This window comes from Anguilla rostrata, chromosome 11 (genome assembly GCF_018555375.3).
Source record: "Anguilla rostrata isolate EN2019 chromosome 11, ASM1855537v3, whole genome shotgun sequence".
NCBI classification, from domain to species: Eukaryota; Metazoa; Chordata; class Actinopteri; order Anguilliformes; family Anguillidae; genus Anguilla; species Anguilla rostrata.
In genome coordinates, this window is record NC_057943.1 from 42,387,150 (window position 1) to 42,459,238 (window position 72,089).

The following is a 72,089-nucleotide window of genomic DNA, read 5'->3' on the forward strand; positions in this document are numbered from 1 at the left end:
CTGTGAACAGTCTCCTGGTCAACAAGAGGTTAAACCCTGAGTTCCCTGAGTTCCTGTCCCATACGCAGGGTTGGGAAAGAGCAACCAGATGTAGGCTAGCGTGCAGCAGGCATCCACCCCACAGCAACCGCCCCATCAGAAAGGCAGTTTTACTCTAATCATCGTACACGCCGCGTTGTTTGACCGGCACCTCGGGCCTGGTCTGCCAGGAAGTCTTACTAGTCAAATTCTTTTTTTTTTTTTTTAAACCATGAAACTGTTCCCTTCTGTCTGCTGATCCCCATAGACGTGCCACTCCTGATAACCATCTGCGGCTGCACAGGGTCTGTGCCATGCCCAGCGCCAGGTCCCAATGCTTCTAATTGGCTTAGCTGCTGCCTGAAATATACAGAGTTTCTCCGTTTTTTTAGCTTTGGTACTGGGCTGTGCCACCCGTGTAGAACATGTACATATGTGCGCACACACACATGCACACACACACACACACATGCACATACACACACACGCACACACATACACATGCTTTCGCCTACTTGAGAAACCGCCTCTTTAAAAGTGCTTTATGACTCCATGTGAGAGCGAGCCTTTCGGAGAGCACGAGGAGTTTGTGGAGCGCTGACTCTCCCTCTGAGAAGGCCCTTTCCCCAGGCCCTTTTGGAGACGTGCCGCTGAGTTGGCGAGCTGATGAAATGCTGGGGCTGGGTCCTGCTCTGGACGGCTCCCAGAAACACCACATGCACATTGAAGATGGTCCATCATTTCACCAGAACTCCACGTCTCCTCTGCCAGATCTTTTCATTTCACTTTGAAAAATATGTTATTATTCAAGGCTGATAAACCATGTGCCTGGATAAACCGGTATTCACTTGAGCTTAAGAAAACACACACTCTTCAAATTATTAACATTTCTAAATCAATTAGAATCAAGTTTAAAGATCTATTGAGTTTGATTTGTGTTTAGTTTTTTTTACAGCCAGCACAAATACATGAATGCGCAACTGCAGACCTAGGCGTTCAGTTAGAAAGGACATCAGTCAAACGGAACACAAGTTTTCCTGGTGCTTTTGAATAACAGAGGGCGACCCTCTATTGAAGGGGGAGGGCTTCCAGAGCAAACCTGCAGAGCGGGTTCCTCTTTACATGGGGTTGCTCTAGCTGCTGTGACAGAGAACAACAGTTTATGCTGCGGGACTTCTTAATGGGCGGACTGGGGGACTTCTTAATGGGGCGGACTGGGGGACTCATTAATGGGGCGGACTGGGGGACTCCTTAATTGGGAGGACTGGGGGACTTGTTAAAGGTGGTGGACTGGGGGACTCATTAATGGGGTGGACTGGGGGACTTTTAAGGGGTGGACTGGGGGACTCCTTAATGGGAGGACTGGGGGACTCATTAATGGGCGGACTGGGGGACTCATTAATGGGGTGGACTGGGGGACTCATTAATGGGCGAACTGGGGACTCATTAATGGGGGGACTGGGGGACTCATTAATGGGGTGGACTGGGGGACTCATTAATGGGGAGGACTGGGGGACTCATTAATAGGGCGGACTGGGGGACTCATTAATGGGGAGGACTGGGGGACTCATTAATGGGGAGGACTGGGGGACTCATTAATGGGGTGAACTGGGGGACTTCTTAATGGGGTGGACTGGGGGACTCATTAATGGAGCGGACTGGGGGACTCATTAATGGGGTGGACTGGGGGACTCATTAATGGGGTGGACTGGGGGACTCCTTAATGGAGCGGACTGGGGACTCATTACTGGGCGGACTGGGGGACTCATTAATGGGGTGGACTGGGGGACTCATTAATGGGGTGGACTGGGGACTCCTTAATGGGGTGGACTGGGGGACTCATTAATGGGCGGACTGGGGACTCATTAATGGGGTGGACTGGGGGACTCATTAATAGGGCGGACTGGGGGACTCCTTAATGGGGTGGACTGGGGGACTTCTTAATGGGGCGGACTGGGGGACCCATTAATGGGGCGGACTGGGGGACTCATTAATGGGGCGGACTGGGGGACTCATTAATGGGGTGGACTGGGGGACTCCTTAATGGGGCGGACTGGGGACTCATTAATGGGGCGGACTGGGGGACTCCTTAATGGGGCGGACTGGGGGACTCTTAATGGGGCGGACTGGGGGACTCATTAATGGGGCGGACTGGGGGACTCCTTAATTGGGAGGTCTTGGGGACTTGTTAAAGGTGGTGGACTGGGGGACCCATTAATGGGGAGGACTGGAGGACCCATTAATGGGGAGGACTGGGGGACTCATTAATAGGGCGGACTGGGGGACTCATTAATGGGGTGGACTGGGGGACTCATTAATGGGGAGGACTGGGGGACTCATTAATGGGGTGAACTGGGGGACTCATTAATGGAGCGGACTGGGGGACTCATTAATGGGGAGGACTGGGGGACTCATTAATGGGGCGGACTGGGGGACTCATTAATGGGGAGGACTGGAGGTTGGTCTTACAGCTGCATCCCTCTCTGGCTCTGGTCTACCCCCTCACTGCTGGCCTGTGGGACTGAGAAAACACCCTCTCTCCAGTCAGAACAGAGGAAAGATTACAGAGACTGTGTGTTGGGTTCAGATTGGGGCAGTTTAGGAAGAGGATGGCAATGTCCACTGAGGGAGTTGGTGGGGGAGGTGTAGAGAGGGATTGTGGGGGGCGGTGAGGGGGCGAGGATGCGGGGGGGGATGTGAGGGTCATCAAAGCTTTTTGCGTGATGGCCAGGGCTGGAGGGGGAGGCTGCCCTTAAATGACCCATAACAGCTGTTTGTCATATAATGCTGACATCAGGCCACTCAATCAGCAAATCGCCTCCAAAGTTCTGTTGGGAAAGAGAGATTAGCCTGGGCCGAGTGTCAGCATACGCTATGAAAAATCAGGAATGAGCGTTTTCATCTCGGGCCACTCCATGCCACAAGCAACTACCACTGAAGGGCCGAGCCTCAGGGGGGCCTTTCCCTCCCATCCCAGCAGGGGCGTTAATGTCATCACTGCTTTGAAATGCAGATATATTGGTCAAGATCAACTCATACCTCGATGAATAATTTTCTTCGATATTTCACGAATTGTGCAATGTAAGCCTGACAGGCCATTTGTATTCCCTGTTTTTTTGGTCCAGTGGTGCCTAACTCTTTTCATATGATGGTTGGAATTGTGCACAGTGCATTTTATATTGGTCAGGGTGAACCTACGAAATAAAATCAAAATAACATGACACTCATCATGGCTATCACTTCAATGATTACCACCAAAAATCGGGCTGTCTTAGAGACTTAAATGTCATACCAGGATGGGCTGAATGATCTGTTCTCTTCATTACACATTCTTACTTTCTTATGAGTAAAAGGTAAATAATGATGGATACACGTGTGTTGGATCAAACAGGACAAATAATGGAAGTATGTAACTTGCAACATGCATGCTGTCCGACTAAAGATAGTCCCACCTCAAAGCAAAAGATATACATAAACCACGACTAAAATATATAAAATAAAATAATATTAATATTAAAATATACTTTTATTTGGACATGTGATGAGCTCTTGTTCAGAAATACAGGGGGGAAAGCATTCTGTATGAATACATTTTTGGTTTGGAGGTGGGTGAATGGAAAGATTAATTTTATTGCTGCTGTATTTTACTTGAGTGTTGCGTTTCTTCCAAATAGCATGTCTCGTCTAATTCTCACCGGTTTTCTAAAAAGTGTGAACAAATGTTAACAAATACCATCCATGAGAGTACCGGCCACTTGCTGTAGTAGAAAAAGTATTGTATTTCTGTCAGTGCAATAGTCAAGGGCAGTGGCAACCCCTCACAAATGACCTTAATGACCTTCCATTAAGAACAAACAAAATATTGGTACAGGGGTCACTGTTAATATTTGTGGATCATCACGAGATAAGTTGCTGTATATTGTGATATTGATATGAATGCAGTTGTAGTGGCCTGCAGGGGATTTGTTTCTCCCTCTGGACTGGTGTCCCTCAGGGCTTGGTCTTTGGTCCTCCCCTCATTTGTTTTTACACCAAATCACTTGGTCCAGTTATCTCTGCTCATGGCACAACATCATTGCTCTGCTGATGACACCCAATTTTGTCATTTTCTCCCTCTCATACTTGAGTTCGGTCGGGTATCTCTGCACCCCTGGTCACTTCTTACGCAACCGTCACTTGCTCCCGGTGGCAAACTGCATGCAGTTCAATGCACCACCATTAGCATATCAAGCTGTGAGTGGTACTGACCCCGCCTAACTTCAGACAATCATTACTAATCATTGAGTTGGTTGTTTGTGATTGTTGTGTCTTAATGCCTTATACCTGCAGGTACCGTTAAACATTCAATGTGCAAACATCCAATTAAGGCCTTTCCGTCTCACCTGTGAACCTCCTGTTCACACTGCTCTAACCAATCACAGCTGCTCTCTCTCCCTCTCCTCTCTCTCTCCCCTTTCTTTCTGTCCCACCCTAACTCTTTCTCTCTCCCTCTCCCCTCTTTCTCTCTCACTCTGTCTCTTTCTTGCTCTCCGTGTGTCTCACTCCCTCTTCCCTCCCTGTTTCTCTCCCTCTCTCTGTCTTTCTCCCCCTCCCTCTCTTTCTCGCTCTCCCTCTCTCTGTCTGTCTCTCTCTCTCTCCCCTTTCTTTCTCTCCCACCCTAACTCTTTCTCGCTCCCTCTCCCCTCTTTCTCTCTCACTGTCTCTTTCTTGCTCTCCGTGTGTCTCACTCCCTCTTCCCTCACTGTTTCTCTCCCCCCCTCTCTCTCTCTCTCTCCCTCTTCCCTCACTGTTTATCTCCCCCCTCTCTCTCTCTCTCTCCCTCTTCCCTCACTGTTTATCTCCCCCTCTCTCTCTCTCCCTCTCTCTGTCTGTCTCTCTCTCTCTCCCTCTCTCTCCCTCTCTCTCTCCCTCTCTCTCTCCCTCTCTCTCTCTCTCTCTCCCCCTCTCTCTCCCTCCCTCTCTCTCTCCCTCTCTCTCTCTCTCTCTCTCCCTCTCTCTCTGTCAGTGGCCCTGACTCCTCCAGTCTCCTCTAGCTGGTCTCGGGCTCTCAGTTAGCCAGTCTGCGGGAGGCCGGCGGACTGTTGAGCAGACAGCAGCATGTCTTACCTTGTTTGTTGTGACGGTGATCTCTTCCAGACTCATTCATAATGGTGGCTTTGGAGGCCATTCGCCTGTCTTTGGAAAGTGGTGGGAAAGTGTGTTTAACCTGCATAAACAGCCTGTGGTCAGAGGCTGCTAAAGCGGCATGGCTGACTGAAAATCGAGAAGAGTTTGGTTGGTGGTGAGTTTGAGCTCCGGTGTGGAACCAAAAGCAAATTATGAAGCAGAACAAAAAGTGTTTCCCCAACTGGCCTTTGTACTAAAGTAGTCTGTGTCTGGTAGAATTAAGGTGTGTAACAGTACTCTATGAAAAGGCTGCCATTTTGAACCTTAGTAACAGTTATTTATGTCAAATACTCAGTTCTGTGACAATACTCTCAACACCAAAAATATATCATGAGCAAAACTGCAGTTTAATTGTCTTGGTGATAATAAATAATACTTAAATAGATTTATACAATAGATTATACTTCTTTTTTATCATTCCATAAATATGAGATTATGAAATGTGAAAGCTTGATCAGATGTCACTTGTTTTTTTGAGTATTGTGCGATAAGAAATGAGGTCATGCAGAAGATATACATTTTCCTCCAATCCAATGTAAGCCTTAGCATTAAAATGATTCATTTTGTACAAATGGTGTTTTTAGGGCAGGAAAAGTCACACTTGTGTAAGGGATGACTGAGAAACCTGTTAGCTCCACACACAAGGGAATACACTGATTTTTTTTCACAAGCTGTTGTTTTTGGAGATCTTTATTCTATTGGTTCCAGACCTGGGTCAAATATATATATTTAAATTCATTGTTGGTTGCTGGTAAAATTGTGAATGGCCTGTATTTATTTATTTTTTTTAAAGAAATTTCAGTGAAACAGGTTTCTAATCAAAATGCAATTATGCAAGTGAACTGAATTTTTTTCTGAAAATAGTTTAGTAGTATGTAGAATAGGTATTGGTGTCTAAAGAGGTTGAAGTATTTGCAGTACTCATAAGATAGAAGGGGGGTATTCCATCTTTGTTAATCCAAAGATTAATTCAACTTCATGGAGGCATCTTGGCAAACCCGAAAAATTTTGGGTAACATTCATTCCTACTTCGATGAAATTGAAAATACCGCAGTATAATCTTTTTCTTTGGCCCTAACCTTAAAATCCTTTGGCAGGCATACCAAAGTCTTAATGTGCATGCAGCCTGCCCTGACACATCTTGATAAATTCCCTTTCTAAATATTTTTCTGGACAATGCAAAAAAATATTTGTCTCACAACAAATGTTGTTGCCTCAGGATACAGATATGTTATGAAACCCAATGCTGTTTTATGTTTGTAAGGAAAAACACCCAGCCATAACAAAACATCTCAAAAACACTGTGGAACATTCCGGTTATATTTTAATTTGGTTGTGTGAGAATGCTATGGTGAGAACGTTCTTCGGACAGACGTGGAACATTTTTATTCCAAACAAATTCTGTCAGAATCACAGAAAAGGTTCCAGGCTTGCTGCACACAAACCTTCTGGCAGCGTCCTCTGATTGTTATCGTTTAGTCATGGAAAAAGATTACACAGGAAACATGTCAAATACATTTTAAGAATGTTCTGAATAAAAATATTGAAACGTCAGTTTTGTTTAACAATGCTAACATTCTCAAAAACTAACAACAGAACATACTACGTACTATAAAATATATATTTACATTCTAACGCGAGTATCAATCTGAAGAATGTCCTCGTGTTTTAAAGATACCATTCAAGGGACATCCAGGAAACTGGATGACTGTATATGCTGGGAACATTTACCCTGACTTCCCCAGCCTTTCTAGCGTAACGCTCAGAGAAAGTGAATTAAAACCGCTAGCTGGAGCGCGGCGAGGCTCATCACTTCGCTCAGTCGTACCTGCCCAGTGACGTCTGTCAGCACGCTAACCTCAGGGACACGGGTACGAAGCCAAGCCTATAATTCAAACCTGTGGGACTGCTGGAGCGTGAGGGCAGCTCGGATATCCCCCGTCGCTGCGTGTCAGCTGTGTAAACTGCTCGCGCGCCTGCCTGCGCCGATTAGCGGCTCGGCTATAGAGGAAACCAAAGGACACGTACACCTGTGGGCCTTCTGGAGGCCTATCGCTCCCTGCATCGCCGGGCAGATCAGATGCTGAACGCTCACGAAGCGATAGCATCGCTGCAGACTGTGAGCAGGAGAGGTACACAGAGGCCCAGCTTTTCTAAAAGGCCCTGCCTCACTGCCGTTTGAACCGCTCTGACGTTTATCATGGCTATGACGCAGACATAGCAAATGGGCAGTGGAGTTCTCTGGATCGAGTGCCATCAAATCTTGTGTGTATTTCGTTTATTTTTATTACAAGAAGAACCCTTATGGAACTATAGAGATCCACCACCCCTGGTGGCATTTTTTTTAAAAAGCAAAATGAAGTTTGTTTGTTTGTTTTTTAATGTCTTTTGACTGTTGCCTTCAAAAGATCCCATTCACAAGTGAGCACAAGTGATTGCATTCCCCCAGTCTAATAGAGCTATTAGAAAGTCCCTGTGCCCTTTCGATAAGATCAAAGCATTCCCCGGCCCCATCATTACCTTATTGTTAAAGGCATTATGTACACCATTACAGGCACTAATGCTGGGGGCTGCAGCTGTGCCTGGTTTACTCCCAACATCACTGTCTAATCTGCCCAATCACGGCCTGGGAAACATGCGCTAGCACACTGGCCAAAGCACACAGTGGAAATGTGTTTCATAACTTTGTTGAGCTACCCTTGATACTTTTTACAAGTGCAGTCATACCTTCAGGGATATAAGTGATCCTCTTGCATTTTAATGATCAAATAACACCAGTCAGTCAGTCATACAGCGTTGATTGATTGAATGGATGAATTAATTATGGTGTTAATGAGTACATAAGGGAAATATAATCAGATTTTTTTTCCTTATGTATTTGAGGACTGCATTAGCTGGGGTGCTGCCTTTGGAATACTCTGTTTAGCTGGCCGCAGGTCTGTAAGACGTTGGCCCTATGCACGGGGTCTCCCGAGCAGGTGGCAGGGGCCGTATGTGAGCACTCTGGCTCACAGCTCATAGAGCTCCGGCCCTGTCCAAACCTGTCAGGGGGCGGCTCTCTCTCGCCCATCCGACCGCGAGGGACACACGACATTCCCGTCCCCATCCCCGTCCCGTACACTGACAGAGACAACCAACCCAAGCAGCATGACGCTGTGCTGTCAAACTAACCTGGCCCCCCGCCCCACCAGCACCACAACAACATAAACCCCCTGCAGACACAGCCAGGCACACAACACCCCCCCCCCAATTCAAACCCCCACATGCCCATTCCCCCCTCCCCCCAACACCACTCCACTGAAGACATGGCCTGCATTAACTCCCCCAGCACCCTGACCCCCCTGTCACACCAGCAGGCTCGTCCCACTTCATATGGCCTGCTGTCCTTCCCAAAAAGCCCGTAAGATAGAGGGAGAGGGCTGCTGTCCTTCCCAAAAAGTCTGTAAGCTGGAGGTAGAGGGCTGCTGTCCTTCCCAAAAAGCCTGTAAGCTGGAGGTAGAGGGCTGCTGTCCTTCCCAAAAAGCCTGTAAGCTGGAGGTAGAGGGCTGTTGTCCTTCCCAAAAAGCCTGTAAGCTGGAGTGAGGGCTGCTGTCCTTCCCAAAAAGCCTGTAAGCTGGAGGGAGAGGGCTGCTGTCCTTCCCAAAAAGCTTGTAAGCTGGAGGGAGAGGGCTGCTGTCCTTCCCAAAAAGCCTGTAAGCTGGAGGGAGAGGGCTGCTGTCCTTCCCAAAAAGCTTGTAAGCTGGAGGGAGAGGGCTGCTGTCCTTCCCAAAAAGCTTGTAAGCTGGAGGGAGAGGGCTGCTGTTGTCAGCAAGAGTTGGGGGCACACAGTGCAAGTAAAGGTGATGCATTTCATGTGGGCTTTGTTATTTATTTTTTATTACATTTGACTTTAAATCAGGGTTTAAAGTTGTAAACATAAATCCAGGCATCATAAATGTCCAAGTCATCATGGATCCCAGTTTGTCACTGTGATTCACAATTCATACATATAAAAATAAAAAATTGACTCCATAATGGCCTGAGAAAGGTAGACATGATCCAAAGAAAAAACTGCTCAAAACAAACAAGTAGGTATGTTTATACGACTGAGCAACCAAACAGCGCATGGTGTTTCTCTTCAGTTGTGTTTCACTATCATGCTCAGGCTGTGAAGTGATTTTTTACCGTTTTTACTTGTTTTCCTTTGTCATGCATCATTTGAAAAATGATTCTTCCGGATCATGTAACTGCACAAACTGTAGTAAGACTTCGTGTTCACTGTAGGAAATGTTTTTGGTCATTTATTTTAAAATACTCCTCTACCATTGACTTCTCTGGAATGGAATGAGAGTTTTAGTGAGGATGTCAATGTACTATATACAAACCTGCTCTTGTAGAATTCATGCTAGATTTATTCATTGTTTAAAACTTGAGTGTTCAAAAATGTAGTTGTACAGTGCAGTCAAAAGTTGAAAAGTGTTTCTTCCAACAGAATGGTGGGAGGGTGAAAGTAAAAGTCACATTAACAAGCACCTTATACTTGCATACAAAGAGTTGGACCTATTCAGTTACCCATTTTATTATTTTATACTTGTATACAATATTATACATGTAATTTTTTATAATATTATATAGATATAGATGGGCATTGTTGTAGGCAAGAAACACTGCTTATGCACTGATACATGAGTGAGAACAAGCACAGACTCTCAATTTAAGTCCCTAACTTTGGGTGAATGTACTATTTCTACGTATAGTTATGCAACATTTGATGAAGCGGACTAGATATTCAACCTTTTTGTGAGTAAATGTACACGGAGAAAATGGCTTAACGGTCTGAATGGGTGTGTGTCTAACAGGGGTTCCCCTCAAACTACGGCAGAGGCGCGTACCCAGCGCCCCTGCACTTGCGCACCGTTTGAACGGCTAACCGAATTTGCTTAAACCTTCTCAACTCTGAATGGCCCGTAAGTGAGGGCGGCTGCTTGCGTATGCTGCTCACCTCCGCTGTACCTCACTCACTTGAGCTGGCTATAAATCAGGCTTTATCGGCCTCGGTCTCCCGGGCCACACACACACCGATGTCCGAGTTGAAACCTATCCAATTCCCAGGCGTAGAAAATTGAATTGGGAACGAGTCGCTGCGATAATGCATGACCCCGCACAGTTGTCAGCGAGAGGTGAAGTGTTGGTTTCCCAGGGACACTCTCTGTGTTGAACTTAAAGGGACAGTCTGTTTTATGCGTTTTACTCTCTCCTTATTGATGGGTTTGCAGAGATTCCTTGTTTAACTCTGCAGTTTACTGCATTAATCAATTGTATAAATACTCTGCGATAACAGTAGTGCAATTAATTTTATACACAGTTGTCTTGGATAAATAGCTAAGGCAAAAATAAATTAGGCTTACAACAATTTCGGAAATAAATGAACGATTCTTACACTGTTTATAAACGTTTGATACAACACTGCCATCTATTGGCGGGTAATATGCTAGTAGTGCTCATTCTTGACGTGTACGGGTTCACTGAGACTAGCAGTAAAACATGCCATTCCTTGTTCCATTCCTTGTAATGGAACAATTTCTACATGGTACACTTTGGCTTGATAGAAAGAACAGTGCTCTCAGGCCAAAGTTCCTTCTGTTTTTGAGTTATGTGTTTGAACTTTGTAAAGCAGTTGGAACCACCTTCATTTCTGAAGAGAACGTACGGACACCAGTTTTTCCGTCATGGTTTTTATTAAGTAATGCAGATTGCACTTACATATAAAATACAGTAGCGGGTTGTCATATCTTTTAAGGTTCTGATATGTATTTTTTCATGCAATTCCAAAGGCACTTGAAGTTGCATATTTATATATATAATTTTTCAGATATATATAACAAACAGCCATAAGAACATTTATTAGTACATGGAGTAAACATATTGCATGCGGGAATTTAGTGTACTTAATGCTGTGGTACAGATTTTTTATAAATGCATACATTTAGGCCATAATCCAAACATATGTTAATCTCAGGTACACAAACATATTGGTTTGACAAAACCCACAAAATGCCTTCAATTCAAGTGCGGTTTGGGTTTAGCCATATCTCAAGAGTATTCTATCAGATGCCATTAAAACTTTGTAAAAGAGTCCCATGTATTATCCCTTCTGTAGAAACCCATTTGGAACCTCCACACATAGCAGAGACTCGAGAGTCAATAGGGAGGTGAGATTTAACAGCGCAATGGCAATAAACACAACATTTTAATATACTTATGATTTGGAAGAAATCAAAGGCCTGTTTTGCTGTAGTCTGTCAATAGTCTGCAATCAAGCTTCAGTTATATTTGCCACTGATTAGACATATGCTGCATCAGTCGTTTTATTTCTTGTAATATAGCTGTATATTACTGTAAAAACGCCTGCATTACTGTAAACGAACAAGGCCAATACTAGGCCAATGTTTCAATGCATTTTCATAGTCCAAAAATCACATGTAGTTTGTAAACCGTTTTGAAGGACAACAGCCAAGGAATAAGAGACCAGGTCATACATTAAAGCAAAATAGTTAAAGCAACCTTATTGTCCTGTTGTACACATTACAAAACCAACAAAGAACACAGGGCAGACTAGTCTCACATGCCTATGCACACTACAGCCTACAGCCCGCTAAATGTCCACTTCGTTTTCATCACACACTCGGAAAACACACACCTCTACTCCCTAATCCGCACATTTCTGGAACCATCCGTGTGGCGGTGCAGTCCGTGGGCTTATCACCGACGGACAGTTGAAGCCTCCAGGGGGCAGCAGAGACACAGTTCTGCAGCAGAAGCAGCTTATTAAACTCTGTCGCCCCAGTTCCTCATTCAGTTGAGCACCCAAAAAAAGGGCATAAGAATAAGGTGAATACTCCGCGATTAGGACAGGGCTTTCAGCCTGTCTAGGTGTCTCACTTTCTTCCCCCCAGCTGTTGGCCTCACAAACCAGGTTTTTTTTCCATACTCCTACCAGACGGTAAACCATGGGTTTTCTGCCTAATAACAAGCCTAACCAAACTGTCTAGAGAGACTATCCAGCACTGTACCAAACTTCCCAACGACCTCTGCTTACATTGTACAACTTGCTAAGCTGTTCCATTCATTAATAATCTACAGTATGTGTGGAAAAAAGACTTCCTTGCATCAGTGCATTATTAACCTGGAACTTACTGTCACCCAAACACCCTGCGTTCTACTGACCAAAGTCATCCTGAAAGATTTCCTATAATCTGCTTTACTGATCGCTTAAAAAAAAAAAAAAAAACATTGAAACCTGGCAGAACAACAGCTGTTGTCTGCAATACGTAAAACAAGAAACTGACCAAAACGATACAAAACCAAAGGATAACTAAATAGATCTACTGGCCCTCTTGTGGTGAAGTAACACCATTGCATTCCCTGCATTCTCCATCCCATTCTCTCCCTCAACTGGACTTCAGTAAAGGATGTGATCACCCCTAGGACTACTTCCTCCAATGACAGCCACAAAACAGAGAAAGACAAGCAAGATGAAAGGGTAGAAGCGATTATATCCTAAATAGACAGAACAGTGACCGTCTCCCAGAAGATCACAGGTGTAAAAGGCACATTTACTGCGTGTGGCTACCATGCAAGACCTGAATAGGGTTAAAGGTGCAAACCTTCTCACAGCAATATGGAACTGCCAGTGTTTAAAAGTACTGCATGCTCCTCCAGAAATTATAAGTATTTTAAAGCCAGATTTTAGCCCATTAGTCACAGGTGATAACTTTGTCAGCTGTAGTGCACAATTTTTCATTATGGTAATTTTAGTACATATATTATGAAATTGGAACATAATCATGAATATGCATCCATTCACTCAACAGAGATGTCAAAAAAAATAAAAAATCAGTGTATCTACTAGTTAATAAATCCACATACGCATACTAGATATATAATAAAAACAATGTCAAGTAATTCGGTCAGAAGTATTAAAATCTTACCATCAGTTACAAAAATATGCTGAAAAGGAGTTCTAACTGAAAAATATATGCATTGTGCTTTCAAAAGATGCCCCTGAACAGGGTTCACTGTTATTTATTTATTTTAGCCCACAGTGAATTCATCATTTCCCCCACAGAGTGGATTTATATATTTTTTTTTCAAAAATAAATTTGGCATCTTAAATGCTGCCCGGATTTTGGACCGTGAAGCCCGCGTGGTTCTCCTCTGAGACACGGGGTGCCCGCCAGACGCTTCCTTTCACACCGCGGCCACGCCAGCCGCGCACGTGCACGCGCACAGCCGGAGGAGAGGGCACGGAGCTCGCCCACGCGCCGCTAACCGCCATTTTGACCCGCTGAGCTGCCCATCCCCGCTAATTCTGCCTCTGGGAACACTTCACTCTGTCTGGATACTTTAACCTTAATGGACACAGTTTTTTTAATTGGAACTTTGTGCAAATGTGCTGACCAGGCAAATCCTCTCACTTCTGTCCCCAAAGCCACGACATCACACTGCAGCCTGTCGGCTCTCTGCTTTAAAGAGCAAAACCCCGTCCAGTCAGCCGCATTCTCTCCGCAGCCCAAACTCAGGCCACACATGCCGTGTATGGAGGAGTCGGAGAAAAGAGGCGATTGGACATCGGGTGACTCCATACTGAAACATCACTGGGAAATAGAATGAAGTGTAATTATCATCAACAAGAACAGTGTTTTTGATGAAGCACAACATTACATTACATTACAGGGATTTAGCAGACACTCTTAACCAGAGCGACTTACACAACATTTTTCACATAGCATTTACATTGCATCCATTTATACAGCTGGATATATACTGGAGCGATGCAGGTTAAGTACCTTGTTCAAGGGTACAACGACAGTGTCCTATCCGGGAATCGAACCTGCAGCCTCTAGGTTACAAGCCCAGTTTCGTACCCATTACACTACACTGCCGCCCCATAAGAGCGCCCAGAGGGCTAAGAGGGCTAAGACGGTGCCATTTTCATTAATCCTGTCTCCGTTCGATTCCTGCTGGGCCACATGTATGATGACTTTTAATTTTTAATATATATATTTTTAAATATTTTTCTTTTTGTGCTCTACCCAATCATTATTCTTTTTTGAGCATGATTTTTCAATATTTATTTATTTGTAAATGTATTCATGAATTTATTACCAATGATTACTCACAACTTCCGCCTGAATTTATGACTGCACTCTATACATTGTAGAGCAAAGTATTTTGGGAAGTCCAGAGGAGTATATTATATACAGCAAATTAATAAACTGAGACAGTTAATCCGTGGAGGACAGGTTGTAACGAAAACCAGCATACACACACATACACATAAATACGCACATCTACGACTGTCCTAGAGAAACTGGGTTAGATGTTACTGGCCCAAACTGACCCCAGTTCCCAGTGTAGGTCTTGTGCAGGGTCACAGTGGGATTTTAACTGGTGTTTTCATGGATCTCTAAATACAGCAGGTGGAACTGAGGAATATAGTCATCTAAAAAAACAACAACAAAAAAATAATTCCCTTTTTGTAAAACTGTAAAGTACATCCACTTCCACTCTTGTGTAGGGGAAGAAAGAAGAGTGTAGGCCCAAATCCCCCGCCCCCCACCCACCTCCCGCCACAAGAGCTGATGAGGTAGGCCCTGTGGGGAGGGGACACAGAGCTGCTCCATCAGCGTGGGGGGGGGGGGGGGTGTCGCTGGGACGCTCAGCTACACGAACGAGGTTCTTTGGTCCACTGTTATCCTGCACAAGCTCTCTGCTGCCGCCCTGCTGGCCATCAATGTCATCACGGAAAAGCTGCTTGTCGAACCCACCCGCCGCTTTCTGTGGCAGTCACAGCTTAGGCCAGGAGAACGCGGCCAAAGTTTGGAATCGCTCTCCAAACGTTCTCCCCATAATGCCTTCCCCCATCGCTCGCTTCAGGAAGACTCTCATTTTGGCCAAGAAGGGAAGTTATCAGTGAGAGAATGTGGAGCCCGTCTCAGATAACTCATCTGGGGGCAACTGGACAGGCTCTGTATTCACCTGGCTGCCTGAACAGATGCCATTATTTAGTGCTTTTGTAATGTTATGGTCACAGTTACCGGCTTTTTTAACCAGTTTTATCATTATACGCTGAGCAAAATCAAAAGACAAAATCAATATAGTCTGTGTTTATTAACGTCTAACCTCTAACTATTTAACTACATTAATCCTAGACTACGTTTTGTAAAGTTCAACAGATTGTAAAAAAAATAATAAAGTCATTAATAATGTAATAAATAAAGTGGACAGTGTTTTCAGAGAGCTCTGGCTCGTTAGCGCTTGGGCTTCTGGAGCCGCTGCTGGACAGTAGAGAGGTGAGGGGTTGGGGGTCGGGGGTCAGGGGTCGCGGGCGGTTAGCTGGTGGAGGACATGACCAGGTCGAGCTCTTTGGCTCCCTCCTGGCCGCTGCTGAGCCCGCAGCTTCCGGAGAGTTCTGGGAAGGGACTGGCCCGGCTGGCCGCGGTGGGGGATGCCGGGGACGGGGACAGGCCGGGCTTTTTGGTGGGTATGGGAGGAGGGTGGACCTTCTCGGACCGGGCGACGGTCGGGGACCTGACGCCGGCGGACAGGGGGCTGGTGGCGGGGCCCTTGGTGGGGGAGGCTAGGCTGCGGTAGTCGGTGCCGAAGGGAGAGTTGTTGGGGGCGGGCGGTTTGTTGCCGCCCTGCTGGCAGGTGAAGCGCGACAGCACCTGGGTGACGGTGTTGCGGGCCAGCTGCTTGGCGGCGCTGTGCTCCGGGGGCGGGGGCGGCGGGGGGGTGGTGGTGGGGGAGAGGTCGCGGGGGGATTGCGGGCCGCTGCCCCCCCCTTGCTGGTGCTGCTCCAGCTCCGCCTGGGTCTGGAACTTGTGGCGCGCGGCCTGGAAGCGCTGGTTCACGCTGGCCTGGTAGGGCGACTGGAAGCCCGGGCTGCCGGCGGGCGTGGCCGCCAGACGCTTGGCCAGGACGGGGGAGGAGCAGGGGGAGGAGGCGAGGGAGGAGGAGGCGGTGCTGCAGGGGGAGAGGCTGGGGTGAAGCTGGGGGTGGGGGTGGGGGGTGGCGGGGGAGAGCGGGGTCCCGTTCTCCAGCCCGTTCTCCGGCGGAGCCTGGCCCTCCTTGGGGGCGTGGTGGCCGTTCACTCTGAGCTGGACGGGCGTTCCGCTGGGCGACCTCTCGCCGCCGTCCGTCTCGCTGCTCCTGCTCGGCGCCTCGGCCTTCCCCCCCGCCCCCGCCGGGGCTCCTCCCCCTCCCTCTCCGCCCCTCAGGGCGGCGGCTTCCTGGCGCAGTCCCTCCAGCTCCTCCCTGAGCTGCCGGCTCCGCCCCTCCTCCCGGCGCAGCCGCGCGCGGAGCTGCTCGCGCTCGGTGTCCAGCTCGGCCAGCTGCCGCTCGGCCCGCGCCTCCTTCTGCTGCGCCCGCCGCCGCTCCTCCTCCAGCTCCCCCCGCAGGGCCTCCCCCGCCGCCCGCGCCTCCTCCAGCCTCCGGCCCAGCTCGGCCACGCGCTGGCCCTCCTCCCGCGCCTGGGCGCTGGCCCGGTGGCGCTCCTGCTCCGCCTGGCCCCACAGCCGCTGCTGCTCCTTCTCCAGCCGCTGCACCTGCGCCTGCTCAAAGTCCAGCTACAGAGAGGGGCGGGGTCAGAACAGAGGGGAGGGGTCAGCACAAGCCACGCCTCCCAGGTTACCATATACGGCGCTACCTGATTTCCTTTATTATTCCGTATTAGTCACACTGAGTGCTTTCAGATTTTTAGACAGAAGGTAATATTATGCAAAGAGAACCTGAGTTAACCAGTAACACATTTTTTAAAATGATTTCTTAATTTATTCAATGAAAAAAAGTCAACTGCCCATATCACCCATGTGAAAAAGTAATTGCCCCCTCAGTTACTCAAAGCCAAATTTAATTGATAATTACATTCAGCTGATTGAACACAGCCCGGCTTGATTGCAGCCAGGTCTGTTTAATCTAAATCTCACTCATATTTAACCTTACAATCAGAGAGAAGTAGTCGCCACAAAGTTTCTTCATGCACACTATGCCACAATCGAAGAAAATTCCAGAAGAGATGAGGAAAATATTTCTTATACACAAATATTTCTACACAGCCATTTCTAAGGCTCTGGGACTCTACTGAACTACAGTGAGGGCCATTATCACCAAATGGAGAACATTTGGAACAGGAGTGACCGGCCAGCCAAAATTTCCCCAAGGGTGCAGTGATAGCTCATCCAGGAAGTCACAAAAGATCCTAGAAGAGCATCCAAAGAACGGCAGGCCTCTCTAACCTCAGCTAAGGGCAGTGTTCATGACTCCACAATAAGAAAGACACTGGCCAAAGTGGGATTCATGGGAGAGTAGCAAGATGGAAACCACTGCTAACCAAGAAACATCAATGCCCATCACAGAATAAAGCACCGGGATGATCCTCAAGCCTTTTGGGACAGTATTCTATGGACAGATGAGTCAAATGTCAAACTTTCTGGACGGCATGAAATTATTATGTCTGGTGTAAAGCAAATACAGCATTTCACAATAAGAGCATCATTGACCATATACGGTCAAATATGGTGGTGGTAGTGTGATGGTGTGCTGTCTCGGGAGTTATTAAGTTCAAGGGGGAAATTCATTTTTCACATGGGTGATATGGATGTTTGATTACTTTTTCATTAAATAAATGAAATAATAATGTTTTTAATGTGTTTTGTGTTTACTCAGGTTCCCTTTGTCTAATAATACATTCTGTCTAAAGATCTGACATCATTCAGTTTAAAAAATGTGCAATAGCAGAGGAAATCAGGAAGGAGAAAATACTTTTTCACGACACTGTATGGAGATCTGATATATCTGCTCTCTTCAGCATTCATTATTCATCATAGTAAAAACAGCATTTTACTAAACATGGAGATCCAGTGGCCATTTTTGATTTGTCACATTTTGGAAAGCTTTTCTGATATTTCAGCATCTAAATACATGCATAACACTGCATTGTGAAAACAACACTGAATTGCAAAATAAGACATTAATTGAAATGCACAGTACTTTAAAATATATATGCAATAATACATAGAAATAATGCAAAATGATTATTAACTGATTCGAATAAAAACAAGCAAATGCATTATTAAGCAGCAAATTACTATTTGTGGAATTTGCAGTGTACAAATTAATCTGTTCCAGTAGGTTCCAGACTGTGGTCCATGAGCACCCCTAGTGGTCCATGGGTAAAATTACAGTTTGATCAAGATTGTGGTCATAGAGTGCAGGCAGCTGCTTTGCTGCTTAACCGATGTTTCCCTGGCGTTGCCCAAACAAACCACTTGCCCCCACCCCATTGGTGACTGAAAATGAGTTTGTTCTTCTTTTACGCGTCACTTGTTGAAACCGGCCTGCTGAGTTTGTTCGATGACGTCTGTTCGCAGTTCTTGTCTTGAGCAACTGCCACAGTTTACAGGTTTAGATACAGAGTATTTATACAGCTGAATATTTACTGAAGCGATGCAGCTTAACTACCTTAGGAACTGCCGCGTCTAATTTGGGAAATGAACCTGCAATCTCCATGACAGAAGTCCATGTTCAAGTACTCTGCCACCCTCAAGTTGTTCATGAATAATATTTGAGGACTGCTAGATCTAGTCTTCTCACATCTGACCACAAGGGGGAGACAAAGTACGATTAATAAACATGGTCGGCCCGGCTAGGAAAGGTGCTTCAAAGGCCTCTTGCAATCTGCTCATTTAAATAATTTCCAGTTCAGCACAGCCAGGTCAAACCATTACAGGCTCCGCACAGCAGGTTAAATCATTTAAAGTTCTAAGGTTCAGCGCGGAAAGTGCAATCGTTTCGAGTTCAGCAGAGCAAGCCGTGTCGTTTGAAGCTCGGTAAAGGCTGTGATCGGGAAGGCATGCAAAATGCAGTGTGATTGGGAATCCGAACAGAGGACGAGGCAGGATGAATGCCTTTGACAGGACCGATGCAATATATGTGTTCCTGAGCAGCGAATGGGCTCGGAGTCTGTCAATAACCTGCAATTTTTGGGGTCAGGTAATGTTCCAGGAAATGCTTTTCAGTCCACATCAAAATGATGGTTGATGTTCAGATGGTGACCAAAATTTACACTGAAAGTATGTTAAAAGCATCTTGTTGGCTGGCAACTATCACAACTAACATTTTTACGTGCGAGATATTTCACTGCAGCAGTTCAGGATAAGCATCTTACGTATTTCGAGGCTACAATGGCAATGCCCCAACTGGGATTCGAACCTGCAGAACCATACACGCACATTTCCCAAACCAGTGGCAGTGCTCAGCAGTCAGAGTGGGGCCCCCTCTGGCAGAGAAGCACGGAGGTGCTGAGCAGGAAGTTGGGGAAATGTCCAGGAACGCGCTCTTACGCAACTCCGCAGCTTTTTACTCCCTGACCCCCCTGCTGCCCGCCTTCCTGTCCTGAACACAACACCCGCTCGGCAACAATGGGGCCTTTCCGCCGCACCGCTCCCACGGAGCGGCCGCTGAGCACCGCACGCCGGGCCGACCCAGGCTCCGCTCTCCGCCTCCGCGCTAAATAAAAACATAGAACGTCACGCTTGTTTTCCTGGAACACGGTCGATTCCAGCGGAATTTCACAGAGCAGCCCCCGCCTCCCCGTTCCCGCGAGCTCTTACTCCCCAGTTCTCTCTCTCTAAGCATCTCTCCTGAGCTCTGTGGAAAGGGTTCTCTCTCTAAGCGTCTCTCCTGAGCTCTGTGGAAAGGGTTCTCTCTCTAAGAGTCTCTCCTGACTCTGAGCTCTGTGGAAAGGGTTCTCTCTCTAAGCGTCTCTCCTGAGCTCTGTGGAAAGGGTTCTCTCTCTAAGCATCTCTCCTGAGCTCTGTGGAAAGGGTTCTCTCTCTAAGAGTCTCTCCTGAGCTCTGTGGAAAGGGTTCTCTCTCTAAGAGTCTCTCCTGAGCTCTGTGGAAAGGGTTCTCTCTCTAAGAGTCTCTCCTGAGCTCTGTGGAAAGGGTTCTCTCTCTAAGCATCTCTCCTGAGCTCTGTGGAAAGGGTTCTCTCTCTAAGAGTCTCTCCTGACTCTGAGCTCTGTGGAAAGGGTTCTCTCTCTAAGCATCTCTCCTGAGCTCTGAGCTCTGTGGAAAGGGTTCTCTCTCTAAGCGTCTCTCCTGAGCTCTGTGGAAAGGGTTCTCTCTCTAAGCATCTCTCCTGAGCTCTGTGGAAAGGGTTCTCTCTCTAAGAGTCTCTCCTGACTCTGAGCTCTGTGGAAAGGGTTCTCTCTCTAAGCGTCTCTCCTGAGCTCTGAGCTCTGTGGAAAGGGTTCTCTCTCTAAGCGTCTCTCCTGAGCTCTGAGCTCTGTGGAAAGGGTTCTCTCTCTAAGAGTCTCTCCTGAGCTCTGTGGAAAGGGTTCTCTCTCTAAGAGTCTCTCCTGAGCTCTGTGGAAAGGGTTCTCTCTCTAAGCATCTCTCCTGAGCTCTGAGCTCTGTGGAAAGGGTTCTCTCTCTAAGCGTCTCTCCTGAGCTCTGAGCTCTGTGGAAAGGGTTCTCTCTCTAAGAGTCTCTCCTGAGCTCTGTGGAAAGGGTTCTCTCTCTAAGAGTCTCTCCTGAGCTCTGTGGAAAGGGTTCTCTCTCTAAGCGTCTCTCCTGACTCTGAGCTCTGTGGAAAGGGTTCTCTCTCTAAGCGTCTCTCCTGACTCTGAGCTCTGTGGAAAGGGTTCTCTCTCTAAGCGTCTCTCCTGAGCTCTGAGCTCTGTGGAAAGGGTTCTCTCTCTAAGAGTCTCTCCTGAGCTCTGTGGAAAGGGTTCTCTCTCTAAGAGTCTCTCCTGAGCTCTGTGGAAAGGGTTCTCTCTCTAAGCGTCTCTCCTGAGCTCTGTGGAAAGGGTTCTCTCTCTAAGCGTCTCTCCTGAGCTCTGTGGAAAGGGTTCTCTCTCTAAGCGTCTCTCCTGAGAGCTGTGGAAAGGGTTCTCTCTCTAAGCATCTCTCCTGAGCTCTGTGGAAAGGGTTCTCTCTCTAAGCATCTCTCCTGAGCTCTGTGGAAAGGGTTCTCTCTCTAAGCGTCTCTCCTGAGCTCTGTGGAAAGGGTTCTCTCTCTAAGCATCTCTCCTGAGAGCTGTGGAAAGGGTTCTCTCTCTAAGCGTCTCTCCTGAGAGCTGTGGAAAGGGTTCTCTCTCTAAGCATCTCTCCTGAGCTCTGTGGAAAGGGTTCTCTCTCTAAGCGTCTCTCCTGAGCTCTGTGGAAAGGGTTCTCTCTCTAAGAGTCTCTCCTGAGCTCTGTGGAAAGGGTTCTCTCTCTAAGCGTCTCTCCTGAGCTCTGAGCTCTGTGGAAAGGGTTCTCTCTCTAAGCGTCTCTCCTGGGCTCTGTGGAAAGGGTTCTCTCTCTAAGCGTCTCTCCTGAGCTCTGTGGAAAGGGTTCTCTCTCTAAGCGTCTCTCCTGAGCTCTGTGGAAAGGGTTCTCTCTCTAAGAGTCTCTCCTGACTCTGAGCTCTGTGGAAAGGGTTCTCTCTCTAAGCATCTCTCCTGAGCTCTGTGGAAAGGGTTCTCTCTCTAAGCGTCTCTCCTGAGCTCTGTGGAAAGGGTTCTCTCTCTAAGCATCTCTCCTGAGCTCTGTGGAAAGGGTTCTCTCTCTAAGAGTCTCTCCTGACTCTGAGCTCTGTGGAAAGGGTTCTCTCTCTAAGCATCTCTCCTGAGCTCTGTGGAAAGGGTTCTCTCTCTAAGCATCTCTCCTGAGCTCTGTGGAAAGGGTTCTCTCTCTAAGCGTCTCTCCTGAGCTCTGTGGAAAGGGTTCTCTCTCTAAGCGTCTCCCTGAGCTCTGTGGAAAGGGTTCTCTCTCTAAGCGTCTCTCCTGAGAGCTGTGGAAAGGGTTCTCTCTCTAAGCGTCTCCTGACTCTGAGCTCTGTGGAAAGGGGTCTCTCTCTAAGGGTCTCCTGACTCTGAGCTCTGTGGAAAGGGGTCTCTCTCTAAGGGTCTCCCTCCTCTCCTAAGCAGCTCTCCCTCTCTTCCATTTCAGCTCCATTGGATTGGGCCGCGTTCCAGCAGTCACTTTCCGGCTCGGTGAGTGAGCCTTACTTGGCCTGAAGTCTGGTTCCTCTTCCAGTTTCCAGGAATTGGGGTGGGGAGGGGGGGCAGCGGGCTGAGCCACCAATGCCAAAAAAAAGGCGTATGTGCCCTAGATGTGTCTGTCAGCCTGTTTTAATGTTTTGGCCGTTTAGTTGGCCACTAACGGGGGGAGATGAGTGAACTGCACACCCATTCTCAGGCCAGCGGAGAGGTGGCTGAGGGACACTTATTTCCTGCTTGTGAGGAAGAATGATTATTAATAAGGACTGTTACTGAGTAGGTGCAGAAAGACCGGTTCTGAAACGGGACGTTGGGCAGTGTTGAGGGCTGACTGCTGGACCGCTGTGGGAACGTTGTTGTGATGTTTCTGGGACGTTACCTGCTGCAGGAGCCGCTCTCTCTCCTTTTCCAGCATGTAGGTGACGTCGTCCCCCTCTGCTGTGTCCTGCGCATGCCGCCGCTTCTCCTCCTCCAGGTCTGCGATGACCTGTCGCGGACACAAGGGGGCAGCAGTGAGATCACAAGTCTGACAGCTCCCTCTGCTCCTCTACTTCCCCACAGGAGGCCACTCTGCTCCTCTGTCTCCTTGCAGGAAAGCTCTCTGCTCCTCTACCTCCTTACAGGAGTGCTCTGTGCTCAGACACAGTCTCTGTTGATGTGTGTAGATCTGTCTGTGCAGCACTTAGTGGCAGAAGCTCTATTGTGTGAGGCCGGGTGTCAGAACAAAGAGAGGAGGAGGAACAATAGGGATGTCTGCTGCAGGAGGCGCGTCTCCAGTAAGGAGCAGCAGCTGCTGGGCTCGCCACATTTCACCCCTTTATCAGTCACCCTAAAATACCACACATTCTACACATGCACCAATCACAGTCACCCTAAAATACCACAGATTCTACACGTCCACCAATCACAGTCACCCTAAAATACCACACATTCTACACATCCACCAATCACAGTCACCCTAAAATACCACAGATTCTACACATCCACCAATCACAGTCACCCTAAAAACCACACATTCTACAAATCCACCAATCACAGTCACCCTAAAAACCACACATTCTACATGTTCACCAATCACAGTCAACCTAAAATACCACACATTCTACACATCAACCAATCACAGACACCCTAAAATATCACACATTCTACACATCAACCAATCACATTCACCCTAAAATACCAAACATTCAACATGTCCATCAATCACTGTCACCCTAAAATACCACACATTCTACACATCCACCAATCACAGTCACCCTAAAATACCAAACATTCTACACAGTCTGTGATATCTGCCTCCATATTATTAATATTACAAGTTTAGTTTCTGCCTTCCATCGAAGCTGAAAAATTCAATTTTGATGCCTCTCCTGAAAACCAGACAGTCAGTACTGGCAGGGTGGAGACCATAGAGCTAATCCATGCACTAGAACAGTCCCTTAAGGGGTTGAGGCCCACAGCAGCCTCTGTAGTTGTCTATAATGTGTTGTGTTAACCTTTGGAGCTAATAGCTACTGTAAGTATGTTTGGAGGAAACTGTAGATAAGGTGCTGACGTACAAATAGATCACAGAGGAAAACTGGCAATAATTGGCAAATGTTACAGTACAGTTGGGAACTGGGAATCTGTTACAGTCCAGTTCTCTCTACACACATCTCTCTACACACAAGTGATATTGGCTCAGGATGGTTTGATTCCTGTGCCTGAAAATGTGTGAGCAGAGTATTTTGCATGCATTTGCAGTATCTTATTCTGAAGGTATTGGCCATTATAACCGACTGAATGGAAATTTCCGCAGGAGTTGAAGTCGTTTTAGAAAAGCACCCCAGGAAAGCACTTAACGGACACTTCCTCAGAATATTAAAGAGGACAGGTTAGCGCTGGGCTCCCTGGGCAGAGACGTGTTTAAAAGTGCTGGAGTGTTTCAGACACCTGCTCTTCCCCCTGAGCCCTGAGCAGGAGAGGAACCTGGACGCTAAAACACAGCCCCTAATCTGGAGAGATGGGATGGGCGATCATCTGCAGACCTGGGCAAACAAACGGCAACGTAGCCAGTGAGACAGCTGCTCCACTAGGAGCAGACCCTTACCAGTCGCTTCAGAATTCTGCAGAGACCTGGGTCAAGTATGTATCTTTAACAATTTAGATCCTGGTTACATTTTATAACATTCAGTGAGTTTTCAACAAAATACAGTACCGTTTCATTCTTGAATATTGGCACAGATTCTTTATTTGCACCAGGTATTCTGCTCCATATTTGTACCATTGAATGTCCTCCATATGTCCTCACTGTTAAAGCTGAAACATGGCAAAAACATTCTTCTGAAAGTTCTCTTTGAAGACATGACCAAACGCAATGCTGTGGGGGTGGACATTCATACTGTTACGTCACACCAGAAAGTCCTAATGCCAACCACACTTTGTGTACAACAATTGCAGGAGCTCAGTGCCTGTTGAGTCTATAGAATCAGGGACGACATCCTGTATCTATGTAGCACTACAGGAAGGAGCTCAGTACCAGGTGAGTCTATAAAATCAGGGACGACATCCTGTATCTATGTAGCACTACAGGAAGGAGCTCAGTACCAGGTAAGTCTATAAAATCAGGGATGACATCCTGTATCTATGTAGCACTACAGGAAGGAGCTCAGTACCAGGTAAGTCTATAAAATCAGGGATGACATCCTGTATCTATGTAGCACTACAGGAAGGAGCTCAGTACCAGGTGGTCTATAAAATAAGGGACGACATCCTGTATCTATGTGGCACTACAGGAAGGAGCTCAGTACCATGTGAGTCTATAGAATCAGGGATGACATCCTGTATCTATGTAGCACTACAGGAAGGAGCTCAGTACCAGGTGAGTCTATAGAATCAGGGATGACATCCTGTATCTATGTAGCACTACAGGAAGGAGCTCAGTACCATGTGAGTCTATAGAATCAGGGATGACATCCTGTATCTATGTAGCACTACAGGAAGGAGCTCAGTACCAGGTGAGTCTATAGAATCAGGGATGACATCCTGTATCTATGTAGCACTACAGGAAGGAGCTCAGTACCAGGTGAGTCTATAGAATCAGGGATGACATCCTGTATCTATGTAGCACTACAGGAGGAGCTCAGTACCAGGTGAGTCTATAGAATCAGGGACGACATCCTGTATCTATGTAGCACTACAGGAAGGAGCTCAGTACCAGGTGAGTCTATAGAATCAGGGACGATATCCTGTGTCTATGTAGCACTTACAGGAAGGAGCTCAGTACCAGGTGAGTCTATAGAATCAGGGATGACATCCTGTATCTATGTAGCACTACAGGAAGGAGCTCAGTACCAGGTGAGTCTATAGAATCAGGGATGACATGCTGTATCTATGTAGCACTACAGGAAGGAGCTCAGTACCAGGTGAGTCTATAGAATCAGGGATGACATCCTGTATCTATGTAGCACTACAGGAAGGAGCTCAGTACCAGGTAAGTCTATAAAATCAGGGATGACATCCTGTATCTATGTAGCACTACAGGAAGGAGCTCAGTACCAGGTGAGTCTATAGAATCAGGGATGACATCCTGTATCTATGTAGCACTACAGGAAGGAGCTGCGTATCTGGTTAATTTAGCCCCAGAGACTACGGGTGATTAGCTGATTAACTAACTGAGGTACATTTACATTGATGTGGAAACTAAATACATAAATCAATAAATTAATAAAAATAAGTCTGTGGTTTTGGTGAAAATGTTCTTTTAATATCAGTAATCTGCGGAATCTGACTGAATCTACAGAATGTGAGACTTGTGAATGTGGTGAGAGCACGTATACTGTACACGCAGGAGCGCGGAGCGGGCGGGCGTGGCCCTACCTTCCTGTGCCGGCTCTCCACGGCCGCCAGCTGTCCCATCATCCTCTCCTGCATCCTCTTGCAGTGCGCCATGACCAGCTTCAGCACGGCCAGGGGGTTCGGGCAGGCCGCGGGCCCCGCCCTCTCGGCCCGGCCCCGCCCCCCCGCCGCCTCGCCGTCCCGCTGCAGCGCCAGGAAGGGGTCGCTGAGGTCGTAGCGCCCGTAGCGCTCCTGCACGAAGGCGTCCCGCTGCTGGGCCTGCAGGGGAACGGGACAGGGGTCAGAGGTCAGCGATGACATCACATCCTGCCTCCTCGTGGCAGAACAGGAAAACACTGACCTTGTGAAACCGAATGGCCGCAGTGGAGCCGCGCCTTGTAGTTTCCACCCCCCCCCCACCTTTTAATATGCATATGTCCTCAGTTAATATCGGCTCGCTTCAATCCCAGAGCCTCTTCACATTACACTTCTTATTATGACCATTTGCCGTGGATTTCAATGTCAGTCGGAAAAACAGTAATATCCTGACTGACCTAATATCATTCTGCCCGCGCAGTTCCACGACGTGCTCATCCGTGGACATAACAAGGTCAGGAAGTAATGTGGAGTTCTGCAGGGCACACTGCTTCAGGAAACCAATGGCCTGGTTTTAAAAGGTTTATGAGTCAGATCAATGACCCGGATAATGGAAGCTCTGCTAATGACGCAAATGTGGAGTTGTTTCTGCTCTCTCCTCTTGAGCCTGTTCGAAGCAGTGCCAAGCAGAGGAGACCTTTAGTTCTTTCGTTCTGATAAAATTGCAGTGCTTTCTCTGCAGCCTTAAAGGCCAACTTCACAGAAATGAAACATTTTCTCCCTTTCATAATCTTACAAAACAAATTACACAAATTGTAAGGTAACCTAGACCTCAGTACAAATGAACCGTGTTTCCCACAAATGAAATCATTTGCAAAAGTGAGTCAGAGAAGAGATAGGAAAATACCTGGATAGCTGTGTGTGTGTTTGATGTTAAAACACGTTTTCAGAGGGTTACACTGTGGCATTTGTGCATGATTGTCCTTAAGGTGTCCCACTAGACAACATCTCATTACATTTGAAATAAGATAAATGATGATCCATAATTGTCTTTTAACCCTCACTTTCCCCTGCAATGTGTAGTTTTTTCATCATTTGGCAGCAAACAGAAAAATGCACTACAGATTGTACTTCCTCTACACTGAACAGAACATTTCAGGGAGCTTAATAATTTTTTCTGTGCACAGAAAAATGCAAACATCATTGCACAGCTCTGCAGCGCTCCTGTTTCAGGAGCATTCTCTCTGGACACTAGACAAGTGCTGACTGGAAAAATAATTTAGGAGCACAAGCACTAATTGGGATGCATTAGCCTCCTCCTAAGCTTTTTAACTCATGAGAACACGTGCTCCCTGGAAAAACAATTAGCATACAGCCTTGCATTGCACTGATATTATGGTTGCAGGACAACATACAGAAAAATAGCATGATGGGTAAAATTGGCCTTTAAATTCAGAGGCGGTAGAGAGTGGCTTGCAGAGATCTACACCCCCCCCCCAATCCGAGGCCTGCAGCACTCTCCCCCCGCTGGTGGCTAACAGGGGAGTGGGGTTGCTGGGGGCAGACGGTGTGGGGCTAAGCGCCAATGCCAAGATCAACACGGAGAGAGGACGGCACGCTCTTCACCCTTTCCTGGCTGGAGCACACACAACGGCCCGCAACAGATGGGCCCTCCCTGCAGCCAGAACGGGCCCAGCTGCTTCCTGACACAATGGGTCACCATGGAAACCGGGCTGTCCCACCCCCCCCCACAGCGCTGAGGGAGAGAGGGGGACAGACTCAGATCTGGGGTGAAGTGCGTAGGTTTGAATTACTCTAACGGTGCAGCAGTTAAAGCTGAAAGTGCTCGTGTGCATCCCTGAGAATGTTCAAACAAAGTTCACTTCTGACAGTCGTGCGAAAACAGATGACACTGCAGTAGTTTCTACTACTGTTTAAAGGGTTTAAATACACCGGACACCAAAACCGTGCTCCACCAGGAGATGAGAGAGAGAGAGAGAGAGAGAGAGAGGTACTGTGTCTTTGTTGAAGTTGTCACACAGCAAGGAGGCCCAACAGTGTAAACTAAAGGCTGGGGAGGGAGCTGACGCGGTTGGGAGGGAAAAGGCAGGCTGGCAGGATGCTGTCCGCACCCCTTCTCCTCCGCTGACCTTCACGCAGGATGTGTGCCCCCCCCCCCCACCCCCCATCCCCCACCCCCCATGCTGCAGGTCTGAGCTAATTCACCGCATTCCACTGGCAGCACATCACCACCCTCCCCCCCCACCCTCCAGAGAAACACAATAACCTCTTTGATGCTTCCTGCTTCACAGAATAACAGCAGGGGAAAATGTAAACCTGGGTCCCCCCCCCCTCCACAGCAGGATTAGCACAAAGAGACCGTCTCAATTCTCTCTGCACTGGGTGTGTGAGAGTCTGTGTGTGTGTGTGTGTGGGGGGGGGGGGGTATGTGTGTGTGTGCACTGTGTGTGTGTGTGCGTGCGCGTGTTTGTGTGTGCGCGCGTTTGTGTGTGTGTATGTGTGTGGGTGGGGTGGGGGGCGTATGTGTGTGTGCACTGTGTGTGTGCGTGCATGCGTGCGTGTGTGTGCACGCGTTTGTGTGTGCGTGTGTGTGTGTGTGGGGGTGGGGTGGGGGAAGCTGGAGTGCTGGCTTTGAACAGACCATGGCTGTGTTCTGAATGTCTAACAGGGTCTAAGGAGGCTGGGTTTCCTGGCTTTGTCAGGGCAGAGCTCGCAGCCTTGGGCAGGGACTCAGTCCTTTCGGCTGAAAGGCCGGCCTCCCACTGCTCCACACGCCTCGCAGCGTTTGTCAGAGTTACAGAGCTCCTGTGCTCCCCAAACATATCCGTGTCCTTCCACTCCTTTCAGTCCTCCACAGACTGCTCCCCCCGCACACACACTCATCTCCTCCCCGTTATCCAGGTGCATTGTGGGCCGGGGCGGGACGGGGGTTTTCCCAGGGAAATCTTTCTCCCTGTTCGTTTCGATTTCCCGCCCGTCGGACACGATTCCTTGTGTACGACTCCTCCATCGCCACCCCCTGCCTCCCAGGGGATTCCGGCACATTCTGCAGCCGGCGGAGTCGCCACAAGGCCGCGGCAGGTACGGCGTCCCGTTACAGTTTTGGGTCCCCCCAACCACCCCGCACCACCCCCCACCATTGGCCGATAACGCCCGAACATCTCAGGAGGTGGAGTTACCTGTGAAAATGCAGCAGTGAAAAAGGTGTGTTTTTGGGCTGTTGGGTGTTCCCATGGAAACGTTTCGCTTGGGCGTGAGACACAGAGCAAGGCCCTGTTCCCCTGTCCGCTGGGGGTGCAGAGGGGGGGGGGCGCTGGCACTGGTTTGGGCCTTTCGGAGGGAAACGCAGGCACACGGAGCACCCTGACTGTTTAACATTAAAGGACCCCCCCGGGGATGAGAAGCAAACGCACCCGACTCAAAAGAGCTACTGTTAGCAGCGCCAGGGCGGTGCGCGTGGGGGAGGGGCGCTCCTGCGGGGGACAGTAATCGCAGCCAAGACGAAGCGAGCGAGGCCAGGCGGATCGCCCCGGAGCGCGGCGGGGCGGGGCGGGGCGGGGCGGGGCGGGGCGGGGCGGAGTCTCTCCGCTCTCAGGCGGCTTTCCCGCGACTCCTGGCTGGTAGCGAGCCGGGCTTTGGGGTCGCGGCCGGCTCAAATTTCCCCGAATCGGACAGAAGCAGCTCAACGAGGCGGACGCAAAATGCACCGCGCAAAATGTCGACATCGCTGAGATTGCTGGAGAAGGGCATGACATGCCACTGTCAAAATAAGCATAACTTACTCCGACCACACTGCACACTCACTCCACCAGCCTGGACAGTCTCATTTTATTCATTTTATTTTGTGTCGAGAAACTACTAGATAATGTTACTGTGTGTCTACGGCCAAGCTAGTTTGATCAAGTCCCTGAGCAATCATCATTTTTAATATTTGTATGTTAAATGAAGAATGAAATATAGTAAATACTATGATATTAAGCACTTGTTATTAAGCACTAGTATATGTCAGCACATTCTAAATGATGGTATGGTAGGACTTCATCAGATTAAATGAAGGAGCTTTTAATGAGCAAGCTATCTAGCTCGGTTTTTGTTGATGTATGGTAGACTTGATAACAGTCTGACTGAGTTAGCGGATATCAATAGCTTGCTAACCTACATGGCTCGCTGCCCCGGGTGCTAATTTGCTCTATTAACAGATCCCACCCCAGGGGCAGCAGACAGAATAGCTTTGATCCCACTGCTGATTGGGTTGGTTTTGGCATCATCGCGTTGGGGGTTGCTTCCCCTGTTCAAAAACATTTTGCTACACATCAAAAGGAAATTGTATAATTTTTTTGTTTATAAACTTGGAAACGGAGAGTACACTTTTTGTTCTTACAGATAAATGCACACTAAAAAAGAAAAACACTGAATTCGCAGGGTCTTTACAAGTAGGCTGTCAGTTTAAGTTATAAGTGAGAAGTTAACTGACTGTAGAAAAGCTGAAGGAAAAGCAACAGGATGACGTGTGCTGTGCACCCGTGCTCCTTGCCTTATTAGTCCAAGCCTGTCCTTAAAAAGAGCTGAGAGGCCGTGTGAGTTATTGGGAGGTGTCGCTGCATCTGGTACGCGTGCCCGCGGTCAGCTGTTGCTATGCGTGTTACCAGGCTGCTGATGGCGCACTTCCGCGGCATGTTTACGTCAGAGGAGGCGAAAGCCGGGGGCGTGAAAATAAAACGCCAACAGCGAACAGTCTCCACGGAGACCTTGGCTTTCGATGACGGTTTCAGAATCCATCAGCGCCGAGCCAGAACCCCGTTCCTCCTCCGCGGCACCGGGCCAGAACCCCTGAGACAGTCGCACGTTTCTGCTTTGACGGCAGCCTTTGAGGTGAACTGTTGGGAACATTTAGGCATTTCGTAGATTCTTAACCCGGGCAACACACATTTACATTTTTCACGCAGAATCCATTTACACAGCTGGCTGCGTGCTTAGCCGTTCAGGCCAAGCGTCTTGCTTAAGAGTAGAACAGCAGTGTCCCGCCTGTGCAGCGAACCTGCGGCCGTGCATGCCCAGCCGCGCATGCCCAGCCGCGCATGCCCAGCTCTCTGGCCGCTGAACCGCACCGTCACCATAAGCTGGACAGGCACCGCGGGTGGGATTACGCGGGGATGTCCACTCTGCAGGACAGGCCGCCAGTACCGCGCGGAGGCCTGGGAGCCTGGCAGAGACAGAGGAGGAGAGGAGCCCTCGACGGGGGGGGGGCATCCAGATCACGGGGCTGCCAGGCAACAGAGGAACGGGGCAGGACCCCTCCTCCCGCTTTGGGCACCGGGCGCTCATTGTTCGGGGCTGAGGGGGCCACAGGATCGCGTTTCACCCCTTGCACTGTCTGGGCATCGCTCCATTACGCATCGCACTTCTGCCCAGCTCAGCGCACGCTCTGCCCAGCTCAGCGCACGCTCTGAAACAGCGCAGCGCACGCTCTGAAACAGATACACGGACAACAGTCTGCCCCCACCCCTTACCACAGTCTGCCCCCGCCCCTTACCACAGTCTGCCCCGCCCGTTAGCACAGTCTGCCCCAGCCCTTAGCCACAGTCTGCCCCTGCCCGTTAGCACAGTCTGGCCCACCCGTTAGCACAGTCTGCCCGCCTTACCACAGTCTGCCCCGCCGTTACCAGTCTAGCACAGTCTGCCCCAGCCCGTTAGCACAGTCTGGCCCAGCCCCTTAGCACAGTCTGCCCCAGCCCGTTAGCACAGTCTGGCCCAGCCCGTTAGCACAGTCTGCCCCAGCCCGTTAGCACAGTCTGGCCCAGCCCGTTAGCACAGTCTGGCCCAGCCCGTTAGCACAGTCTGCCCCAGCCCGTTAGCACAGTCTGGCCCAGCCCGTTACCACAGTCTGCCCCCGCCCGTTAGCACAGTCTGCCCCAGCCCGTTAGCACAGTCTGGCCCAGCCCGTTAGCACAGTCTGGCCCAGCCCGTTAGCACAGTCTGCCCCAGCCCGTTAGCACAGTCTGGCCATCTGAAGTGAATGTGTGCTGAGGAAACGCAGCCTCAAACTTCTGAGTGTTTTTGTTCCTTTTAACAAGCTTGGCGATCTCGTTCAGTCTGAAAAACGCAGAGGTTATGCCCTGAAATGCCAGTGCAGTTCGCAGCACCAGTCTGCTCAAAGGCTTCTCACAAAATCTCTCGCAGTCCTGCCCAGAAGCAGGATTTTCTGGGTCTCAGCCTATCTCTCCCATCATGAGGATTTAAAGGGAGTATAATGACATGTTGCTTTCCCTCAGAAGAGCTTCACTGAAGCAACAACATTTCTCCACAAGTTTGCCTGGGGACAGGTTTAAGTGTGTTTCCTTCATAGACGCTTAATTTAGGCAGTTAAATTCATTTCAGTTATTCATGTTAGAAAACACCCATCGCGTGTGTTCACATGCACAAAAGTGAAGCAAATGCTTAAGTGACCTTATTTAATCACCACCTGTATTTACGTCAAAGTTATCAGTTTAATTAATTTACTATTATACAGCTGAATAGGATAACTGATCACAAAGAGTGGACCTTGTACTTTATCATTTTGTCAGTCGTGTTGTTATCACCGTAGGATTTGATTAAAAAAAGCAACTCGATAAACAACAAATGACACACTAACGGATAGTGCGATTGCATATCCTGACAGCCTATAAAAATAAACAGTAGGGACTGTCTGAGGTAGTCTCAAGGCTAATGAAAGTGGTTTATTATGGAAATCATTGTTTTTTTCTCATTTCAATTACATTTTACTGCCCATTGTTGGAGAAATTCTTTACTTCCAGCTGCGAGCACTTTTGTTTAAAAGACGAAAGTCAAAGTACAAAAACCCTCAAACCAGTTTGATTTGTACTTTTTTCACAAGTCAGGCCTAAAGATACGGTGGAAAACTGAAACAAGGCCACATCCATTAAGTCTAATCCTATTAAAGAGTCTGGGTTTCTCAGGGTTTTGAAACTGTGGCGGTATCCATTACAGTGTGTTTCTCCCAGAAAATCAGAACGCTGGCAGCTTTTCAGGTTTGGATTTAAGAGCGTCTTTATTTTGCCTGCTTTTTTTCCTCTCTCGCCTTGATGAGGTCATCAGCAGCGTTGTCCACAGAGCCGCTCTTGGGAAAAACAACCAACTCACCCGAATTCAAGCACACACACTAATCCCATTCTAATTGTATACCCTTGTAAAATCACTGAATATATATGCAGTCAATGAATTATCGAACTTAAAGTAAATACTCACAATATTACTGTCTATAGAATCACACGCTAAATAATGCACATTTCTACGGTATGTGCAGTCACATTTATGTTCAGACAGACACAGCCATCAGCACCAGCAAAACCAGGAATGCAGCGACTACCTCACAAACAGTAAATAATAATTAGCCGTTCATATTTTTGCTAAAACAAAAAAAAAATACATTTTCAGAATTCCCTCTCTCCCATATATGAGTAGTGTCTCTCCTGCTCACGGGAATTGTGGGTAAAATGTACATTTTGGGCACAGGGGTTTGGATGAAAGTGGTGTCGGGGGGGCTCTCATGGGGTTTGTAGGTCACGTGACCCGTCTGGGGGACCAGTGACAGGGTGCTAATCCACTTGTGGGAGTGAGAGAGTTTTGGGGGGGGGGGGGTATGGCAGATATGGCAGCTCAGTTGGAGGGGGGTAAGTGGGGCAGGTAGGAACATTTGCGGGGGGATTAACAGCTAAATTATTCACACTGTGGAGCTGGGTGGTTCTCCAGAAGGGCACCTGCCTCTGAACCCTCCCCCTGGATGTCTTCACACTTCACCTGCGCTTAGGAACATTCCAGACTGTTTACCGCAAATACCCTCCCTGAACATGCATACCAGGTTCCTTCCATTAAGCTATTTAAGAATAGTTGCACGCTCTTACTGTACTTTACAGTTTTTAGCTGCAAAAGACCGTGACGGGAGATTAATTTAAACTCGGTACAGACGGTAACCTCTGGCAAATACTGTACGTGCAGTGATTTGGTAGCTGCATATAGTAGAATATAAACACATTCATTGTTTGCACCTTGGACAGAAGGTTCTTTATGGATGTAACCAAACGGACAAGTGGACCTCTTTGGCTTTCCGTGATTCCTGGAAGTGGGTCAGGTGACCGTTTAAGGTGACTTCCTGGTAAGTTTATAGGTTTTTATGGAGTGCGTGACTCACAGTAAAACACCGTTTATAAAACTGAGGGACTGAAGCCATTGTGTCCAAGAATAAAAGGAAGACCATGGCATGACAAAGCACTGTTCCATGTTTATGAGTGCTGTTTATCTGGAGGCGAAGGAGTGGCGGAGCAGCAGAACTGAAACTCTACCCAGGCCCACCTGCACCCCAGCCCCTCCACACAACCATACGCGGTGTTTTTAGTGGATCTTGCCTGAAGCAACAGCATTTAAGGGAAAACTTCTAAAGACAGCAGTCTTGAAGAGATTAGGTTGGCTCAGGATTCTAAGCCAGGACTGACAATGTGATGCTCACAGACAGAGGATACAGAATCGCAACAAAATCTCCAGATTTAAAGAAATGTTTGGCTTCACCTCTGTACAGCTTAAAATGAGGTGCTGAATAGGCATAGAGAAAGGGAGCGCCTACCAGACATTTAACTCTGGGAGAACCGATTAATCTGCCACAGAGAAACATCTGAAGAAGTGTTTTGATTGGACTGCGCAGCGTCAATGAATGGCTGGTAAGTGTGTTTGTGTGGCGGGAGCAGGGCGGTGTAGAAAGCAGCTGATAGCGGTAATCTTGGGCAGGGCCGGTCGCTGGCTCCCATCCCTGCTCTCTGCTCCACTGCTCAATCTCTCCTTTATCTCCAGCACCAAGCTTCCGCTCTGTGAGTACACCAGTCCTGTGAGTATACCAGCCCACCAGCCCTGTGAGCGCACCAGTCCTGTGAGTACACCAGCTCTGTGAGTACACCAGCAGCCCTGTGAGTATACCAGCTCTGTGAGTACACCAGCAGCCCTGTGAGTATACCAGCTCTGTGAGTACACCAGTCCTGTGAGTATACCAGCCCACCAGCCCTGTGAGTATACCAGCCCACCAGCCCTGTGAGCGCACCGGTCCTGTGAGTACACCAGCCCTGTGAGTACACCAGCAGCCCTGTGAGTATACCAGCCCACCAGCCCTGTGAGTACACCAGCTCTGTGAGTACACCAGCAGCCCTGTGAGTATACCAGCTCTGTGAGTACACCAGCAGCCCTGCGAGTACACCAGCAGCCCTGTGAGTACACCAGCCCACCAGCCCTGTGAGTATACCAGCCCACCAGCCCTGTGAGCGCACCGGTCCTGTGAGTACACCAGCCCTGTGAGTACACCAGCAGCCCTGTGAGTATACCAGCCCACCAGCCCTGTGAGTACACCAGCTCTGTGAGTACACCAGCAGCCCTGTGAGTACACCAGCAGCCCTGTGAGTACACCAGCCCACCAGCCCTGTGAGTATACCAGCCCACCAGCCCTGTGAGCCCACCAGCCCTGTTAAAGATGTTAAAATTGCCGTGTCACCAGGGACTGCAGTAAAACTCAGTGGAGGCCACCCGACCTCCCACCCACCATTCCTGATTGTAGTGTACAGGAGAGCTTCAGGTGAAATCAATTGTGAAACACTAATCAAGACTACTACTGGCAAGAGCTTAGGTTTCGGTCTGTAAATCATTGGCTGACAACCGTAGGAACTGCTTGGCGTTGTCTCTTTAACTGTAGCAGCAGCACATTGCAATGAGCTGGTAATCGCACAGTTCACAGTCCCCCGCATACGGGATGTACCAAAATATTCTCTCCTTTCATCGGGTGGCCGGAAGGAGGGTATACAGAGGAAGACAAACCAGAGTCTGATGAAGAACTCGTTCGCGGTCCAGCCCTGCCTGAACCAGGTCCTCAAAATGACGGAGGGGAAAGGTGCGGTCCTCAGGGGTTCCCCTGAGTGGCCCCCACATCCGCCCCGCTCGAGGGGGGGGGGGGGGCTGACAAATGAGAGCACTCTCTTGCGTCGTCACCACGGAGACGAAGGCAGGCTGTGCGTGTGCAGACAGGACCCGTTTACACGCCTTCCAATGACAAGAGAGACAAGCTCCCTAACCCACACAGAACACCTGAGCACACCTGAGCACGCAGCTCTGTCTCCTCGCTTTTGTCCTCCCCCACCGCACATCGCCCTGAGCTCAGCAGACGGAACTGCGTGCTTCTCTTCTCTTTCACCCATTCAGGTGGTTTCTGTGACGAGCGCGGGTCAAGTTTCTCTCAGCTCACATTGTAAGGATAAATGTCTTGAATTTCCAGTCACTGAAAAAAAGAAAAATAATAATACAACCTAAAACCTGTTGCGCAAAAATACTCCTAATTCCCTCTAGGCCCAGGTTCCCCTCTCACAAAAACAAATACAACAAAACAAAACAAAGAAGTAAAAAGTAGTGACCCTGTCTGACATGAATCCCAGTTTTTGTGAGAAAAAAAAAAAAAGACATTCCGAAGCATGTGACAGGAACCCCGCTAATGGTGCAATCTGAGTTCATTATAAAGAACAAACGAGCACTCAAAACGGCATTCTGGGAGTAGTTGAGGTCGGTTCCTCTCAGTGGCACTTCACTTAGTTATTCCGGAGTTTTGAGAAAGTAAACCCATCTCTCTCTTTCCCAGACAGAGCAGTACGGACACGGTATCTCACCGTACCTCATCCAATAAGTCCCCAAATATAGCGATACTTAGACATACGCTGTGTTTATTCAGTCTTTGGATAGGGCTAAAAATCCCAAACGGCATGCTGTGTGGAGACTCCCCGCGTGCATTAGGAGAATCTGGTCTTTGGAAGTCTAGACTTCTCCAGCTGCTCACAGTTCACTGGGTCTAGATGTGCAGGTGTGCGCGGTATGGTATGTACCAGAACAATACATATGTACACCCAGTCTGGCTTGTGTTCATAAATCATCTGGATTCATTTTCATTTGCATTCGTAAAGAATCTCAGAGTAGCAGCGCTGATCTAGGATCAGTTTGGCCTTTTAGCACATAATGAATAAGGTTAGAATATGGACAGGGGACACCTGCCCCTAGCATTTCTACTCCGAGACGCTGCATATGGGCCCAAGATTTTCTCATAAGTTCTTTGGCCTACACATAGCAGAAAGGAAATATAACAGTAGTATAAACTGAAGGTTGGATTACACTTAAACTCAAGTAGGGCTGCAACAAACTAATCTAAACTAATGTTGGCGACAAATTTATTTATCGATTAGTTGGATCTACTTTCGAAAGTTTAGTAGGGCTGTGTTCCAAATTGTACAGCTGTGTCCTATTTAGAGCATACTAGACCGAATCACGCATGTGGGTCTTGCATGTTGACTGCGTAGTCACTACGGAGTATGGAAACTCATAAAAGGTTAAGTAGCACGTATTTCTAAGTGCTGGCTTAGAGACGGAAATAATCGGCGCCTGGCTCACGCAAGTTCCCATTGAGAGAGGGCCACGCATATCTCTTGGCTTCCTGGACAGAGCAGAGAAAACAAGCAATGTAAGGCTAGCACTGCATTTCACAAAGAATTCCGTAATGTGCTTCCTCTCAACCTCAGACTCCCTCCTTGCGTACACCGTGGCATTTAAAGGTTACGTTGTAGGTTTGCGTAATGTTACTGTTGCTGTCATTTCTGCACTTAGCATACCTTTACATACGCTTTCCGACCCAGCAAGCACGCACTTATTGGAGTCGCTGTGGGCGCCAGGTGTCATGTCATTCTGAAAGAATTTTGCAAATCACCACAACAGCAATCAGTGTACAGTACAAACCTACGTCCACTAAAGTCAGTGTACAGTACTAAACTACGTCCACTAAAGTCAGTATACAGTACTAACCTACGTCCACTGAAGTTAGTGTACAGTACTAACCTACGTCCACTAAAGTCAGTGCACAGTACGAACCTACGTCCACTAAAGTCAGTGTACAGTACTAAACTACGTCCACTAAAGCCAGTGTACAGTACTAAACTATGTCCACTAAAGTCAGTATACAGTACAAACCTACGTTCACTAAAGTCAGTGTACATTACGAACCTACATCCACTAAAGTCAGCGTACAGTATGAACCTACATCCACTAAATTCAGTGTACAGTACGAACCTACATCCACTAAAATCACTGTGTACAGTACGAACCTACGCCCACTAAAACCAGGAACAGCATAAACTGCTACGCACTGGGAGCTCTGCTCACCATTCAAGAAACGTGTTCTTTAATTTGACTTATAAGTAAAGGCTAGCATTAAACTTTTTTAGCATTACAGCTCATGAACTAGCATTACCCTCAACTTTTATGACGATCAGAAAAAACCTCTCTACATCCTGCGTGAACACAAATTATTGTTGTCTTCAAGAAATTAGAGAAACATACATTGCTGAAAGATACGCAGTATTTCTAATGACTTTTACCCCAAGTCCACATTGTTATAATACAGCGCAGTACGCTCCGCCGGCGTGCGGGCTAGGCCGTTACAAAGGCCTTGCACTGGGACCCAGGAGGCTGCCCCCCGTCTGGCCTGCAGCGGTGTTTCATTAACACGCCCGCTGCAGATAAGGCCGGCCCAGCGAGCAGGGGCGCGCTCTGAAGAATGCTCACTGTTATCTGCTGTGAGGGGGTTTTTTGTTTTCCGTTCTCATCGACGCCACGCCATCCGCCCGTCCCGCCGCGGCCCACTGCCTTCAGACGGCAGGCACGCCCTGGTACAGGAAACGGGCTTCTGGCTCAGCCTTTTGTCACACGCTTATCTTTCCAGAAAATGTACTTTGCTTTCTCCTCCTCGCGAAATGCCGAAAAGGTAGGGCTCTAGCAGCCCACAAGGCACGTATTTCTCAGGAATTAAGTAAAACACACGCACATGCGTAAGGGCTGTCAGAACGAATTACACAAGTGGAACATCATTTGAATGTCAGCAAATGAGTTTCGTTCAAATGGAAAAAAATTTGCATTTGGAAGTGTAAACAGAGTCCCTCGCCCTTCTCACGTAATCTCGCTGCTGCGATGCGTTCGTTCCAGTGTAGCAACGATCTGTTTCAACACTAAAGCCGCAACATCGTGCTCGAAAAACTCTGAACCAACCATCGCCGAGGAGATTATTGCACCTAAACGTCAAAGAAGTAACGTCTGCCAAAGTGTTCTTGGCTGCTGAGAGGACTTGAGAGAAGGACACGGTGGATTACATAATTTGCTAAATGGAGCTTAGATGTCACACGACAACTAGAGTTTGAACATCTAGGCATGACTGTGACACAAACTCACACGCACACACACACACACTCACACACACACACACACACACACACACACACAGACACACACTCACACACACTCACACACACACACACACACACACACACACACACACACACACACACACTCACACACACGCACACACGCACACACACTCACACATTTGGGATTGCAGCTCTAGCACAGCGCACGCAGATCAGGGACTACCTCCGCACACGGAGACCTGGAAACAGCTGTCTGTTGAAGCAACTGCCAAAATTCTTCAGATTTCACATCACCGCCAAAGTAGACAGACAGCAGGCACATTTGGGGCTATGTGTTTATAAGTGAAGGCAATGGAGAAGGTCTGTTTTTATGTCCATTTGTGCAAAGAAAAGCCTCAAATCCATCTGCGCAAAAGACCATGAGAGATTCCCTGTGAGGGTATGGGACAGTGAGTGCCCTGTGAGCGTACGGGACAGCTTACGGGAGCGTGCGCCACTGCGCTAACGATAACGGTTCACGGAAGTTTCCGTCACTTCCTGTCCGCTGCACCCCGGTGCCTTGCAGGCGGCGTTCGGAAGCCGTGCTCCAGAGGACACGGCCGGGAACAGGAACAAAAATAAGAGACCTAAGGACTCTGCGAGGGACTGGCATCCTTGCCCCACCCCAACCCAACCTCCCCCAGATCCCAAAAAATAAAAGTCACAGCAACCATCATGCTGTGCCCACATCCTTTTACTCTTCCGATCAAATAAGGGAAGGTCACTTCAGCATCTGGGGATGAAATGTATTGCACTTTGAATCCAACGAGAATCTGAAATTCATTTGCCATGTATTTCTTACAGAAACGCCAGTCAAGAATAACTAACATGGCTTATTTATAAATATACCATACTTATTCCTTATGTTTACCAAAGGAGCTCAGGTTTAGCACCGTTCTTACGGGAAAAACAGACTCGCCTCTCCTGAGATCTGAGCGCCTTTGAAATGCAAGCTCCCTAACGATTATACCTGACTGCCACCCGGTAATGCATTAGCTGTGGTATGTAACACAGAATGAGAACGAGCCAGAAGTGCAAGGGCAGCCACGCCTTCCTTTGAAAGGCAGCGATCCATCAGGCTGCGGAGGCATGTGAATGGGGAGAACCATCGAACGCCACTAATGACACACTGCCAAATTCTGATTGACTGAAATCAGTGACTGACTGCACAACAGGACACACCCATTGAGAGGCTAGTGTGATCACATTTTTTTATGTGCTTTAACCTTTATTGCAACAAGAATGTCGCTCTGAGAGACAATCACACTGTCAAGCAGAGCACTAGAGAAAGATGATTTACTGTTCAAAACAATGCTCACAGCCATCTTTCAAGTCAGAACAAGAAATTGAATGTGCAACCTGTATATGATTTGGACTCAAAACCATCACCTAAGAAGCTTTGTGAAGTTTCTATTGCACTTTTCTATAGATAAGTTCCAATCTTGTTTTGTATAGTTTAAGGCTTTGTTTCCTTTGAGTCAACTAGTTTCAGCCTAGATTGGAGATTTCTATGATATTACCTTTCTCTATAGCTCTCATTTAGTTATTATCTATAGAAAAACAGTCATCTAGTTTCAGTTTACGTTGGGGGTTTGTTCTGATGTTACCTGCTCATGCGCTTATCTAAAGAGATAAGTTCCAATCTAGTTTCAGTGCAAACAGCCACAGATAAAGGAGGGAGGCATACATATTTGAGTGTAAAAAAAAGAGAACTTGTTCTGCCATCGAACACACATGGCTTTATCGCAGAGGATCCTCGCGTTCTCTGAATATTTTATGTCGAAGAACTCTGACACTACGAATGCTCAAAATGGCCCCCTCCGTCCTAAACCAGCGCTTTAAGGTGTATCCTGCCCGCGTTGCCCCATGGGGGGTCGGACGAGTCGCCGGCAGCTCTCCCGCTCTGCTGGCCCATTGTCGCATTTCCTGTTTTGCCCATTTCTGACGTGCTGCGGCTGTCTCTACTGTGGCGTCACCCGGAGCTGACTTTTCCCGCGAATGCCACAAAGCAGATGAGGTCAGGGACAGTGGCACGCTTTTACATGACATTACAGGCATTTGGCAGATGCTCTTATCCAGAGTGACGTACAACAAAGTGTTTAACCATAACCAGGAACAAGCGTGTCGAAAACCCTAGAGAGAAGTACCGTTCCAAGTGCAGGGAACAACCGCATGGTTCAACTTGGACCCTGTAGGTTAAACTGATTAACACTAACACAAACGAGAACAGCAACAACGCAGTCTATGCAAAAATACAAGCAGTAGTTAAGACGAGTGCATTAACTAAGTCACCTACGAAACAGCTACCTAGTTACAACCCTAAGCTTGCAGTCAATTTAGAGATTACAGGGAGGTAGGGAGGGATGGGGAGAGGTGCAGAGGTCTTCAGTTGTCGCTTGAAGTGGGTCAGTGTCTCAGCTGTTCTGACCTCCACGGGGAGGTCATTCCACCATCGTGGGGCCAGAACAACTTTTCTACCTGGGCAGTGATGGGGGAGTGATGGGGGAGTGACATTTCATAAACTCTGTAATGGAAAGAGTGACAAGGAGCTGTCAATCACAGACTTTTTCAAACAAATCAAAAGATGTGCTCTCTCCAGGAATGTCCTAAGATTGGCTCAAACCAGCACATCACTTTAAGCTTCTGGTAGTTCCGCCCCATTTTTGGTGTTGGGACACCTCACTGTCCCACTCCTGGGACCTTGGGAACCAAAACCTCCACGTTTTCTCCCTCTTCACAGACTTGGGCCAAATACTTCCATTTGAATTACTTTAATCCTTTAGACACAAATACAGTTTCCTCATGACTGAGTTTAAAAAAAAAAAATAATGGCCAATATTTTAACCAATATTCAATATTTAAAATTCTCCTTTTGTACAAGTTGTACATTTGGAGGTAGTAGCACATATTTAAAAATTAATACAAAGAATTATGAGGGATTTCCAGTTCTACTGGCATCTGAACAGTTGTTTCAGAATCAGGTCAACAAAGTCGGTGTTTCATTCATCAATGCGGAGAGAGACTCATCGAGCTCCAGGCCTCTAGGCTGTGCCTGTACAAAGGAGAGGCTGCAGATCTGCCATTTCATATCCGCACAGAGACCCCGTCCCCACCCCCACCGCCCCCCAGGCCAGACAAAGGCTCGCCCCGGCAGCCATTGTTCGGAGAGGACGCTGTGAGTCAGTAAGGACCCGGTGCCCGCTCTGGGGGGAGCTGATAAGCCGTGCCTAATGGAGTGCGCCGAGGGTAAGAGCAGACCCCCCCCCCCCGCAGCGCCAAACGAGCCTCGTCTCTAAGGGGAGCGCTGGAGCGGAGCGGGCTCTGCTCGTTATGACCCCACAGCGAGGAGGAAGCGCCCCACTCGACCCGGCTGCAAGAGGGAGATAGATACTACACCACCGCATGATGTCAAAACACAGCGCATAAGTCCAACACAGGGCCGCATAAGGTCCAAACACAGGGCCACAGAAGGTCCAAACACAGGGCCACAGAAGGTCCAAACACAGGGCCGCATAAGGTCCAAACACAGGGCCACAGAAGGTCCAAACACAGGGCCGCATAAGGTCCAAACACAGGGCCGCATAAGGTCCAAACACAGGGCCACAGAAGGTCCAAACACAGGGCCGTAGGGCATTCTACTGAGCATTAAGGAGTTAGCCAAACATAACTTTGGTGAATATGTTGAAATATGTTGTCCAATCACATTTCGTCCCATTGAAAATGTCTGCAAAAATCAGCCAGCTTGCTCCTTAATCCCACTTCATGACATGCCCCACAGGATTGTGGGTATGTGGAACAGGTGTTGGACACAGGCTGTAATCGGCTGTAATGGCAACCGTCACATGACCTCTCCACCCATGGAATGAACTGAATTTGTCTTGGTTTCACACCGAAGCTTTCACAGATCGTTCCTTTGTCAGGATGCCCCCTACGCTGAGTAGCCAAGTGCTCTGATGAGCGTCTTTAAAAAAATGCTTAAACACCCTCAAGACCATCACCCATCTCCTGCCACTCTACTGGAACCCACCAACCACGTCCTCAGCAGCATGGATGAGAGTTGGAACTGCAGTGACTCTGTGACCACTGAACAGAGTATGAGCCCGTTTCAAATGGACATGTTTCTCTCTAGGTGTAAACACGCCGCTGCTGTTGACATTCTGCGCGTGGGTGTTGTTCTCCCAGAGCATTCTTAAGGGCAGTCTGTGCCCCGTCCTCGTTCCTGAGCGCTCCTAAGCCCCTCCTCCTCCTCCTCCCTGCTTGTCAGTGTCAGTGCCGTCTGCGTCCTTGTCTCGAAGGTGACACCAAGTTTGGTTCTGCTTTCGGGCTCTGACACAAAGAAACAGAGAGTGGGGGACACACACACACACACCTGCTTTCCCCAAAAAACCCAGCCTGCAGCTCTTTAGCACGCTGTTTGGGTTGCGTCCGAAGACGAAGACGCAAACAGAGAGAGAGATAATAGGAAGGGCATATTAAGGAAAACGGTCCATACGTGCGCAGGGTGAGGGAAGGAACCCAAAACGGGCTCACTTGCCAGGCCTTGCCCTTCAAAACAGATGTTCAGTAATTAATCAAGACAAAAAAAAGACAAACGCTGGCATCAAAATGGTGAAGAAATTATTGCAAACTGGAATTTAGGTAGAGTTAAACGGATGTCAAATTTTGGCAAGCTCGGTAAACGATGAACACGCATGATACGCATTTAAAAAACGGTATAGAAAGTAGTAATTCTTCAGACTGACCCGGGGAATCAAGCTGAATGCCAGAGTTCTTCCCAAACAAAGTTAAGTCAAGACAAAGATAAGACTTCTTCAGCTGCCCAACAAAACTGGTAGGGGTGGGTTGAGGGGAGGTGAGTTTGAGGTTGTAAAATACCAGCATTTAAAGAGTTGAAGTGTGTCCAGTACACATTGAGCCAGGTCTGGTGGGGGCCCTCAGGGACAGAGGTCATGACAGAAGTGAGAAGGGTCAGAGAGGCTAACTGGAGGGCGGGCTCTGGGCGATGGGGGCTGGGAACGGTCAGGGCAGTCAGGGCCGGGGGGGGGGGGGGAGGTCAGGAGTGGGGCTCACATGCGGGGGTTAGCGGTTAGCGGGAGATGGGATCGGGGCGGGTCACGGAGCTGTAAGCGAGGAGCGCCGGAGGGGATGCCCTCGTGTTTGATGCAGCTCGCTCGCTCGCTTGCTCGCTCGGCTGTCAAGCGTGGTGCGAGCAGCCTTGCTCTCGGCTACAGAATGACGTGATTTGCATTGGCTTCCCAGCATAACGCTACGACCATCCAGGAGAAAAACAGCCCAGGCGATCCCATGCAGCGATGCATGTGATGATCTATTTGTTTACTTCCTATCATGAAGGCCAAACTGCATATAAATGTAGTTATTTATATATTTAATTTCTTTTTAAACTGTTTCCTTCAGAAAGAAAAGCTGGCAGTTTGTACGAAAAACCTATAAATATCTAAAACATCTTTCACTACAAACTGTCCAAGCCGAAAACATGCAGTAAAATTTAAATCATAATAAAAACTCGATTTAACAGCATGAGCCACCCAGCATCACTTAGAACCTTTTGTAGATAAGTGTGGATAATGCGCCTCAGACACTGATCAAGCAATCAGCTATATTAATATTCAACTAGTTCTTAAATGATGGTCCCATAGGCACTGGTCCAGGACTGGTCCAGCCCTTATTCTAATCTCCAAAAAACTGAGGCTGGTCCCAGATCAGCACCGATGGATTCCTGGCATCTCCGCTCGGCGATCGTACCCGGTCCGTTCAGCAGCCAGCCACAGCTGGGCACTGCATTCCAGCTGCCACCCAATCACAGCGTGCACTGGATCCAAAGCAAGCTCTGCAACCCTTTACCTGTCAATCAAACCCTCATTAAGGGCTTTCAGGCCTTGAGCTGAGCTGGAAAACTTCTAATTACCAGTCGCCACTAAAAGGCTACAGACAATTCAAAAAGACATGAAGCCGTCTCCATCTTCCACAGTGAAACAATACAACTGTAATATTTAAGTAGGTTTAGATGGACATGCAAAAGCATATCATCAAATACACGTCAAAAATAAAGGAACCTCCCACTGCACTGAAATGCTGCATGAAGTAACACCACGATGCGATGATGGTGGAGACTGAAACTTTGTGAACCGTTGATGCATCTGCCTTCGACGCCTCTGGTGTGACTTATGCAGTCAGATCATCAAATCGCTAACGAGGAGGTTCCTGCACCGTCTTTCTCAGCACAATACTTGCAACAATGACAACGCCGCAATGCGATCCAGAAAATATGTTTTCGTTATACTCGCCAAGATCATAATTATGCTTTGCATAATCCCGGCACGTGACCCTTACCCTCAGAGCCTCTATCACCAGGTCCCGTGCCTCCAGTTCCCCCTCCAAAATGCTGAAGAGGGTCAGCAGCTCCGGCTGGCTCAGCTTGTCCATGTTCATCCTGGATTCCTGAGAAGAGCACAGTAACAGCACAGAGTGAGATGGGGAGGTGAAGTGGAAGTTTCAAGAACAATACTTCTAGTATACTCCTCCCTATTAAATACAGAAAACGACATTGCATTTAAGTCTGGGTTCAAGCATGTGTTTCAAATAGGCCTATATTGCTGCATGCTGAATATGAGGGAATTTAAATTATTAAAAATGCCCCGTGTTTTTACATCTCCGAGACAGTCTAAAACTACATCTCCCATAATCAGACTGTTCTCATGCCACCTACAGGGTTGTCTGTAGTGATCTGTCTAATTTAAAAAATTTTATTAGAATTTAAGCGCGATTTTTAAATATCACTCACAATTTCCCAAATAAACTCTTTCTTTGACAGGAAGTCTGTCATCGGTGGCCTATCAAAGACAACCTGCAACCGATGTCAAGCACAATGAGAAAAGACCCCATGGGCGTCATTGTTTTGGTATGTCCCAAGAGACCGACCAGCCGAGGATGGATAAAGTCATCGTTGTTGTATTTAGTACATAAACCTGACCGTTCCCTCATAATACAAGATGTTTTAAAAAGTAATGAAAGGCTGCATATCAATTGTTAGGTGATGATGCGGAGCTTTGAAATTTTGTGGTTGCAGGAAGATTCAATGCCTCATTTGTTTATACAAAGTTGTCGCTGTTGTCGTCGATGATGAAATGCGCTAGCATAGTAGCAGTATAACGGAAATGCCATTCGGTGGTACTTCCGCTTCACCTCCCTATGTCGGAGGAGGGGTAGTTTCGCCTGAATGTGATTGCAGTGGAGAGTATGGGGGGGCTCACCAATCATTTTGGGTAGTAGATTTGTTTTTAAGAACATTATTGACAGCAAATTGTGTTTTCATGCTAAACTCATTTATGTCTGTGAGTGAGGCCTGCTGGGCTCCTGTTCTCTAGGCTGTGTGCTGTTTATAAACCTTTTCTCCCTGGGCAGACCCCTTTATTTTACACTGGGGGATTCCAGAATGACACAGCGCTCATTCACGTCTGAAGGGAAACGCATGCACTGCTGAGAGAGTGGGCGGGGCTTAACCCTGTCACTCACGGTGAACCCAGACGATGAGCTGGCCGCAGGAGGATGGCCTCCCGCTGTTGAGTCTGGGCCCTCCCACCTAAGGAGTTTTCTCCCTGCCAGTGTAGCTCTTTTATGAGGGCTTCAGGACAGGGTGTGCCGTTAAGCATATCATGACAAATGTACGTTTTATCTGATTATCTCGATTTAAACCCGTTTGAACAGGGAGAGTTAAGCTAAGCTGTGTTAATGTGCTGTTGTGGTAAGACTCCCCAGCCCTACGGTTATTCTCCCTGGAGACTCCCCACTACCTCCCTATAAGCAGCCCGACTGTAGCTACTTCCACCAGCCCAGCCCGCAGAGGACGGCTCTCTCTGGAGCTGGCTTCCTCCAGAGACTTCCCCTCACCTGGGAGTTTTTTTTCTCTTACCGCAGTCTGAGTGTTTTTTTCCCCACTGTGAAGATTTAAACCTTACTTTTTGGGAGGTTTAGATCTTTTCCATCTTCCCCATTTTCCTATAAAGTGTCCGTACGGATTAAACAGAATTTAACGAAATGTGCGCACTCTGCTCGTAAATATTTTTATCACAGGGATCTCAAACTCCAGTCCTGGAAGGCCGCAGTCTCTGCTGGATTTTGTGATCTCCCTTTAATCAGGAGCCAATGAAGGCCTTGGAATCTAGGAGTGCGGACTAATCAACCAATCAGAGGCTTTGATTAAGCCCTGAAGTACTGGAACACAGCAAAAGCCAGCAGACACCATAGCCCCCTGGAGATCCGTGGTTTAGAGAAAGGAATCATACGCAGGACTTAGACACAGCTGGAGAGGCCGGCCTGTCTGGCTGTGATGGTGCTTTACTAATACCAGCCAAAAAGGGCTTGTGTGGAGGCCAAGCCCACAGCCCTGACAAAGGCAGCGCACAGCTGTGTGAAACGCGCACTTACTCATCCCACACAGCACTGTCCTTCTGCTGCCTTTCTGAGTCCTCACACTCTGAGCAATGAGTCCTGAGAACCGGAGCAGCGCTTTTACACTCACACACAGTCACACACAGTCACACACACACACTCACACTCATACACAGTCACACACACACTCACTCACACACAGTCACGCACTCACACACACACATTCACACACCCACACACAGTCACACACACGCACACACACACACTCACACTCACACACAGTCACACACACTCACACACACACACTCACTCTCACACACACACACTCACACACACACACGCACACTCACACACACACACACACACTCACACACACTTATACATAAGCCGCGTTTCCACCAAAATTACCCGGAACTTTCAGTCCCAGGAACTACTTTACCAGGAACTAAAAGGTTCCTTCAGCCAATGGTTGTCTGCGTTTCCACCGGGGTCTAAAGTACCGCGAAGATTAGGCAAATTAGCCCACCGACGTTGTCGTCGGTCCATCTGTCATATGATTTCTTCTGTAACCCCATACTACCACCGAAGTAGCCTACATTATTTTCTAATAACCGGGACAGCCCGGAGGGGTTTATTCCACTTATATACAACGGGTTACCAACAATGACTATATATGGTTACTTTTGTATTTATTGATTTTCATATATCCTCTCAAACACATTCATTAACAGTAGAAAACATGCACACGTTGTAAACAATTTGCTGTTTTATTACTTTCTCGTCGTCAATTCCATATAGGCTAATCGCAAAATGACAAGAATAGAACGAAAACTCGGACTTGCGTGAAAATGTAAATTAGTAGTGGTACAGCCACCGTTTGCTTTCCTTCGAAGTTACTGCTAGCCGAGCAGCGAAGTGTGCCCTCCAGATGCGAACCATGCACCATAAATGAGTCCATAGTCTTCCTGGTCTTTTTGTGGAATTGAAAAATGGCAGTAAAATTGAGTAAAATTACGGCAGTCTGAAAAAGCTAAAGGGAAGATTACTAGAATTAACCTGTTATTTTACCCGGATAAAAAGTGCGGAAGGTGATTTCCAGTTTGCTTGTACTGTATCACCAATGTTAATTATGCAGAACTACCGCATACCTCACATAACTGTATCAAACGTTTTGAGTCAATTACAACGGGCTAACAAAGAAAACCCGGAAGAAAATATTCAGCAACCAAATTAAACTGTTTGAATGTTTTACGTAATATGCTGTCCCAGCACCAACGCTTAACATTTTATAAAACGAATACTAAAGCAAGAAAAGAACAGAAAGCACACGTTATAATTCCAAGACGTTGACAGGCTATAACCAAAAGTAGGCTACTGCGCCGCATAACATACAAGTTTGATTTGAAGTTATTATGAAAATAAATTGGTTTGCCGCTGCATATTTTCAAACATGGCGGGTAATGGCGGAAAATAAATACAACACAAATGCTACGAGTACTCGACCAATCAGAAATGTTCAGCGCTGCAAGCTCCACCCAAAAGGTTCCTGTACTTTCGGAAAGTACTACCCCCCGAGCAGGAACGTTTTGGGGGGTAAAACAACGCCCCCAGAACTAAATTTAGACCCTAGTTCCTGCGGTGGAAACGCACTGAGTTCCTCAAAAGGTTCCTAGTTCCGGGGTATAGTTCCTGCGGTGGAAACGCGGCTATACACACACACACTCACACACACACACATTTATGGCTCATATAGTTAGTCCGTATTTTTTTCTTGAATGATGGTGTCTGCTGAGCCTTTTTCACAGCACAGTCCCCCTCAAGGCGGGTTTCTGCTTGAACACTGAGACCAGGCCTAAGTTTCCATAGTTTCCACAGCCATGACATCATCTGAACCGCAGCATGAGACTACCCTGAGTAATGACTGTAAACACAAGAGCCATTTTTGGTGCTACTGTCTTCGCTCTCACTGGTCAAATTTTCACAGGCTCTCTTCCTGATAATCTGGCACTTTGATAAACTTAATCTTTAACAGAAACACTTCCAGTCTCCTGCTGGGGTTGTAAAACCAACATTACTGACGATTTATAGCACGTTTTACGATGCACTCGCATCATTTTCTCATTAGCCTGAAGAAAAGCTCCGTGAAATACATTTATGTTCCCATTAACTTAATGAGGACCCCTCCAATTCACATGAACGTATCGTTTGCATGTCCTAGAACAAAACATACAACTGCTATAGGTATACACACACGTATACACACTGACGCTTACACAAAGTAACAACAGACAGCCTTTACGTTTGAAGTACACACTAACATTTTGACAGGGTGGGTAAATAATTGGGCTATTGAAGTGGAAGAGACTAATCTGAGGACCACCGTGTTTTGGTCTGTGCTCCTTTGTCCGGTTAAAGCACCAAAAAGTTAATAAAAAGTAATTTTTTTAGCTTTTCTGACAGCCGCTCAAGTCTGAGCGGAAGTGCGGCGTGCCACAGGTCGGCGAGCGACGCGTGAAATAGCCGACGGGCGTTTCGCGCGAAAGCCCGCCCTCGCTGGGAGAGGAGCGCCGGCCCACATTTCCCACAGCGCGCGCAGCGAGCGCGAGCGCGTTAACGAGCCGCACCTGCTCCCGCTCGCCAAACGCCGCGCGGCGCCAGCGTTTGGTTCCCGTCGCTCGGAGATACAGGTCCGTCTTCATATTTCGACGTTAGGCGATCCGGCGCGGATAGCTCCCGCTGGAAGAGAGGAACGCGTCGTTCCATCACGCGTCAGGGCTGGGGCGTCGGGCCACGCCCTCCCCGGGGCTAGCCGCGGAGGAGCGCGCCACGCGTCTGCAGCGGGCCGGTACGCCTCTGCCTAGCCGCCGCAGCGGTCTGCGGTTCGACCACACGCGCGGTTTTACCACGCGCGGAATGCTAATTACAGACTTGGAAGAAGCGCTAATACAGATAGCACGCGCTGGTCTGGCAGTACAGGTACAGCTGCTGCACCCGCCTCACAAGCCTGCCTTTCACCACAGACCTGTTACACTGACAGACGCGCGACTATCAGAGAGGTTTCAAATATGTAGTCAGAACTGTGGACCCGTTCTGGTTTCCCTGCCAACACCCCCCCACCACACCCCAAGAGCTGTCAGCTCACAGATGTCGGCTCAGCCCACTGAAAACATATGGAGCAGTCCGGGCAGGGAAGGCACTGCGGGGTCACGCCGTTACCATGGGAAACTGGAAAGTTCCCACACTGCTCTGCTTCCAGTTCCCCCGGTAAAGTGACCGGGGCAGTAATCCCTTCATTCCAGTTTATTTTCAGCCCTGCGCACAGAGTTACATAACGTCACCCAGACCCCAGCGCAGCACAGCGCTGTCGCTCTAAAGCCTGCCATCCTCGTCCAGCCGCGTGCTGATTGGCCTGCCCTCGTCACGTGTCCGGCCAGCGGGGACGGGAATCATGAAGTTTATACGCCTGTCATTCCCCACCTCTGCCAGCGAGCTGCTGGAAGTCAGTCGGGGGAAGTCAGTTGCTACTGATTCTTCTTTCTCCTCACAAAGTTCTTTTAGTGTCGTCTGTCAAACTGCCTCCGAGTTTGAGGCCCAGCTTGCGCAAACGGAGGTCAGGGGTTAATTAACAAAAGCCTTCCCTCGCCGTGACCGGAATCGCCAAGGGTCGGCTCCAGCGCCGCTGGACAGGAAAAACCTGTGAGGGTTTCCAACGACAACAGCAGTCCGCACCGCGAAGGGGTCTCGGCCTCCCGGGGTTGCCATGGCGTCGAAGCGGAACGCAGAGGCAAAGTTCATTCTGTGAAGCGGACGGAATTTACGACTGCTTTAGAAATTAATCGCGCTCCACTGGTAAACAAACCCCCAACCACCCGCCCCCCACCCCCCCGCACACATGTTTTTCTGGAGCCCAACAAAGCTCTGCCTGAATCTGGTGAACCTATCAGGCCTGGATCCTCATTTATAATGGGTCTCAGAGTCGAAACGTTGATCCAGGGTCAGGTTTCTCCTGTCTGTATTCTGAACTAACCCACTGTGAGCTTACAGACAGACACAGATCCCAGATCAGCACAGTTACAATGGGATGTGTTGTGAATACAGGCCCTGGCTGGTCTATAGAGTACTCCAAGGGGAGTGAACTGCGCAGTTACAGTCCTGTGACGAGCTGAAGGGGTTGAGGCGCAGGATCGATGCCGAGTCCAGACATCTCTGAACTATCAGCACGGCTGGAACACCCACAGTGTGTCTCAGAGCAGGCCGAGGGTGCCTGTGCATGTTACCCTACAGAACGGAGAAGCAAAGATGGGACAGGCGTACAGTGCGGAACTGCAGGTCTAAAGAGAAAGGAGCGCACATCCCAAACGGAAGAACCGGAGCGCTCTCCACTCCTGCCACGGGCGTTTTCACGTCTCAAGCTCCTGATTGCTCCAGAGCTCGGTAACTTCCTCTTCAGATTAACAACCGGGATTCTGTGCTGCTTCTGTAGGCAACCTGCCTTCATCAGCATCTATCCCGAAAACAATGTATAGAGCTGGCCAATCACAGGATGCACAGAGCTGGCCAATCACAGGATGCACAGCACTGGCCAATCACAGGATGCATAGAGCTGGCCAATCACAGGACATGCAGCGCTGGCCAATCACAGCATGTGCAGCGCTGGCCAATCACAGGATGTGTAGCATTGGCCAATCACAGGATGCACAGAGCTGGCCAATCACAGGTTGCGTAGCGCTGGCCAATCACTGGATGCGCAGCGCTGGCCAATCACTGGATGTGCAGTGTTGGCCAATCACAGAATGTGTAGCGCTAGCCAATCACAGGATGCACAGCGCTGTGTAGCGCTGGCCAATCACAGGATGCACAGAGCTGGCCAATCACAGACTGTGTAGCGCTGGCCAATCACTGGATGCGCAGCAATGGCCAATCACAAGATGTGTAGCGCTGGCCAATCACTGGATGTGCAGCGTTGGCCAATCAGTATGTGCAGTGCTGGCCAATCACAGACTGTGTAGCGCTGGCCAATCACTGGATGCGCAGCAATGGCCAATCACAAGATGTGTAGCGCTGGCCAATCACTGGATGTGCAGCAATGGCCAATCACAAGATGTGTAGCGCTGGCCAATCACTGGATGTGCAGCGTTGGCCAATCAGTATGTGCAGTGCTGGCCAATCACAGACTGTGTAGCGCTGGCCAATCACTGGATGCGCAGCAATGGCCAATCACAAGATGTGTAGCGCTGGCCAATCACTGGATGTGCAGCAATGGCCAATCACAAGATGTGTAGCGCTGGCCAATCACTGGATGTGCAGCGTTGGCCAATCAGTATGTGCAGTGCTAGCCAATCACAGGATGCACAGCGCAGGCCAATCAGGATGTGCAGCACTAGCCAATAACAGGATGTGCAGCACTCGCCAATCACAGGATGTGTAGCACTGGCCAATCACAGGATGCACAGCGCTGGCCAATCAGGATGTGCAGCACTAGCCAATAACAGGATGTGCAGTGCTGGCCAATCACAGGATGTGTAGCATTGGTCAATCACAGGATGTGTAGAGCAACCCAATCAGAGAGATGAGTCACCCTGTCACACTTTTCAGGCATCTGGGGTAATTGCCCTATTTTTCCCCATATTCAGATTTTAAAAATTAAAAATATATTTTTTTATTGCCTGTAAAATATCCATAGCAACAACCTGTAAATGGCACTATACAAAAATAAAGATTGACAATAGATTGAATCTGGCCATAATGAAGAGTAGGCAATCATTGACTACTTACACCAGTTACTCTGAAGTTGCCCAAAAGATCAACTACAAAGTTACATGTATTTTTCCCTAGTTCATTTATCACTGTTAAGTTACTTAACACATCTAGAGTATAATCTGCAAATCAAACAAAACTAAAAATAGAGAAACAAGTCATGGTAATTCTATGATCTCCCACGAAAAACTTTCATAGTCCACCTCAACACAGAGAAATCTTTACAATTCCACTAAATGGGAGTGCCATGGGAAAGGAAACAACACCTGATATGCAAGAATGTAGGGTTTGAGATCCGTCTGCTCAGCATGACCAAAATGGCATGTCCAAATATTTCCTGTACAGAGACGTTCAGCTAACCGAGCAATTTGGTGCCTTGGGGAATTATTAAACTATGAACTTCTTTCCTGTCATTCTCGGCTGCCTCAGAATCACATCAGTCTCTGGGCCCTTTTTTCAGCGGAGCTGGGTCACGCCTGCCTGCGTTTCTAGTACACAGTGCCTGATATTCCTCCTTAATGTTCTATGTCGTGCCGGGGGTGGGGGGGTGGGGGGGGGGCAATTGAAAGCCCCGGGATAATGGAAAGCGAAACTCAATAAAGACATACATAGATTTGTCAATACAGAAAGTTCAATAACAAATTACTTTTTACACTTTTATTTGTGTTTTGTAAAATATATTGATTTATTTATTTATTTATTTATTTGGCAATGTGCCGTCCCACATCCCAAAAAGACTAGAAGCTTATATACAACCATACAGCCAAATTATCGTCAGCATCAAACAAATAGACTCTCACTATTTAGAGGGTATTATTGTTAGCCACAGTGCAGTACCATGTTTTTGTCCACCTGCAATCCGTTTTTAACAACTATCAAATATTCCTGACAAAACAGAATACTCTGGTTCTGTAACTGACCAAAACTCGGTCACGTAATTCTACTAAACGCTTAAAATTATGTTAGTTAAAACTCCGATATATTGGGAACTAGTCCGCAGAAAATAATAGTTTCCTTATGATAAACGTTAATTGCGCCTACGTTCATTTCGAGAGATCACGTTTCTTTGAGCATCTGTCCCAAGCTTCGGCTTTTAGCAAGTTTGTAACTTGTCGGTGGCCTGTCTCCTACATCTTCACACCGTACACGCACACCAAGGCAGTACGCGTTAAAAGCAAGCAAACGACCATACCTTCATACGCCCAGTTCCAGCTTCCTTAATTTTCCCCATCCAAAAAAACTAACATTTACCATTAAAAGTACACTTACTGTAGACCAGTCCCAGCGGAAAATATGGACAAAAATCTTTGACAAAGCAGTCAGCCTATGGGCTGGAGTGAGTTCGGACGTATTGTCCTATAAGAGACGTGTATTGGTTGCTGGAGGAGGGGGGAGGGGTTGTCGCATGGGTGTCGGATCTCTTTGTTTAGACTTTTTTCATCCTGCTTCTACTTCGGTCCTGCACTGATTTATGAAGTCATTTCCTCCGCATTCCTCTTGGCTACTTAAATACTTCTTCATCTTTAATAATTAACTGACTACCCTGTTACTTAAGAGGCTGTGTTGGTTTTAGTTATAGTAGCAGTTTTACAGTTGCGCACGCACCTCCCTGTTGCACAAACCTTACTTAGACACTAGTTCTTAAATGTGCAATAGAATGTCTATCGTTCAACCTGAAAGGGTGCCGGTGTGTTGAACAACCAATGACACGGATTCATAAAAAGTCTGTCCGCGTTAAATTATAGAAAACTACAATAAACTAAACAGTACAAACTGTCATATACTGCATTCATTGGGGAAGGGGGATTTATCTTTTTTTGAATGCACCTGTAGTTTCATAGAAGTGTTCTACTACTGAGATAGGCTCCACTGCTGAATCATAATTAGATTTTTCTTTTAAACAAATATACATAGATTAAGTGTAGCAGAATATACGTGTCATCAAACCGTGTTGAAAAACTTTTTTCACAACATACATACACTGAATACAAAAACAAACACGCACAGGCACACCCAAACTAAAATAGCATTAGCCAGGGGAGACTCGTCGCCACTAAATGGAATTATTACGTGGCCTTGAACCGCGAATGCAGTAATCCTTTCCTGGTCTACTGCATAATGTTTATTCCAGGCATCTACCAATTTCACGGACTAATTTAAAAGGAGGAAGTAACCGTCGTTATCGATCGGTCTCCAATAAATAAAAAAACACTTACGTATTTATATTCAAACTTCCTTTCGTCCAAAATGGTGCATAGCTAATTCATTTCCACAGAAGGAAGTCGTGACATTAAGATGAAAACGAGATTAAGGGAGACTAGGCTATGGCGCTTGATTTGTGGACCTGTAATGGTTCGAGGATTAAGGGTTGTAACTGGTATTTAGACTCCCCCTGGTGGCAGCAAAGATTATTACTTCTATGCGTTCTGTCTACAGCATCCAGTTGCTATTGATTGCGTTGCTTGCTTGAGGGGCCTTAAGTCTCAGGGCCTTGGGGCATTCTCCTAACTTCTCTTTACTTGTTGTTCTCGTTTGATTAGACACCCCATTAAGCAGATACACTTGTAATTTAAAAAAAATATATATATATATTGGTTGTGACATATCATTTCACAATTGTATTGACTGAAATGTGTAGCCCACATGAAATTCATGTCATCAATAAACTAAGAATAAACCAAACACCAGTGCCCCAAAGGCTCACTCCACTGTCAGAGCTAAGTGGCACTTCTCATTGGCTGGGTAGACCTTTGCCTTTAGCCCAGGAGGCTAATCGTAACTCTTGTTCTATGATGGCAGCTGACTCAGGCAGCAGTTCAGAAGGCACAGCAAACCTGCACATAAAACATGGTCCCGCACTGCTGGGTTTTCCCAATTCTGTGTTCTGTGTTCACATCAAACACCCGTAGAGCTTCTCTTACTGGTTTGAGTTGAACGTAGTAATGCCCACCCATCCGTGATATAGGAAATCACAGCAGAATAAACACAGTGGATTGAGATAGGCATGTGCACGGAACAGAACTCTCATTGCGGCTCATATGATATTCGCCCTGACATGCCTTCAAGGTGCTGTGAATAACTTCTAAAGTCTTCTAAAAGGGGAAACAATGCGCCTGAGTAGCCTCTTAAAAAAACACACAGACACTCAGCTTTCCAGTAAAAACACGCAGACAAATGTACAAGCACGTATTGCAGACTCTCACCCTGCAATGTATATCTGCCACACATGCAGATGCACAAACACACACCTGCATACACCATTATTTCAGACCCTCACAATACAATATATAACCAGAACATCACTTTTATCACACCGTCACGCTCATGATCCACGTGCAGCACACACACACACACACTCTCTCTCTCTCTCTCTTTATATTCACCAGAGGATATGAATTGCTACTTGTGCTTTGAGTTCAGGTAAGCCACGTGAGTGGCAAAACCATCAAAAATGCTAATTTAAGCTAGCAGGCGCTAAGTCAAAACAGGCTCTCTGGTAAGTAATAGCCTTTGCTGCTCTTTTGTATAATTAGACACAGTAGAGAATTGTTTGATTCTGGTGCTTCGACTGCCTTTGAGCCGTTTTATGAAACATTTCACTCACGGGCCACGGATGGCTCCTTGGGGCACTTTGTAATTGAAAGAATAACCACGCATTCTCAGATTGTGCGCACCGTGAAATTGTTTTCACAGGAAACAAGTGCTGCGTTGAATGTTCCGTACTAAAATGAACTTTAATTTTGCCCTGGAGAGAAGAAAGGCAATTAAAATTTCAACTTTATTTATATATTACAGGGATGTGGATATTTTCATTTCAAATGCTTTGTTTTACAAATCTGTTCCTGAAAGCAGTAAGCTTATGACCACTTTAGCAGGATAAGATAGGCACTATAATAGGATTCAAAAGGAATATACCTTTAAAATACAGTTTGAAGATGCACATTGACAGTTGAAAGAATTATGTTTTTTGTTGTTGTTTTTTACCACAAGGCTCTTAACTGCAGTTCTGCATTTCCCTTAATGTTCATAAATGAGCGATTTAAATCTGCATGTATTTTTACACAACTGTTCTTCCAGGATTTGAAGAGTCTTCTCAACCCACTCTGCAGAGTGAAGCTAACAGCTACCTCTCACTTAAAAAAAACAAGAAAGAGTAATAGATTAGACGAGGACTACAAAGGCGAATGCTGGCCTATTAAAGAACTTTAAAAGAATATATTTTTTCCATGAGCGAGGCCAGGCAGCATTTGCCTGTAGCGAAGTGTCCTCACCGCTGCGGTCCAGTGGCGATGATCTCGCGCTGGAAAGTGTGAAATGGCTGCCCCTTCCCTTCTGCTCTGATACACCACATTTCGACCTATTGATCCAAAAAAAAATACATAAATACATTTATAAAAAAAAAAATAATAATAATAATAAATGGGGTGATGGAGCTCACGGGACTGAACGGAATATGTCCGAAGTACTGAGAGATAATTAACAGTCTCCAGCTTGAAGCCAAATGTCGTGTGACTCATTGAAAAGCAGTGAATTAGTGCTGAGCAGCCGTGAGCAGTGTGTTTTCAGAAATGACTGTCCTTTTGAAGGAGAAATGAAAGGAAACACGGGTGCTTTGCAGTATGCCTCCTGGCTCATTTGGACATTTCCTTTGTGAGAAGCACCTTGGCGGATGAAAGCGAGTGCATCTGCCGCATGCTAATGAGCGGGTCTGGCAGTAAACACTGTGTAAACAATGGACATTTATTTAATAGACCCAAGTATGAATTTGGGACTGAAACCCAGAACCATCCCATGACAAAGTGGACAGTGAGCTCAATGCACTGGTTGTGTTCGGGGGAACCTGCTTTTGGCTGCATTGGTCCTTGTTCTTCAAATGACCTGTAGAATCCATTACAGTAAGATCAGATATTCTTATTAGTGGCTACTTAGCTGTTTTAATAAAATTATCAAAAGTATTACAAGTTGAGTAATCATTTAAAATTTTGATTACCAGTATGGCTTTAGTCATGTCCGTATGCTGGGGCTTGTTTGTGTATTACTTTACTGTGAAGTTTTGAAGTGCTGCTGGGTAAAATATAAACCAGTTTAGGTGTGTGCTAGGAGCTCTTGGTCAGGTCTCTCGTGGTACTCTTAACCAGAGCATATTACACAGACGTTTAAAAACACAATTAGTACGACTGCTATTCTGCTCTCTTGACCCAGGCTTATAGTACCAATGTCCCACTTAAAATTTGAACCGGTAACCATTATACTTCAGCGTTCTGGTGAGAATCTGTTCTGCCCAGGCCTCACTGCTCATGTCTACACCCCGTCTTGACAACAGCATGTGACTGTGGTGCTGTGCAGAGAGTCGCGCAATAACGCATGCAGTACAGGGCAGATCGGTTCATGTTTACAGAGTCAACTTCAGATCTTGGTTGAAAATCTCGCTGTTGAATGTCAAATTGGCAGTGTGCCCCTGGGAAAATTTAATTCAGCATCTCCAGCCTCTGGATCACTCCACCGCTGTGGACCCAGCGCTAGGCTTGCTTCATAGTGCTGAGAGACCCAAAGTTATGTTTACAAAAACATGGGGGGTGGGTAAAGTGTTGAGGTGGGGGTGGGTAAAGCATTGAGGTGGGGTGGGTAAAGTGTTGAGGTGGGGTGGGTAAAGCGTTGAGGTGGGGGTGGGTAAAGTGTTGAAGTGGGGGTGGGTAAAGCGTTGAGGTGGGGGTGGGTAAAGTGTTGAGGTGGGGGTGGGTAAAGTGTTGAAGTGGGGTGGGTAAAGCGTTGAGGTGGGGATGGGTAAAGTGTTGAGGTGGGGGTGGGTAAAGTGTTGAAGTGGGGGTGGGTAAAGCGTTGAGGTGGGGTGGGTAAAGCGTTGAGGTGGGGGTGGGTAAAGTGTTGAGGTGGGGTGGGTAAAGCGTTGAGGTGGGGTGGGTAAAGCGTTGAGGTGGGGTGGGTAAAGTGTTGAGGTGGGGTGGGTAAAGTGTTGAGGTGGGGTGGGTAAAGTGTTGAGGTGGGGGTGGGTAAAGTGTTGAGGTGGGGTGGGTAAAGTGTTGAGGTGGGGGTGGGTAAAGCGTTGAGGTGGGGGTGGGTAAAGCGTTGAGGTGGGGTGGGTAAAGTGTTGAGGTGGGGTGGGTAAAGTGTTGAGGTGGGGGTGGGTAAAGTGTTGAGGTGCGGTGGGTAAAGCGTTGAGGTGGGGGTGGGTAAAGTGTTGAGGTGGGGTGGGTAAAGTGTTGAGGTGGGGTGGGTAAAGCGTTGAGGTGGGGTGGGTAAAGTGTTGAGGTGGGGTGGGTAAAGTGTTGAGGTGGGGTGGGTAAAGCGTTGCATTAAATTGGCTCCATTCTGAAGTCGGTACCGTGGAATTTCTGACGGCTGGGAAACTAATGTATTGACTTTAATAAAATGGGTCATCGCGGAACTGCACTCGCAATTTCACAGAGCCGGGCAGCGCTTTTCCGTGTGTGCACCGGCGTCCGTCCTAACAAACGGAAAAATCACAAAATGTACCGGTAGCCCACAGGGACCAGGGAGAGACCTGCCAGCATTGGCTGTGTCGTAACACCTCTGGGTTTTCAAGCGAGCAGTCCGTGAGCAATTACGCTCTTCCTGAAATTGAAAAAGCTGTTCAGAAACAGTTACCCCGCTATGTGCCTCGCCACCATAGACACCATGCTCTTCCTTTTGAAGATCGTTCATTGGGGCAGACGTTTTAAACCTGCGGACCTTCCCCGCTGAAAATTCCAGCTAAGACCAGCTGGGATTCAAAGCTGATTTAAGATGGTTTAAACTGTGTTTTCGACACTTCTAGCTGATCATAGCTGATCTATATCTGGTCAAAGCTGGTCTCTAGCTGGACAAAGCTGGTTAAGCTGGTAGAGTAAACTGGTGGTCAAACTGGTGAACTGGCTGACTGTATTGGCTGGTCAGCTGGTGAACAGCTGGCCGACGAGTGTCAGAAACACAGCTTAAACCATCTTGACCAGCTTAGGTTTAAATTTTCAGCAGGATTTTGCTGTTCTTGCATGTTTGTTCACTTTTAACACTGAGCGGCTTGCAAATACTTGCAAAATCTACACCTGCCATTAAAGGTACTGATATCAAAATTATGCCAAGTTTTTAAGATAGCTAAGATAGCCAACAATATTGGCTAACACAAATGGAACATGCAGTATTCCAAAACAATGCTGTTACCCAATATTTTCTAAATTATTTGGAGTAACTTGGCCCTGTGTTTTTCATCTTAGCATGTGAAGAGAATGTGGTCATTCAAAGCATATGTGTCACATCAAAGTGTGAAATGGCAATCTCTTATAGTATATAATCTTTCTGAATAATTTCAGCTGTTTTACACCAATTCATATATGTTTGAATGACCACACAATGTTTAAAGAAGTGCGTGCATGCAGTGCTTTGGGTGTATGAGAAGCATATCTTGAATGAAATGCATGAATTAAATAGTTATGTTTAGGAAATTCTGTTCAGAAAGAAGACTTGTTATTGTTTAACACTGCAGAAGAAATTATACTATTGCACTTATTTAGCACTTATTTAATGTTTCTACGGTTTATAAGGCATTTTGATACGCTTAGCTGTAAGTAGGACTGTTTCACTTAGCTAAATCACTGACCTTATATGAGAATTCGAGAATGAGAACTAGGTAACAGTTGTGACAAATAGGAACACTTGACAGTGGAGAATAGCAGCACATAGATTTGGTACACATCACTGTCTTCTTTATGAAAAAGGTGGCTGTCTCTCTCTGTCTGTGAGACGCTATCAGCACTGCTGTGGTTTTATCTATGAAGCGCTGCTGGGTCGGCCATCTTATCTATACTCACTTTTAAATTTCCCCCAAAGGGTACATTTTTTTGTGTTGTTCTGCACAGGTTGCTCCCACATCCCTGTCAAACAGAAATGGTCTGCAGTCGCAGCCACGTTCATGCACAAGCCCCACTGCCGATTCAGCAGAGTGCGCATTCTCCTCTGAAACGTGGTGTTGCCACCTGCTTCTTTTCACACCGTAGAGCACAGCTGAGCTCGCCTAGAGTGGAATGAGAAACCTTTCATCAGTGGCCTCCATTCAACGCAAGTCGCTAGATAACAATGAATGTGGACTCCTAACCAATAGAACCCTTTCATATCCTTGGTGATGCAATCTCCAACCGCACATCACCCTACGGAGCTACCGGCCGCAGTCAGCACTCTGGCCTGCAATTTTAGATGATTATGCTGGTTACGGTCACAGTGTAATTTACTGTTTTTCTGTACCGTGGAGTGTGTCTGTTCTCATGATCACGGTTGTTTTATGTCATGGAAACTAGCCAAAATAATTTCCCTAATAAGTAGGATAAGAAAGGATCGCTCTGATTTATTTGCTAATTCCAAACCCACTGTGCCCACCAGCTACCAAGGCAGTATTCTCCACACACTGCACCAACCCAGTGCTCAGCCAAGGAAGGGAACCCCCTCAATGAAATGAGAATCCCCAATCATGACACACAGACTTGAGGATTTAACCCATTCAGCTACGCAGAAGCTCAGCGACCAAGCCTGGATACCTCTGAGGTATTAGCCGAGTGTCGCCGAATATGGTGTTTGTATTCGGCTCCACCCCTACAGTACAGCATGAGTGTGGTCGCTCCCCAGTGGGACAGCCAGAGAGGGGTCACATCTGTGAGCTTCCAGTACAGCCCACTTTTTAATCTCGCCTTCCCACGTCCTGACCGGACTGTGAACCGTCGGTGTGAGCAGTGCTTACAGAATGCCCGGCCTCATTGACCACAACCTTCAAGGGAAGTGTTAAGAGACACAGCCCCCAGAGCCTTCCTGCGAATGCTGACCTGACCGTCTTTTGTTTCGGTTTGGCTCCAATTTTACCTTCAGGCAGGAGTAAATGCAAGATTTACTCCTGCCTGAAGGTAGGAGTACCTGCCTCCCCCCCCCAGATTATACTCAGGTCAATGGTGGTCCATCATCAAAACTGGATGCGACTGCCCACCAATCTCCGTGACAACCTGGTTTCTTTCCCTCCACATTAACTCATGACCTCATAGATGGGCATAAACACAGTAAAATGTATTATGTATATGAAATATTAAATATAAACATGCAAACATATACTTCAAATACTGCACACGTCTGAAATACTGCCCTTGCATAACGATGAGACAGACGGCAGATGTCGGCCGCAAACAGGAAACTACATCGACTTGGCGTAACTCTCCGCCACATGACAGCTTGTCACTAGTGATATCACTCAATTCATTTTCACCTCCATTCATCAATAGATGTTTTCCTGCATGGATTAAAATGGACTAATCTCCATATGGTAACAGGCAGTAATGCCATTATGAGTTTAAATAGATATGGGTATTTACATTTTCTCCACAGGCATTGTTTTTTTTATCTCTCATGATGTCAATCTGTTGTCGGCATGTGACCGGGTTGATAATATAGTTTACCGTTAAGCAGCTAAATGTTCTTTGAAAGCTGAACGTTACAGTTCAGTTATTCTCAAAATGGATCTTGATATATTCTTTTGGGCTCTGGCTGACTATAGTCCATAATAAAAGCTTTGAAACTGGAGAAAGGGAACCATGGTGTGGTGAGAAGCGGGAGATGACATTATGTTCTTTGGAGGAGAGCACTTTCTTCCCTGCACTCCCAAAATTATAGGAGAGGCTGCATCAATGGCCACATTCTGAAATCGGGAGCAGCAGTAGAAAAAAATAACTCCTGTATAAAGCTACACAACATGGCCAAAAGTATGTGGACACATGACATCCAACATCTCAACCAAAATTATGGGTATTAATATGGAGTTGGTCCACTCATTGCTGCTATAATAACCTCCACTCTTCTGGGAAGGCTTTATACTAGATGTTGGAGAATCGCTGCAGGGACTTGCTTCCATTCAGCCAGAAGAGCATTAGTGAGGTTGGGCACTGATTGGTCGATTAGGCCTGGCTTTCCAATTGATCCAAAAAGTGTTGGATGGGGTTGAGGTCAGGGCTCTGTGCAGGCCAGTCAAGTTCTTCCACCCGATCTCGACAAAACCATTTCTCTATGGACCTCGCTGTATGCCCGGGGCATTGTCATGCTGAAACAGAAAGGGCCCTCCCCAAACTGTTGCCAGAATTATGGAAGCACTGAATCATCTAGAATGTCATTGCATTAAGATTTGCCTTCACTGGAAATAAATCTGCTCACAGCCCACCTGTTCCTGGCCTGCTAACAACCTGTCCTCTACCGAGGCACTGCTGTTCGGCACGCACCTGAACCCGTGCCGGAGGGACTGCGCTCCCCCCCTCTGACTGAGACGCCATCTCTCCCTACCCCTCTCTTCCCACCCCGCAACCAAAACCTCTAAACCCCAAACCCTAAATCTCACCACCCTAACACCAGTTTAATCAACTATATCACCAATACTCATTAACTAAACAAACTTACTGTGGACAGGATTAGATAAAAGGAAAAGGAATATAAAAGGAAGAAAGACAGAGAAAGACAGCCCTCGACACGGCCTCTCAGCTCAACTCCGCTCAGCTCAGAGAGAGAGAGAGAGAGAGATCCGATAGTCATAAAAGGTAAAACTAGCTTGTCCCTCAAACTGAAAGTCCGGGGAGGACTTACGTTTGGGTGTGAGTGTGTGCATGTGGTTATGCGTTTGTGTGTGTGTGTGTGTGTGTGTGTGTGCGCGCATGTGTGTGCTTGCCAGTGTGTGTGTGTGTATGCATGTGTGTGTGTGCATGTGCTTGTGTTTATATTTATATAAGAATAAAAGTCATCTGCGATCTTCTTCGAGATGGAACTGCAACTCCACCACCTCTCCATATTGACCCCAATAAGAAAGAAGGTCAAGCATCGCACCTGATATCTGGCTCTGAAACAGGAAGTTTGGAATTGCAAATATTGCAGTTGTCAGGGTCAAATAATATGTTTACAAATGCAAAACAGAGATGGGTTTGGGTTCTGTTGCATGTGTGCTGTTATCACCATTGTACTCTCTGTGTTGGGGCTTATGAAACTTTGTCCTGGAGACCCCGTGCATGCTGGGTAACATTCACCAAATATAATCAGAAAAAGCGTGCAAAAACTTGATTCTAAATGGCTCCGCAATTTTACCGATAAAAAAGATGCAATAATTGTGTAATAAAGAAGTAATACAGATGTAATGAAGTAGAATCAGTGTTTCCCGTACTGACTTTATATGGGTCCATGTGGGTGTCTTCTGGGTACTCGGGTTCCCTCCCACAGTTCAGATACATGGAGATGTGTCTTTATTGGCTACAGCAGCTGCTGATAAAAGCAAGGTTCTGTGAGAGCTGAACTCCCAGTGCTTGGAGACGGCCGTGTGTGCATCAGCACCCGACCCACGGGGGCGTGCACACTGTCAATCCGGACCTGGGTATACGGCCCTTTCCTTACTTCACCCGTCTTCTCCCTGAGCAGCGTGCTCACCGGAGAGCTGGCGTCACCGTTAACTCGTATTACTCAATCACCACGGTGAATTTAAATTCTATTGTCACCGATGCAAACACCACCAGCCCCCACACGCACCTTTCACACACAAATGAGAAAATGATCATCAGAACAGACACACTCCACGGTACTGAAAAACAGTGAATTACACTGTGACCGTAACCAGAACAATCATTTTAAAATTGCAGGCCAGAGTGCTGACTGCGGCCGGTAGCTCCGTAGGGTGATGTGCAGTTGCAGATTGCATCACCAAAGACATGGGAGGGTTCTATTGGTTAGGAGTCCACATTCATTGTTATCTAGCAACTTGTTGAATGGAGGCCACTGATGAAAGGTTTCTCATTCCACTCTAGGCGAGCTCAGCTGTGGAGTGAAAAGAAGCAGGTGGCAACACCACGTTTCAGAGGAGAATGCGCACTCTGCTGAATCGGCAGTGGGGCTTGTGCATGAACGTGGCTGCGACTGCAGACCATTTCTGTTTGACAGGGATGTGGGAGCAACCTGTGCGGAACAACACAAAAAAATGTACCCTTTGGGGGAAGTAAACCTTTTCCAGGGGATATCATATGATTGGATCTCGCAGGAGAACGAACTTGTGGCGTGCAACAATAGGCCCTTATCATGCTAATGGTATGGATGCTCAGTGTGTATCCGCAAGGGCGTGTAAAGGGCTGCGGGAAGTCGAACCCTCCCTCCGCCCCGTCTCCGATGAAGAGGGGACTACTCACGACTGATAAGCACAAAGTGATTCCTCAGGCGTGGGATAGCTCATTGTGTTAGTCACCGTCTCCCCCAGGCAATTGGGTAGATAGCGGAAATCCATTAACAGTAAATGTGTCCCTTGCCCTGGTAGAGTGAAGGTTTAACTTTGTTTTTTTTTTTAACACTGCTATGGTGGTTTATCTAGGCTTTCGCAGTAAAGAAAAGCTTGCCCTTGAACAGTATACCTGCCCTCTTGCTCTCTTCAGGTGTCTCGTGAGGTTGTGTACCCTGATGGGGCGGGAGTTTGGGGGGGGGGGGGGTTTGAGGGATTAAGGGGAAAGAAACATAAGTGTACCTGCACTTGTGTTGACCTGTTTGAATTGAATCAGTTCTCTCTTATCTGAGTGCATTTTTGCCATATGCTTGGATTTCCCCAGAGACACTCAAAAATAGCAGTGAGTTTCGACGCTGGCCATTACTGATGGCAAAAGATTTCATGTTATGCAGTATGTACTGTATAGCCTATATTCAGGGCAGAGGTCAGTACCATTTCAATTTAGTCAGTTCAGGATTAAAATTTTAATTTGTTTAGTGAAATATCATGAGCTTATTTCTATTCATGAGTAGAAGTTCGGTTTCTTAAATCATATTTAAACTGAAATTGAATTGACACCAACCCTGATTACTTTATCAGTACAACTGAACTAACTCATTATGAGCTCAAGAAAAAGACTTTCCTAGTGAACTGAAGAGCCAGGGGTGTAGCACAAAATTCTGGTCCCTATGCATAAGCAGTCTCTGTGGGCCCCCTTCCTCTCTTGATCCATGTCTCTCACGCATCGTTCCAGGCTTTTTGAGGGGCCTCCCCCCATTCGGGCCCTGGGTGACGCCCCTGTGAAGAGCAGATGTGTGTGTATGCACTGGTCTAAAACTGGAGTTTACTGCCCTAGTCTTACTCTATTTGTATAATGAGAAGAACTTGAATGAAAAAACCCGTGGGCAATTTGCGAGGTGCGCAGTGCTGTTCACCAAAGGTGGACTAAAGCACAGGCGTTTGATTGCGCCGCCGTTTTCATCGCTTCTTGGCCAGAACGTGACTAATCGGAAGGTGTCCCGTTGAAGCATTAGCCAAGATCCACGCTGCACCTCAGCGTTAGCCGTAATTAGGCTACCTAAGTTTAAGGGAGAGACACTGAAATATATAAGGGAGAGACACCAAAGTGTATTTTTGTGAATTCGGATGACGGGAGGAGATAGTTATCAGTGAGTGTGCAACCCTATTTTAAGGAAACCTAATGCCGTTCTCTGATGAGCAACTGAGACTATAATTAAGTGGTGTTGTATAACAGTTCGGGAACTCGGCTGGTAACTCTGGTTGCCGGTTGGATTCGCAGGTTCGGCATGCTGTCGTATGCTTGGGTAAGGCGCTTAACCCGAACTGCTTCAGTAAATTTAAAATTCGTTAGAATGTTAGCCTTCTACGTCACCTCGGGAAACAGCCTTTACTCAATGTAGAGTAGTTATGAATGAATGCGTGTAGAGTGGTTGGACTTTTTTTTCTCCATTTTTTTGGAGAAGTGAACAAGATCTTTTAAAGCTGATGTATAAAGGCTTGTTATGTCCGTCCAAGTGTGTTCACATGATTCATTTTCTCTTGCATCTGCCCAAATTCATCTTGCATCTTTTCGAAGATGTGCATGAGCGGAGCAACATATAATCATTTTTCCTACAAGCATTTGGCAGAATTATTGCAATAGAACATCTCAATACTTTTAAACCATGGATTGTCTACGTGGTACGTGTTTGGACTCAAGTGTGTCACACGCAGAGGTAGAGAGAGAGAGAGAGAGAGCGAGAGAGAGAGAGAGAGAGCACCCACACAAACATGAAATAAAATAAACGGGCAACTTCACCCTTCCCCCTCACGGGTTCCGGACAAAAACAATAAACTAAAACAACAAGCGCTAAAATAACAAAGACGGAAGAAAGTAAAACAGAGCGAAAACTATTTCAGTTTGCGGTTCTGTAGCTGAATCAACTGCAACTCAAATAAAGAAACTCGCTCTCGGTGTTAGCTCCCAATCTCGGCCCCGAACTGGTGAGAGTGTGCTCTCTCCACCAGCCGACGCAGCCGAGACCAATCCGCCTCTGGCTGACCGAGTGCCTTCACATGAATCCGTGAGATTGGAGTCTATTATCGTTTGCCTCCAATGTTTAGTGAACATATTTCTCTATAATCTTTATTGCCTTTGTGTGTGTGCACGCCCTGTGAATTTATTTTAAAATGTATATTTATTATTTATTTAACCAGGAAAACCTGGTTAATGACTGCAAAATGGCAACATCTTTTTCCTTGTGTCTGAGCAGCTTGATTGACTGTCTGCCTGTTCCTGTTTCAGTGAGCTAAACAGACCCGCAGAGGGCAGCATAGGGCCGCTGTTCAAAATGCGTGTTCCGCACACAAGAAAACATCAAAAGAGCGAGAATCTAAAATACAAAAACAAGAATACAAACATGAGCATCTTGGCCATTTCAGGGAGGAAGATAAACAGTGCATATATTTAGACAATGCTGATATCCACAATACTTGTCCACTGAATATTACAAACAGTTTGTAATCCATTTGTAAAGGCGAATCCTTAAGAATCTGCGGCTAAATTATCCGGATCAAGGGTGCATCAGTAGTGTCACATTTGCAATTCTATCCCAGAACTTCGCGGGTCATACGGTGATCAGGATGATGTTTTATGGTTTGTATGTTTGCAGCTCTGTGGAACTGTGTGCCAGGAGCCGAAACGCATCAGCACCAGAGCTTGCAGCTCCGCTGTGAAGACGCTCTGCAGAAGCAAGCGTCTCCGGCCTGAAGGGAGATGCTATTTATAGCTCATCAGTTAAACGGATCCATCCTGTAACCTTTTGAGCAGAGTGCAAACCCGACTGCCTTTACCCGGATCCTCCAGTTTGGGTGTGGAGGTCCCGGAAAACAGCAAAACAACGGACGGGCGTTTTTCTGGGAGCGTGTTGAATCAGGCCCAATTAATCCATAAACCGTTCCCAGACAATTTGTCTCGGGGGTTCTTGTTTGGGCAAATCCTTTTCAACAGTGCCAACCGTCATTCTAACAAATTGAAAATAATTTATTTATTGATGCACATATTTATTTATTTATTATTTACAGAATTTCATTAGGAAAACAATTTGCATTATTTACTTGCGTTGCAGACAGCGCTACCCGGAGCGGTTGGCATATAATGCATCGGCCAATTATACAGCTGTGCTCGCTGAAGCCATTCGCTCTAGGCTAATGTGTCAGGCTGCACAGAGAGTCAGTCCATGTGTATTAAACTTCCAGCTGCCTTGTCCAAAGTCTCAAGGTCCCTTTGTAGATCTCCTTGATCTCCAACCCTCACTGCTGCCCAGACATGGACCACTTTGTATGTGTAGTACAATGCTGATTTAAAAAAAAAAACATTAAATAATAATTCATCCGAAAGTAATATAAAAGTGAAATTAAAAAGGTGACACAAATCAATGGTAGTGTCTGGGTGACCTTGCTTGCCAACTAGCATGGTTTTTTTTTTCGTGTTTCTTTTCTTTTCTTGGTATTTGGCTCGTCCTGGGCCAAAGGGTGAATTCAGCTGTGAGTCCAGGTTTCATGAATCCAGGGACAGTCCGAGTGCCTTGAGTTGAGTCACTGTGGTCCAGGTTGAATGGATCGTTGAGTGCCCTTGAGCCTTTGTAGTTACTTGTGCACAGTAATGGATCTGGGTCCCCACAGTCCCCCACAGTTAACCGATGTGTCATTTTGCGGTATCTTACACTGAGCACTAAACAGCGAGCAAGAACCGATTATAATGTGCATAATATACATGGAATATATGGAATATAAGGACAGGTAAAGTCCACGGTCTCAGAATCAGCTTTAACCTTTCTGCTTTCATGCTCTTCCACTGAGGCCACCAGTTTCAGGGACTGAAGAAGCATGTTTTTATATCTTCAGTGCAGTCGTCTTTTGACCTTTGGAATCCTTGTGGAGGATGTGTGGACTCTGGGTTAAGAGTTTAAGCCTTTCTTCTATCATGTCCATCCTGTGTCTGCGCAGAGAATTGGCGATTGTAGGTAGAGGAGGAGTACAGCTGTGAAAGACAGCGGGAAAAGCTTGACATTAAAGCAGGGTATGGTGGCCTTTCAGGGTCAAAGTTATTCCATGTCATCATCTCAGTTTATATAGCTTTTGGTGGCTCGCACCAAGACCCTTTAAAGCAAAATAAATCGGGTGAACAGATTGGGTGCCACAAGACCTACTGGGAAACGTAGTCCAGAACTGATTTAAAACTGATGTCATATATCCATCATCAGAACTGCAAACACATTGATCATTTGCATTCTAACCAGTGTAGCTCTGGACATTTATACAGTATGAGTAAAAGTAAGAGGCACAATGTGAAACAAACCATATTTGGGACAAAATTATGCTTGATATTAGGGATTACCTTCTTGCCTTTTAACCCCATAGTTTGTTCTGGCTCAGCTCAGTAAATCAGTCTCAGGTGAGAAAAGTCCATCCATCCATTATCTATACCCGCTTATCCTGAGCAGGGTCGCGGGGGGTGCTGGAGCCTATCCCAGCAGCCAAGGGGCGAGAGGCAGGAATACACCCTGGACACGCCGCCAATCTATCGCAGGGCTCACACACCATTCACTCACACACTCATACCCATGGGCAATTTAGGGTCTCCAGTTGGCCTACCTGCATGTCTTTGGAATGTGGGAGGAAACCGGAGTACCCGGAGGAAACCCACGCAGATACGGGGAGAACATGCAAACTCCACACAGAAAGGCCCCAGGCCGAGGTTCGAACCCACAACATTCTTGCTGTGAGGCGACAGTGATACCCCCTGCGCCACCGTGCCGCCCCATGAGAAAAGTCTCACATTCTTATTACAGTATCTGTGCACATGCATGCAAAAGAGAACATGAAGCATGCTGAAACTTGGGCTGTCATTACTTTAACCGGAATTCCATCTTTGTGACAATGGGGTTTTTCGAAATGTTTATGCCATTCTTTCAGTTTTGTTTTACATAAGTGTTGCCTATACAAAGCAGTGGTGTGTGTATTTTCAGTTATACAGCGAACCTCAGCAGTAATGCCGCCTGCTTCACTTGTAGCCTCTGTCTTGGCTAACCGGCTGCTTCAGTTGTAGCCTCTGCCTTGGCTAACTGGATGCTTCACTTGTAGCCTCTGCCTTGGCTAACCGGCTGCTTTAGTTGTAGCTTCTGCCTTGGCTAACTCGCTGCTTCAGTTGTAGCCTCTGCCTTGGCTAACCCCCCCCCCCCCCCCCCCCGCTAGAGGAGGGTTCAGGGAATGGGGAGTGAGTGACGATCCTCAGAGCGAGCTAATGCTTCCAGAACTGAAAGGAGACTATTCATGTTTTTTGTTATGTTGCTGTGTTGCTTTATTAAAAATGCAATAAAAGGCTGTTTCTTTAAGAGGCGGTGCAAGTGTATGCTAAAGCAGTAACCTTATGAATGATACTGAGGGTGATAGTGACAATTTTACATGTCGTGCAGTTAGTAGGATCTTTGCCAAAAAATGGCTCCAAAAAGGCAAAGAGGGTGGGAGGTCTGCCCACTAGTTCTATATGCTTTTGCATAGAAAACAATAACAAGAAGACTGTGGTCTGAATTGGCTGCAGCAGTAATTGCTTAGGACTTGTTTTAAACCCCCACCCGCCCCTCTTTATGATAATACTGTTCACTGCGGTGATTATCCGTTAACCCAGATTTCATAATCGTGAAAGCCCCATTTGGAACAGTGGAGCAGGGTAGAATAATTTTAGGTACAGGACGATTTGTGAGCAGATTACTCAGTCTGGCCGTGAGACCTAATTACCATAGGTGAAATTAGGCATGCTGTGTATGTGACCCAACAGACTCTCTCAGAAATATGCAATTTTGCTTTCCCAAAGGGGCGCATTATTTATATATTTTTATTTATTTATCCAAACATTTGGCATATGCATTAAAGGAAAGGCAGAATTGCGCATTCTCAAGTACCCACTGGCTGAGCCGAAAAGCTCAACAAGTTACTTGTCACAGTCTTCGGTCTTGCTCAAATGATCTAGTCCGACGAGTCTTAGTTCCGCAAAGTCTTGTTCCATCTTATCCAGTCTTGTTCGCACTTAGTTCGCACAAGTCTAGTTCGAGTCTTAGTTCCACATCTATTGCAGTCTTAGTTCCGCACAAGTCTTAGTTCCGCACGAGTCTTAGTTCCGCACGAGTCTTAGTTCCGCACAAGTCTTAGT

The 72,089-nt window shown here is 47.1% G+C and overlaps 1 protein-coding gene across 3 annotated transcripts; it reads right to left on the reverse strand.

Annotated features, from left to right (window-relative positions):
- Positions 1-10,882: 10,882 nt before the first annotated feature.
- Positions 10,883-55,969, reverse strand: cttnbp2nlb (CTTNBP2 N-terminal like b). 3 transcript variants are annotated; one of them, XM_064300173.1, is made up of 5 exons: positions 55,833-55,969; positions 45,802-45,909; positions 26,072-26,308; positions 22,593-22,700; positions 10,883-16,793 (listed from the first exon to the last, which is right to left on the reverse strand). In XM_064300173.1, exons 2-5 carry the CDS (start codon positions 45,898-45,900, stop codon positions 15,558-15,560), a joined length of 1,680 nt encoding a protein of 559 aa, XP_064156243.1. In that variant the 5' UTR covers positions 45,901-45,909; positions 55,833-55,969; the 3' UTR covers positions 10,883-15,557. The 3 variants fall into 3 exon arrangements, with proteins under 3 accessions (XP_064156243.1, XP_064156242.1, XP_064156241.1); XM_064300172.1 differs by lacking the exon at positions 55,833-55,969 and adding an exon at positions 54,886-55,150; XM_064300171.1 differs by lacking the exon at positions 55,833-55,969 and adding an exon at positions 54,809-55,145.
- Between the last annotated feature and the right edge of the window lie 16,120 nt (positions 55,970-72,089).

Excerpts from the sequence above, each read along its gene's own strand:
- cttnbp2nlb (XM_064300171.1), bottom strand. The coding sequence starts at position 54,847 with ATGGGGAAAATTAAGGAAGCTGGAACTGGGCGTATGAAG. Across the intron at positions 26,309-45,801 it reads TGGTGATAGAGGCTCTGAGG|GCCCAGCAGCGGGACGCCTT; the intron begins GTAAGGGTCACG and ends GTTCCCCTGCAG. Across the intron at positions 16,794-22,592 it reads GAGAGCGGCTCCTGCAGCAG|CTGGACTTTGAGCAGGCGCA; the intron begins GTAACGTCCCAG and ends CCCTCTCTGTAG.